Source organism: Amblyraja radiata, chromosome 20, assembly GCF_010909765.2.
Source record: "Amblyraja radiata isolate CabotCenter1 chromosome 20, sAmbRad1.1.pri, whole genome shotgun sequence".
Classification (NCBI taxonomy): domain Eukaryota; kingdom Metazoa; phylum Chordata; class Chondrichthyes; order Rajiformes; family Rajidae; genus Amblyraja; species Amblyraja radiata.
This window is the reverse complement of record NC_045975.1, coordinates 25,823,387-25,895,475: the sequence shown is the minus strand read 5'-3', so window position 1 is coordinate 25,895,475 and position 72,089 is coordinate 25,823,387. Positions and strand designations below refer to the sequence as shown.

Genomic DNA, 72,089 nt, shown 5'->3' with positions numbered 1-72,089 from the left:
CTTTTGCGTTCACTCCCTACAGAGTAGGTGGCAATTTACAGGGGACAACTAATCTACACGGGGGAGGAAACTGGAGCTCCTGAAGGAAACCCACATGGTCACAGGGCGAACATGCAAGCTCCACACAGACAGCACCCAAACTCAGCATTGTACCCGGGTTTCTGGCGCTGTGAGACAGCAGCTCTACCCGCTGCATTATTGTGCCATCCTCATCTGCCAACGCCCTCTGCCACCACTTTCCTTGCTGTCCAAATCCACAGAATAGGACCAGTCTTTCTTCCTCCCGTGACCTGTCTTTGGTTTATTTTCCTTCCCAAATGGCCTGACATACCTTTTAATTTTTAGATTGTTTCTCAAAGGACCAAAAGAGATCAAGTTAAGGAGGCTATTTAATTTTGGAAATATGTTCATTTTGGAACCAGCTCTATACACAATAGGAAGGTTAAGATATCAGTCTCTGTTAAAATTAATCTTACTAAATATTGGTGGATAATTTAACCCTGTTCTGTCTACATTAGTGCACTGTAGTGATCAGTGTACTATATGTACTGCTCATGATGGAGCTTTCCCTACAAATACAAATTAATGAATATTTAGCGAATACTTCCATTCAGACTCCAAGCTTCTAGTTTCCTTATTGTTCTAGTTGCCCACCCCAGTCTCTCTCTGTACTCCCCAACAATGAAGCTCACAGAAGATCAACAAATAGCATTCCATTATTGATACGCCATTTTAATTCATAACCATTGGACCATTTTGGTTGCTGCTGAGATGTCATTGTCCATTACAGCTTCTCTCGTACCGTCTATTAATTATTTTAATCTATCTTATCTCCCACACTGTTCGTCTTGTGCCATCGTCCTCATTATTTATTCACAGACACACAAGGGACTTCAGGTGCTGGAATCTTGAGTGAAAAGCAAACTGCTGGAGGTACCCAGGGGATCAGGCAGCACCTGTGGAGACAGACGATGTTTCCACTCGTGACTCTTCTTCAGATCAGTCTGACGAAGGTTCCTGATCCGAAACGTTGTCTGGCCATTTCCCGTAGTGTGTAAGATAGTGTTAGAACATGGGGTGAACACTCCAGGTGTGGTCTCACCAAGGCCCTGTACAACTGCAGTAGAACCTCCTTGCTCCTATATTCAAATCCTTTTGCTATGAATGCTAACATACTATTCGCTTTCTTCACTGCCTGCTGCACCTGCATTCCTACTTTCAATGACTGGTGTACCATGACACCCAGGTCTCGTTGCATCTCCCCTTTTTCTAATCGGCCACCATTCAGATAATAGTCTACTTTCCTGTTCTTGCCACCAAAGTGGATAACCTCACATTTACCCACATTATACTGCATCTGCCATGCATTTGCCCACTCACCCAACCTATCCAAGTCACCCTGCAGCGTCCTAGCATCCTCCTCACAGCTAACAGTGTCCCCAGCTTCGTGTCATCCGCAAACTTGGAGATGTTGCAATCAATTCCCTCGTCCAAATCATTAATATATATTGTAAATAGCTGGGGTCCCAGCACTGAGCCTTGCGGTACCCCACTAGTCAGTGCCTGCCATTCTGAAAAGGACCGGTTTACTCCTACTCTTTGCTTCCTGTCAATACCCCCCCAATACCGTGTGCTTTAAGTTTGCATACTAATCTCTTATGTGGGACCTTGTCGAAAGCCTTCTGAAAGTCCCGATATAACACATCCACTGGTTCTCCCTTATCCACTCTACAAGTTACATCCTCGAAAAATTCTATAGGATTCGTCAGACATGATTTACCTTTCATAAATCCATGCTGACTTTGTCCAATGATTTCACCACTTTCCAAATGTGCTGCTATCCCATCTTTAATAACTAGCACTACCCACTACCGATGTTAGACTACCTGGTCTAACATAGTCCTTGCTTACTCCCTCCTTCCCCTCCCCAGCTCTCCCACTAGCCTACTGTCTCCGCCTCTTCCTTTCTTTTTCCCGCGCCTCCCCCCCCCTCCCTAACATCAGTCTGAAGAAGGGTCTCGACCCGCAACATCGCCTATTTCTCTCCATAGATGCTGCCTCACCCGCTGAGTTTCTCCAGCTTTTTTGTCTACCTTCAATTTCTACCCTTGCTTCTTTCAGCAATCATTAATTCAGACCAGGTAACCATTAAGAAATATAATCCCCTAAATCATATGCTTGTTGTTTTGCCCCATCATTTATTGCTACTTCGTGTCCTTTACTGCTCTACTCAAAGTATCAAACTCATGTGAACCTCAGCTCTAATTCCAATATTTACTAAATGTGTGCTTAAAATGTACCTCTGGTCGTTTTTTTCAATCCGGTATGTCAACAAATACTCTCTTGAACTTCTACAAGGTGTACAGTAGACAACATATTGACTGGTTGCTTCATGGCCTGGTTTAGCACCTCGAACACCCAGGAATGAAGGAGATTGCAAGAAGTGGTGAACAGTGCCCAGTCAATCATGGGTACTGACCTCCCCACCATTGCAGGGATCTACAAGAGACACTGCATTGAAAAGACAGCAAGCATCATCGGGATCCCACGCCACCCTGGTCATGCTATTCTTTCACTCCTGCCATCAAGAAGAAGATATAGGTGTGCTGCTGAAAGTAAGAATTTCATTTCTTCTGTTTCGGGACATATGACAATAAATGCACTCTTGATTCTCTCTCTCTCTCTTTCTCGCTTGTGCAGTGAATATTTCCACACTTTGCACCACATTCCCTATTTTAGATCTCCTCTGCATTTCATATATTATGCCTGGTTCTCTGCAGTAATATGTACCTTGCATTTGTCATAAATCTCATTTCTCAATCTCTATATCTTTATGTAGCTTTGGATGTTCTTCCTTAGCCCATTAAGGATTCATTGATTTTTGATTACAATTCACCTGGACCACATCCTTTTACAATTCACCTGAAGTTGGTTCACCTACAGTTAAGTGCTTATTTTATATTTGTGTGCAACTTATCATTTTCCACAATCATTCCAAATCTGATGATGTTGTGATCACTTTCTTCCAAACCCTCTTAAGTCACTGAAACTATATTTCTTCTTTCCTGATTGAGTTGGAAACACTGGTCAAGAAAGAGGGCAGAAAAGGGTGGAGATGTGAAGATGCGACTGGTGGTGGGATCACGTTGGTAAGTTGGGGGTGATGGAAATGTCGGAGAATGATGTGTTGGATGTGGAGGCTGGTGGTGAGGACCAGGGGAACGCTACCCTTGTTTCCTCTGGGGGAGATGGAGCGAAATCAGAACTATTGGACAGGGAGGAAGTCAATGAGTTCTGCATGGAGTCAGGAGGCAGCCCCGATGTAGTGGAGAAAGAGTTGGGAGATGGTGCCGTAGTACGTTTAGAACAAAGACAGTTTCCTGTAACCAACAAAAACGCAGGCATGGCGCCAGGCGGAGAAGAGTGTCAGTAGAGTGAAATTGCTTAGGTCTCTGTTCAAGGAAGAACCAGAGGGCCTTGAGTTCTTGCGAAATTCATTTCAGGTTCTCACTTGGCCCACTTGAATGGGGCATTTTGGTTGGCATGGACGAGATGGGTAGAAGGGCTTGTTTCCATCCTGTATGACTCCATGACTCTATGACCTCTGGTGGCAAAGCATTTGGATTTTTGAATGTAATTTTCATATTCTTCATAGAAAAATAGATTATCAACAGTCATTGCATATGCATGTCTATAAAGGAAGGGCATGAGCACAAGGTAACAGAGGGTCGCATGGTTGTAGGATCACATGTCTCCATAGATTAGTGTCCTCTGGAGAGGAAATATCAAAGGGATGTAGGTTAGGAAACAAGGAAGGGCATATTGTATAATATCTTTATGAATGCTCCTGCTTCTAATTACAACCAGTTATCCTGTATCACATATTGCAATCAATGAAAGCATCAGTATTTGATGCAAGATTATCTTTCACATTAAACTTCCAAAATAGCAAAGTACCATCTACAAATAAACATATACTAGCTCCCCAAGGATTTGAAACACCTGAGATGTTCCGAGATGCTCTCTTCCGAGATGCTGGAATTAACAAAATAGGTCAAGTAAAAAAAAAAACTATTAGTCAAGATTGATCCCAGAGGGGATCAATAAATAGTCTGAATGTTTTATATGAATGTGCAAGCTAATGTAAAATTTTCCACAGATTGTTACACGCTTCCTCTGGCACGTACTGAGCATACAACGAAAGAGGCTGCAATCCTAAAACCCCTGCCCTCTCCAGCAATTTTCATTCTTGGGGCAAGCTGGTACTTACAGCTCAAAGCTACTTGCCCTCAGATGGTATTAGTGGTCCATATTCTACAGTACCGTCAGTCTTAAGTGTCTTGATACCACTGACTGGTTTGCTAAAGAGTCTATCTAAAGAGGTTTCACGACAATCCATCAGCTTCAGGGACACTTTTGGCCAATTTCTCCAACTAAACAAGCAGGATTTGAATTCAAAATGTGTGTATTATTAGTCCAGGCATAAGAATTACTAGCCCCGTAATACAATTATTACATCACCGGACAGAATTTCATATACATCTTTTTGTAAGAGATTTTTGCGGTTTCGTAGATGGAATCATTTTCAAAGGATGGAAAAATCAAATACGGAAGGCATAGCTTTAAGGTGAAGTGGGCAAAGTTTAAAGGAACTGTTGCCAGGGGGTGGTGAGGGAGGCAGATGCGACAGTGTTTAAGCACATGGATATGCATCGAATAGAGGGATGTGGCAGGCAGGTGCGATTAGTTTAACTTGGCATCGTATTTGGCACGGACATTGTGGGCCGAAGGGTCTGTATTGTTCTTTGTTCTATGTTCTGAACCCTTGGCCTGAAAAATGTCCCAAAGTTTCTGCATTTCTTTGTGTGATGACAGTAAACACTAACAGTTTCACTGTCACCACCACTGCGGAATTGTTGACTATGATAGAAATATAGAAACATAGAAAAATAGGTGCAGGATAGGGCCATTTGGCCCTTCGAGCCAGCACGGCCATTCAATATGATCGTTGTTGGAGGTTGCAGGTAAGACCTTCCACTACCTGCAACCTCCGACAACCACCTTCAACTAGCATCGCAACTGGCTTCGACTAAAAAATTACCGATTTTTAAAACGGCAACCTATTTTTAGTTGCGGCCGGTTTTGAATTTTTTGAAAATAATTGCCGGAACATAGAAGAAGCGGAAACCACTTTCGACCATTAGGGAGACTGACAAAAACCTCCAGGAACTGCATGGAAACATTGGGTGGGGCGCAAAGTCTCCAGAGGTTTCCGTTCAGGTTTCCTAAGTGGGACAGGGGCATAACTCTCTCTTCAAAACACCCAGTGAATTGGCCCCCACTGCCTTCTGTGGCAGAGAATTCCACAGATTCACAACTCTCTGGGTGAAGAAGTTTTTCCTCATCTCAGTCCGAAGTGGCCCACCCCTTATTCTTAAACTGTGACCCCTGGTTCTGGACTCCCCCAACATCGGGAACATTTTTCCTGCATCTAGCCTGTCCAATCCTTTAAAGAATTGTATATGTTTCTATAAGATCCCCTCATCCTTCTAAATTCCAGTGAATACAAGCCCAGTCAACCCATTCTTTCATCATATGTCAGTCCCGCCATCCCGGGAATTAATCTGGTGAACCTACGCTGGACTCCCTCAATAGCAATAATAACTTCCTCAAATTAGGAGACCAAAATTGCACACACTACTCCAGGTGCGGACTCACCAGTGCCCTGTACAACTGCAGTAGGACCTCCTTGCTCCTAAACTCAAATCCTCTCACAATGAAGGCCAACATGCCATTAGCTTTCTTCACTGCCTGCTGTACCTGGATGCTTACTTTCAGTGACTGATGTACAAGCACATCCATGTCTCGTTGCACCTCCCATTTTCCTAATCTGACACCATTCAGGTAATAATTTGCCTTCCTGTTCTTGTCACTAAAGTCGATAACCTCACATCTGCCATGCATCTTCTCACTCACCCAACCTATCCAAGTTACCCTGCAGCCTCATAGTATCCTCATCGCAGCTCACACTGCCACCCAGCTTTGTGTCATCCGCAAACTTGGAGATGTCACATTTAATTCCCTCATCTAAATCGTTAATATATATTGTAACCAACTGGGTTCCCAGCACCGAGCCTTGCGGCACCCCACTAGTCACTGCCTGCCATTCTGAAAAGGACCCGTTAATTCCTACTCTTTGCTTCCTGTCTGCCAACCAGTTCTCTATCCATGTCAATACCCTACCCCCAATACCATATGCTCTAATTTTGCCCACTAATCTCTTGTGTGTGATCTTGTCAAAGGCTTTTTGAACGTCCAGATACACCACATCCACTGGCTCTCCCTTATCCATTCTACTTGTTACATCCTCAAAAAATTCCAGAAGATGAAGCAAGCATGATTTCCCATTCATAAATCCATGCTGACTTTGACCAATCCTGTCACTGCTTTCCAAATGCGCTGCTATAACATCTTTAACAATTGACCCAAGCATCTTCCCCACTACCGATATAAGGCTAACTGGTCTACAATTCCCCGTTTTCTCTCTCCCTCCTTTCTTAAAAAGTGGGGTTACATTGGCTACCTTCCAGTCCACAGGAACTGATCCAGAGTCGAGAGAACATTGGAAAATGATCACCAATGCATCCACAATTTCTAGGGCCACCTCCTTGAGTACTCTGGGATGCAGACCACCTGGCCCTGGGGATTTATCTGCCTTCAGTCCCAACAGTACCTACACCATTTCCTAACTAATGAAGATTCCCTTCAGTTCCTCCCTCCCACTAAATCCTTGGTCCCCTAGCATTTCTGGGAGATTGTTTGTGTTTTCTGTAGAGAAGACAGAACCAAAGTACTTGTTTAACTGTTCTGCCATTTCTTTGTATAAATTCAACTGTCTCTGATTGTAAGGGACCTACATTTGTCTTCATGAATCTTTTCCTTTTTACATATCTAAAGAAGCTTTTAGTGTCAGTTTTTATATTCCCTGCATGCTTTAGTTCGTGGTCTTTTTCCCCCTTTTAATTAACCTCTTTGTCCTCCTCTGAGTTCTAAATTTCTCCCACTCCTCTGGTTTGCTGCTTCCTCTGGCCAATTTATATGCCTTTTCCTTGGATTTAACACTATCCGTGATTTCCCTCGTTAGCCACGGTTGAGCGCCTTCCCCGTTTTATTTTTTCGCCAGACAGGGATGAACAATTTTTGGAGTTCATCCATGCAGTCTTTAAATCTTTGCCATTGCATCTTCACCATCAACCCTTTAAGTATAACTTGCCAGTTTATCCGAGCCAATTCCCATCTCATACCTTCAAAGTCTAATTTCTTTAAGTTCAGGACATTAGTCTCCAAATTAACTGTGTCACTCTCCATCCTAATGCAGAATTCCACCATCTATGTTCACTGTTACCCCAAGGGACTTTGCACAACAACTAATCCTTCCTCATTACACAATACCCAGTCTAGGATGGCCTGTCCTCTAGTCGGTTCCTCTACTTATTGGTTTAAAGAAACACCCCTTATACATTCCAGGACATACGCCTCCTCAGCACTGCTACCAATTTGATTGGCCCAATCTATATGTAGATTAAAGTTATCCATTATAACTGCTGTACCTTTGCTACACGCATCCTTAATTTCCCGCTTGATGCTATCCTCAACCCCCTGTTTGGTGGTCTGTATTCAACTCCAACAAGCGTTTTCTGCCCATGGCTATTTCGTTGTTCTACCCATTCCGATTCTACAGCATCCAAGCTAATGTCTCTCCTTGCTATTGCATTAATCTCCTCTTTAACCAGCAATGCCACCCCACCTCCTTTCTGTCTATCCTTCCTGAATATCAAATACCCCTGCATGTTTATCACCCAGCCTTGGTCACCCTGGAGCCATGTCTCCGTAATTCCAACTATATCACATTCCTTAACTACTAACTGCACATTCAATTCATCCACCCTATTGCGAATGCTCCTCGCATTAAGGCACAAAGCTTTCGGGTTTGTTTATCTTATCTCCCTTCTACCATGTGCTTCTGTCCTCCTTTTATGTCCCTCTGTCTCCTTGCATTGATTCCCATCCCCTTGCCCTGTTGTTTAAACGTGACCTTTCCTACACTCTCATTCCCGTTAACTGCATGCATTTGCTTCCACGTTATTGACTCCACCCCCTCCACTGTTTAGTTTAACCCCACCCGTGTAACACTAGCAAACCTACCTGCCAGAATGTTGGTCCTCCTCCAATTAAGGTGCAACTCATCCCTTTTGTACAGGTCACCCCAGCCCCAGATAAGAGCCCAGTGATCTAGAAATCTAAATCCCTGTCCCCTGCACCAACTCCTCAGCCACACATTCAGATCCCCTATCTCCCTGTTCCTAGACTCACTAGCACGATGTACTGGAAGCAACCCAGAAATAACCACCGTAGAAGTCCTGCTTTTCAGCCTCCTACCTAGTTTTCTATACTCAAGTTGCAGAACCTCCTTCCTCTTCTTACCCATGTCATTGTGCCCACATGCACAACTACTTCCGGCTGCTCACCTTCCCTCTCGAGGATGTTCTTAGGTCGGTCTGAGTCTCAAGGATGTTCTTGTCGGTCTGATATTGATTAGTTAAAAAGCACAATTAGGGATACAGGAATAAAAGGTCAGCATAAGTGGATAGGTGATGGAAGGAGCATGAGCTAAATAATAATAATGATGCAAACTGTACTGTGTGCTTTCTGCGGAATGCACAGTGCCTTTTACCCAGAGTAGAGGCATGAAGAACCAGAGGACATAGGTTGAAGGTGAGAGGGGACAGATTAAATAGGAACCTGAGGGGGACATTTCTCATTCAGAGAGTGGTGGGTATATGGAACAAGCTGCCAGCGTAGGTAGTTGAGGCAGGTACAATAACAAACACTTGGGCAGGTACGTGTATAGGAAAGGTCTAGAGGGATATGGGCAAACAAGGGCAAATGGGATTAGCTTGCATGGACGAGTTGGGCCGGAGGGTCCTTTTCTGTGTTGTACAGTGGCACAGCTGGTAGAGCTGCTGTCCCACAGCACCTGAGACGTGGGTTCAATCCTGACCTCAGGTGCTATCTATGTGGAGTTTACACAATCTACCCGTAACTGTGTGGTTTCTTCCGGATGCTCCAATTTGCTCCCACATCCCAAAGATGTACGAGGTTGTAGGTTAATTAGCTTCTGTAAATTGCCCTAACGTGTAGGAAGTAGATGCAAAAACTGGGATAACATAGAACTGGTGTGAATGGGTGATCGATGGTCGGCGCGAGCTTGCTGGTCTGAGGGGCCTATTCCCATGTTGTATCCCTAAACTAATCCTGATGACAATGATAGGGTGGAGGAAGGTCTAGATATGGAAATTACAGATGCATGTCGCAGAATCAAAGTGATATCATGGGATGTTGTAGCGGGACCTAGTGGTGAAGCTGGGCATTCAGAACCCTCGTCATTGGTCGGGACTGTCACGTGACCGGGAGTTTGTTTGCGGGCTTTTGAGAGTAATCAGTAGTTGGTGTTCCTCGCAACGACAGGAGCTTTAATCGTTAATTCTTGACTAGGTACGTGGTAGTTCGGGCATTTGGTTTCGTCAATAAAGAATATTTTGCTCAACCTGCCTGTTCTCACTATAATGTATTAATTTTCACAAACCAAGAATAAGCAGAATAGCTTAAAAAGTGGAGACAATAAATTACTAAAACAGGAGATAATAAACTCAATGATGAGCAATGACTGTAACGCATCACAAAATGTGTCCACAATAATTGGCTTTTATTTTAGGTTTGTAAAGGAGTAACCAGAAAGCAAGACTTTAATTTCAAGACTTTGAAAGAATGAGGAATAAAATATTGGAAGTAAAAAAGACGCAAACTGCTGGGGTTACTCGACAGGTCAGGCAGCATCTCTGAATTCATCAAAAGTAAATTGGGCTTCCCTGTGACAACAGAAAATGGTGGAAAAACTCAGCAGATCAGGCAACATCTGTGGAAGATGTAATAATTATAATGCTCCAAAGCTCTCTTTAAATAGACTTATAAAGTCTAAAAATTAATTTGTTCCAAATGGGAATTGTAGAGCTGCAGAAGAAGAAGCGTTTTAAGAAGGGTCCCAACCTGAAACATCACCTCTCCATGTTCTCCAGAGATACTGCCTGACCCACTGAGTTACTCCAACACATTGTGTCAGTCTTTGTTAGAACTGCGGGATGCCTTTCCCTAGTTCTGGTTATAAAAGTTGCAAAAGGTTCATGATTTTTTAATCACAACCCTGCTGATGTTTTCTTTTGCCAATGCTCCCTTATTTGAAAAAGTGGCATACTCTACAAAAACGTCCAAAGGAATTGCAAGCAACTGTGACTTTGGGCATCTGCCCCTTAAAAGGAGATGCACTGTTCACATATTTTGCTCCAACAATGAACATAAAGTGTAGAAAGAGGAGAGGAGAGGAGAGTGGAATGTATGGTATAAGGTATCTGAATGACAACAAGGAAAGTGTAGCAGTATGGAGAAACCTATAACGACCATACCAGATGTATAAAGATGTGATGTCTACAATCCACACCGAGTACTAACACATACTTTTTTTATGGGCCTGTCCCACTTAGGCGACATTTTGGACGCATGGTCGCCACGTGTTCGCGGGTGGTTGCCGGGGAGTTGCCTTCATTGTCATGAGTAGTTCCCGCATTCTGGGAACTAGTCGAAAAATTAAAGGTGACGAGAATGAAGCCGCCATGGAGAGTAGCGAGAATTCTTGAGCCGTAGGTGGATCGCTTAATGTCCGCAGAGCTTCACAGCCGCTGAAAAATCACCCATTACGCTGCCCCACTATAATCACTCAAGTGCTGGATTAACAGCACGTCAGGCAGCATCTCTGGAGGACATGGGCAGGTGACATTTCAGGTCAGAAACCTTCTTCAGACTGATGCTGCCTGACCCACTGAGTTGCTCCAGCACTTGTTTTACTCAAGGTTCCAGCATCTGGAGTTCCCCCCTTGTATCACCAGCTCCCACTGTGCCGACAATCAGACAGAATCAACCCTAATTAGTTTCCTTGAGAATTACTCACTGAAAAGCAAACAGGGACACCTCATCCAATACTGTCAGTTAGACTGAAACACCCAATGGAGGAATTACTGTTAGAAGAAGTTGTTGTGAATTTTGCTTATGAACGTAATTTTATCTCTATTCTGGAGATTTTCAAAATAATAGACTGCTTATTATACACCTATTACAACATATAAATATATTCCTGGGTAAAGAAATTTTGTTTGCTATGAAATTAACTATTTTGCATTGTATCCTCCTCGCTCCCATTTTATTGGTTGTCTGTGCTACACTGACACTCTGAAGTGCTGGAGAATGGACCTTACAGTAAACAGCTATTTCATAGCAAACAAAATCAATTTAATCAGCAAACATAGGATATTCAAACTCCAATAATCAGAAGTGTCTATTCACATAAAGGTCTTGAGAAAATAAAACACTGCATTTGCATAAATCATTGCATTTTGCAATGAGTGTTTAGTTTAGTTTAGTTTAGAGATACAATGTGGAAACAGACCCTACGGCCCATCAAGTTTGCACCAACCAGCAATCGTCGTAAATTAACACTGTACTATACACACTCAGGGACAATTTACAGTTTTATCAAGCCAATTGACTTACAAACTTGTATGTCTTTGGAGTGTGGGAGGAAACCGAAGATTCCAGGGAAAACCTACGCAGGTCACAGGGAGAACGTACAAACTCCGTAGAGACACGCACCCATAGTCAGGATCGAACCTGGGTCCCTGGCGCTGTAAGGCGGCAACTCTCCCCCTGCGCCACCCATCGTCCTGTTTATCCAGCCTGTGGATAGTGATGCCATTATATGCAGGCCAATGTTAGCTAACATGGACATCAATAATATTCTCTGCAAAGTAATAAAAAACTCATGAAAACTTGATTCTCATCCTGAGGAGGCTGGACAACTGGGAGAGAAGTAATGCGCAGTTTTGCAGCATCTTTATCTGATTATGTATGGAATACTGCTTTGAGAACTGGTAAACTGGAACATAGTATGCACAAGAACAGGCCCTGAAGCCCACAATATCCATGCCGAACATGATGCCATGACCATCACCTATCTACCTGCACAAAACAGATATCCCTCCATTCCCTGCATATCTCTGTGCCTATCCATAAGTCTTTTAAATGCCACTATCGTATCTGCTTCAACCACTACCCCCAGCAGCGTGTTCCAGGCATTCGCCACCTTTGCACCGCACACCTCCTTTAAACTTCACCCACCTCATCGTAAAGTTATGTCCTCTAGTCTTTCACATTTCCATCCTGGAGAAAAAGGTTCTGACTTTCTACCCTATCTATGCCTCTCATAATTTTATAAATTTCTACCAGGTCTCCCCTCAATCTTTAAGGCTCCAAGTCGGTCCAACCTCACCTTATAGTTAAAACTCTAATCCAGGCAGCATACTGGTAAACCTCTTCTGTACTCTCTCCAAAGCCTCCATGTTTCTATACACCTTTAAAACTGACTTGTATCTTGTGCAAAAGGCTTAACATTTTCACGGTGATGTGCAGCTGCACTAGTTTGTAAATAGTTTGTCCATTTCTCTTCAAGTGATTTATTTCAATTACAAAGGAAATGTTAGTTTGGTTTAGGGATACAACATGGAAACCAGCCATTCGGCCCACTGAGTCTACGCTGACCATCGATCAATCGTTCATACTCGTTCTATGTTATCTCAATTTTCTCATCCACTCATTACACACTAGGGTCAATTTACAGAAGGCATTTAGCCTACAAACCCACACTTTGGAATGTGGGAGGAAACTGAAGCACCTGGAGGAAACCCTATCATAAGGAGAACGTGCAAACTCCACACAGACAGCACGCGAGGTCAAGATCAAACGTCGGTCTCTGGCACGGTTAAGCAGCAGCTCTACCAGTCCACAGAAGGTTGCAGAAAGCACAGCCATGGAGGTATGCCGACTCAATAACTTGCCAGATTCTCCTACTGAGGCTGGAAAAGAACAATATCATTACGACAAAATCTATCCCATCATATTGCTTCCATAAATTAAATTACAGGCCTCTTCTAGAAATAGCAGTATAGGCAATATTGTAATAGCTGTGTATTGATCTGAAGACAAATATAATCAACACATGCTTTTCAAAGAGCATTAGGATTTGCCACTGTGCACATCCTCCCCTTTTCTGGTGGATATGGAACATACTGTAGAACAGAGAACAGCATGCACAGAAACAGCTCCTTTGGCCCACAACGTCTGGGCCAAACATAATCCCAAGACCACCTCTTATCTGCCTGCACATAATCCATATCCCTCCATCCTCTGCATATCCATAAGCCGCTTAAATGTCGCTATCGTATCTGCCTCCACCACCACCCCTGGCCGAATGTTCCAGCACCCACTATCCTCTGTGTAAAAAACATGTTCCATACATCTCCATTGAACTTTACCTCTTAAAGTTATGCCCCCTAGTATTTGATATTTAATAATCCACCAGGGACGCCGTACGATTGGCAGCCCCGCCAACAGTCTGTATGTTTTTTCTTTTTTTTAATATTTAGTGTATGTTAGAAGTTTGTGTAAATGTTCTCCGGTTTGTTTTATATGGAGGGAGGGGTTAGGATCGGGGGAAACTTTTTTTTTACAGTTTCTTACCTTGCCGGAGATACAATTTATTTTCGCATCGCATTCTCCGGTTGCTCTGCGGCCTACCATCGATGGAACAGGAGGCCTCCTTGGACTGACCTTGGCCCCACCATGGGGCGTGGACTTACATCGGGGTCACTCCAACTGCGGCCTTTACATCGGGAGCTCCCAGTCTCGGGAGAGGCCGTGGATGTGGGGAGCTCCAACGTCGCGGAAGATTCGACCAGCCCCGACGCGAGGTTCGATCGTCCGGCGCGGGGGAGCTGACATCCCCCCGATGCAGGAGCAGATCGCCTCGACGTGAAGGGCCTGCCGCCGGCTGCGGGTGTCAAGATCGTCCCGTCAACGGAGGTCTCGAGGCCCCCGACCGTAGGAGAGCAAAGGGAAGAGATTGAACTTTTTTCGCCTTCCATCACCGAGAGGAACGTGGAGGAGTCTCTGTGATGGATGTTTATGTTAAAATGTGTTTTGTGCATTCCGTTGCTTTTTATTAGTATGACTGACTTGGCAAATGAAAAAGGTTCTGACTGTCCACCCTATCTATGCCTCTCATAAATGTGTAAACACCAAGAAGTCCACGGTGGCTAAATTATCTGTCCACTTCATTGGTATGATGAAACGTTTCCTCACCTCAGACATTCACCCCTTGAGCAAGATCCTACTGCCTGGCCAATAGTATTTCTCTCTGTCTGCATTTGAGGATCACTTATGTTTTAATGTACTGAGAGCAAGTAAATAACAGACAAACAAATTATTTTGATGGACTAGTTTCCCTCGCATTCAGTTTGCTATTAAATTTACAGATGTCTAAATTATAATAACGTTGAATTCTAATTAAGAAATTTGCATATCAGTCAGTCAGCCGGATGGATTTACATCTAGCTGAATACATTCGCTGGAAGAACTTGAACCCCAGCCAATTTACGCTGCAAGAATTTGAATAATTTAAATATGAGATATTTTCTCATATGAAGTGCAAAGTCAAGGTGTCGCAAGGATGTGTGACCCAAGAAGTGTTTTTAAAAAAAAACAAATTCTGTGCAATATTGCAGTGGAGCACATCAAAATGTGTCTCACAGTGAGTCAGAAGATAACAATAGCCATGTATTGCCTTGTGATGGATTGTGGTTATCAGGCACAGAGGTAGCATGACTAAATGAACCAGATTCTATTTCTATTGCATAGTATTCTAGGATTTCCGTCTTGTCACTTCAGAACAGTAAATAAACACGGCTGCTTTCATGTTTTTTTACTTTAGAATGGGTTGATCTTGTAATAGCGTTTGGGGTGGAGCTTGTTATCAGTGAATCAGTGACTATCCAATCTTTATACTAATTATAAATAACTTTCAGAATTTATTACTGAAAGTACTGTTCATTCTAGGGAGTCAGCTGTGGTTCAGTACTAACGCTCTTGCTTATGAGTCAGAAGGTCCAAGGGCAGCATGGCTGTGCAGTTGGTAGAGCCGCTGCCTCACAGCGCCAGAGACCTAGGTTCAATCCTACCTTGGGTGCTATCTGTGTGGAGTTTGCATGTTCTCCGCGTTATGCATAGGTTTCCTCCCACATCCCAAAGACATGTAGGTTTTTAGGTTAATTGACCTCTGCAAAATTGTCACTAATATGTAGGGGGTGGATTAGAAAGTGGGATAATATAGAACAAGTGTTGGTTGGTGTGGACTCAGTGGGCCGAAGGGCCTGTTTCCATGCTGTATCTCTCAACTAAACTCTCTAAGAGAACCGGGCATTATATCTGCATTGACACTCAAGTGCAGTTTCTATGTTAAAACTCGAAAAGGAATCAAGTGACCAGCAAATAATTGGGGGGAGGAGGGATTACAAATAATTGATTAGTTTAAAATTGACAGATAAACAGAAGCAGCAAATATCCTCTCACATCTGAAAAGCTATTTGTCGATATCTACTTATTTGCCGAATAAAGTTCCAATATTAGTTTTTTTAAAAGCATTTCCAAATTGTTCCTCGGGTTTCTTGTCAATTATTTGTTTTAAACAATGAAATACGCTGTAGTGTGAGAAACATTCTTCCAGAGTTCAATCCTCTGTTCCTGTAATCTCTTTCAGCTCAAAATCTTTGCAGAAGATCTTTGCTTGTCTGCATCATAAACCCTCAAACTTAATAATTGATGAGCCATTTAGAGAGTGATATGAGGCAGGTGAGTAGTTATCTGTGTAATTCATTGCCACAGATGGCCATGGAGGTCAAGTCATTAAGTATATTTAGATAGATTTTTGATTAGTAAGGATCTCAAAGGTTATGGGGAGAAGGCAGGAGAATAGGGCTGAGATGGAAAATAGATCAGCCATGAATGAATGGCGGAATAGCCTCAATGCACTGCATGGCTTGGTTCTGCTCCTATAGTGCCCTCCATAATGTTTGGGACAAAGACCCATCATTTATTTATTTGCCTCTGTACTACACAATTTGAGATTTGTAATATAAAAAATCATATGTGGTTAAAGTGCACATTGTCAGATTTTAATAAAGGCCATTTTTATACATTTTGGTTTCACCATGTAGAAATTATAGCTATGTTTATACATAGTCCCCCCATTTCAGGGCACCAAAATGATTGGGACACATGGCTTCACAGGTGTTTGTAATTGCTCAGGTGTGTTTAATTGCCTCCTTAATGCAGGAATAAGAGAGCCCTCAGCTCCTAGTCTTTTCTCCAATCTTTCCATCACCTTTGGAAATTTTTATAGCTGTTTATCAACATGAGGACCAAAGTTGTGCCAATGAAAGTCAAAGAAGCCATTATGAGACTGAGAAACAAGAATAAAACTGACATCAGCTAAATTTGTAATTATATCCAAAGGACCCTGATCTCATTTGATCATTGCACACAAAACCTTTAACAGTTATCACTGAATGGGACACAGGAGCAACAAATATCTGTACAAAGAGGACTTACCAAAGCTGCGTCTTCTTGATCTTTTTGATTCAGACACAAATGCAGTGTACAGACTGTGTGGCACATCGATATGTAGTTCAGCAGAAGAAGAGGAATCCCATGTATCTCCCAAACTAGGATCCCTCTGCTTAAGTTCAAAAGACAGGAGCAGAATTAAGCCATTGAGTCAACTCAGTTATTCGATCATGGCTGATCGATTTTTCCCCCTCAACCCTATCATCTTGCCTTCTCCCCATAACCTTTGATGTCCTTACTAAACAAGAACCTGCCAATATCAGTTTTAAAAATACCCAATGATGTGTCCTCCACAGCCTTTTGTGGCAATGAATTCCACAGATTCAGCACCCTCTGGATGAAGAAACTTCTCCTCAGCTCCATTCTAAAGGTATGTCCTCTTATTCTGAAGTTGTGGGCTCTAAACCTAGACTCTACCACTACTAGAAACATCCTCTCCACATTCACTCTCTCTACGCCTTTCATTCGCTCGGCTTCAATGAGATCCCTCCTCATCCTTCTAAACGCCAGTGAGTACAAGCCCAGAGGTTTGATGATTGGTTGTTTTTTTGCTCTGGTTGCATCTGATATACCTGTAAAGCTGCAGCAAGTAATGATTTCATTGATCTGCTTCATATCCGGCAAATATGAAAAACACTTGAATCTTGAATCTAATGACTCCTGAATGAATCCTGGGCCCATCTTCAGGCTTGTACCTGACATTGGGCTTGTTAATATGTTGCCCAGGTATGAGATGTAACAATGTCATTTATCTTACTTTCCCTGCCCTTCCTTCTGAGATCATTGAAGTTATTTGTGTTCCTCTGCAATTTGGATAGGGCACTCAGTCCCACTGAAATTTGCTCTGTATATCTGGCAAGTTATTCCTTGGGATAGAAATTCAACATTCTTATCTATGTATCACAAGCAATCTCACCCTCTTTGCCTGCAGTTATAAGTATAGGTATAAGAGTCTGTGAACAGTCTGTGTAGAAATGAAACCCACAACACTTGCCTCTGCTTTAATCAAGATTATTTGAAGAGTGAGTTAACTTCTCATGTAACACTGCCAGCTGTCTGTCATCAGTGGATAGCTCCTCATTAACACAGCTCTGACGGACACTGTTCCCAATTCTCAGTCAGTTGTATTCTGGTTAACAGAGAGCATAGGACAGTACAGCACAGGAACAGGCCCTTCGGCCCACAATGTCAGATGAAAATTGATGTTAAAGCCCTCTGCAGTGAGCCACAGGAGCTCGTTATCAGGCAATCCAAAAGAGATTCCCCACGCTACTTCCTGGCATTTGAGAATTATCCTATCAAGAGAGGGAAACGGGTTGGGTCTGTATTCTTTGGAGGTTATGAAGAGTGATCTTAGGAGCGAAGGAAATAGGCAACTTTTCGGGCCGAAACCCTTCTTCAGACGAAGGGTTTCTTCTGAAGAAGTGTTTCGGTCCGAAACGTTACCCATTTCCTTCGCTCCATAGATGCTGCTGCACCCGCTGAGTTTCTCCAGCATTTTTGTGTACCTTCGATTTTCCAGCATCTGCAGTTACTTCAAAAAAATGAAGAGTGATCTTATTGAGACATGTACCACCCTGATGTAGCATGACAGGATGAAGACCCAAAGACATAGGATCAGAATTAGGTCATTCGGCTCATCGAGTCTACTCTGCAATTCGATCATGGCTGATCTTTTTTCCCTCTCAACCTCATTCTCTGCCCTTCTCCCTGTAACCTTTGACGCCCTTACTAATCAAGAACCTAGCGATCTCCGCTTTAAAAACACCAATGAATTTTGAGATGTTTTCAATAGTGGGAAAGTCTTGAATGTGGGGACATGTTAACAGGCAATCATTAAAACCAGTGGTATGTAGAAATTTGTTTTCACAGCGGATGGCAAATGTCTGGAATTTACTTGTTTGAGGGTTGTAGAGTTAGATTGTGATTGATTGATTGCAAGAAACAGCAAGAAAACATGCCCTTTGGCCCACCGTCCACACCGACATCACCTGTTTACACTAGTTCTATGTCATCCCACTTTCGCATCCACTCCCTACACTACGGGCAATTCGCAGGGGCCATTTAACCTACAAACCCGCAGGTCTTTAGGATTGGCGAGAACACCGTAGCACCCGGAGGAAACCCATGCGGTCACAAGAGGATCATGCAAGAACCACGCAGACAGCACCCAAGGTCAGGAACAATACTGGGCCTCTGGCACTGTAAGGCAGCAGCTCTACCAGTTGCACCACTGTGTCACCCCTCTTATATTGAGGGTCATACTTCATGGAAACAGGCCCTTCAGCCCAGTTACCCACGCCGACCAAGATGCCCCATCTATGCTCATCCCCCCTGCACACATTTGGCCCATATCCTGCTAAACCTTTCCTATCCGTGTACCTGTCCAAATGTCAGTAAATAAACTGTGAAAGATCGGGGATTTGGGGATCATGGGGAACTGACACATAAAAGGAATTGAGGCTATGATTATATTCAATGGAGGGGCAGATTTGAGGGACTGAATGACCTATTGCTGCTCCGATTTTCTCAAGTATGGAAGCTGCTAATGTTGTAGCCTTGAGTAATCCAGGGTTATTTAAAAAATACTTTTAGTACAATTATGGTACTTACAATCATAAATTCTTGTTAAAAAATACATAAGATTCATCATTTTGTTTGAAAATATCCCTGATTTCCGTTGATACTCATTCTTAGGCGGCTAATAACATCGTTGACCAGTGAACAGCATTTATGGGCTGATAGCTCCATCTGCTGGTGATGTTTCAAAGCACAGTTTCCCACTGTCAAATCAACCTCACACAGATACAAATTTACCAAACTCACATTTCAAAAAGTAGGTCCATCACCGATTTTCTGGCATCCATGGTTCCAGAGCCTTACTGTTATGCCGAACCAAAGGAGGTCACCGGACCTGAGAGAAGTCAAATAGTACCGGAACGGCCCGCCTAGGATATCGGCCACAAAGTCGGCCTCGGAAGTTGGCAATGGAAACATAGAAACATAGAAAATAGGTGCCGGAGGAGGCCATTCGGCCCTTCGAGCCAGCACCGCCATTCATTGTGATCATGGCTGATCGTCCCCTATCAATAACCCGTGCCTGCCTTCTCCCCATATCCCTTGACTCCATTAGCCCCTAGAGCTCTATCTAACTCTCTCTTAAATCCATCCAGTGATTTGGCCTCCACTGCCCTCTGTGGCAGGGAATTCCATAAATTCACAACTCTCTGGGTGAAAACATTTTTTCTCACCTCAGTCTTAAATGACCTCCCCTTTACTCTAAGACTGTGGCCCCTGGTTCTGGACTCGCCCCACATTGACCGGTGTACAAGGACGCCCAGGTCTCGCTGCACCTCCCCCTTACCTAACCTAACGCCATTGAGATAATAATCTGCCCCCTTGTTTTTGCCGCCAAAGTGGATAACCTCACATTTATCTATATTATACTGCATCTTCCACGCATCTGCCCACTCATTCAACCTGTCCAGGTCACCCTGCAACCTCCTAACATCCTCTTCACAGTTCACACTGCCACCCAGCTTTGTGTCATCCGCAAACTTGCTGGTGTTTCCTCTTCCAAATCATTAATATTGGAAACGGATCTGCCGGCTCCAGCTGGGCCGAAGTTCCGGAGACACGGCCGCAGGGGGCAAATTCGACCCACCGATCGGAGTAGAAGTCCCGATTGCGTTGTGATCGGCCGCCTCACCCTGCCTATGCGCTACCTTTTCAGGGGGACTTCCGGGCGGGATTTCAAGCGCACTCTCATAATTTTGTCCAGATTAAAGGAGGTGCCGAACCACCAGTTGCTGGAAAATCGGTGTGGACCTGTAGATCTATAGGGGGGGTTGCACGTAAGGTCATCAGGTCAAAGGGCATGACGCACGGAGCAGCTCAATCCATGTGGAGGGCATGACAGCTTCCGGCATACATTGTTAATACACGAAACGCAAACTTTCTTACATGTTAAAAACTGCCAAAATGGTCAATTTTTGTGCTGTAAATAATTGTGAATTTGGGGTAACTGTGAGAGACATTTATCCTACTTCAGAATTCCAAAAGTGAGGAGAAATGATGGTAGGTAGAAGCGACAGCTGAAGGGACAACAACAGCTAAAGTGGTTGGCGAACATTGGCCGTGCAGATATCAAGATTGGAAATATTGGGAATTATCACTTTTGCTGACCATTTCGGCGGATTTTACAGGTAAGAACGTGTACATTCTTACCTGTTAAAAACCACCGAAATTATCAATTTTTGTACTGTAAATAATTGTGAAGGGTGACTGAACCAAATGCTCTAGTATCTTTGCTCTGAACCCGAGCAAGGTGTAAGCGGCCAAAGGAACGCATCCCTTGGGACAGCCCCCCGGGGTCAGCGCTGTCTGGCCATGACCTCCCTCTGCCTCGTCTCCCTATGTGCGGCCGCACTGTCAAGTGCTGTGGGTGACACACCGAACCGACCCCCCCTCCCCCGACCGCGTGGACAGACGGCCCAGGGTCCACGAGTGTGGAACCAGAGTGTGGAGTCCGTATGCTGGGACAGAAGAAGGACTGGCTGTACTGCAGCCATAGTAAATGCTTACCTGGCACTCACCACTTGTACTCCAGACGGCGTTGCGTGGCAACAGTACGGGTCACGGGTCGTGACCTCGACTGCAGTGCAGCCTCCCTATAACAATTTTTTTAAATGTAACACACAAGGCTCTCAATTTAAATGCACCTGGAGTTACAGGACTCATTTTACCCGAGAGAAAGAGAGATGGCTTTGAACACCATCCTTTAAAGCACATTATTCCTGAAGACATCTGCAAACTGGAGTGAGTGCTGACATTTACACCAGAGAGCTTCTGTGTATGGATTTTTGCAAAGGATTTCCTGTTTTAAAAAGAATGGCTTCACCAGAGAATTCATTGCCACAGAAGGCTGTGGAGAACACATCATTGGGTATTTTTATAGCTGATATTGGCAGCTATAAAAATGTTTAGTAAGGCCATCAAACGCTATGGGGAGAAGGCAAGATGATAGGGTTGAGGGAGAAAATAGATCAGCCATGATCGAATGACAGAGTTGACTCAATGGGCTGAATGGCCTAATTCTGCTCCTGCCTTCTGAACTTAAGCAGAGAGATCCTAGTTTAGGAGACATGGGATTCCTCTTCTTCTGCTGAACTCTACAAATCGATGTGCCACACAGCAGACTTATCCCTGTACACTGCATTTGTGTCTGAATCAAAACGATCAAGAAGACGCTGCTTTGGTGAGTCTTTTGTATCCTTAAGATAGAGATGGGAATCTTTGTACAGATATTTGTTGCTCCTGTGTCCCATTCAGTGATGATTGTTAAAGGTTTCATGTGCAATGATCAAATGAGATCAGGGTCATTTGGATGTAATTACAAATTCTGGATTTCTGAATCTATTCACTGGTTTAGCTTACCGACTGCAAGGGTATTGGCCATTTGGAAAATGATTAGCCGTGGAGAAATCAGCCCAAATGTCTTGTTAATTAAAATCATCCTCGATTAAAGAAATGTTTCAAATGGTGATCAGTTCGTATATACTGTAAGAATAAAAATGAGCTATATTAGAAACATAGACATAGAAAGTAGGTGCGAGAGTAGACCACCAGGTCCGTCGAGCCCGCACCGCCATTCGCTCATGGCTGAACACTAAACAGACACACTTACCCACAAACAGTAGACACAAAACACAGAACACAAGACACTACCCTCCCCTTTATACCGCTATCACCCCTCTCCACCCCAAAAACCTCGTGATCTCCTGGGAGAGGCAAAAAACCGGATAAAAACCCAGGTCCAATTCGGGAAAAAAATCCGGGAAATTCCTCTCCGACCCCAATCCAGGCGATCGACACTTGTCCAGGAGATCACTCAGGTCTTACTATACTAACCATACCTAGGTCCATATCCCTGCCCTCTCCCCGTAGCCCCTTATCCCCTTGGCAGCTAAAAAACCATCTATTTTAGTCTTAAATATATTTAAAGTTTCTGCTTCCACTGCTCCCTGGGGCAGTGAATTCCATAAATTAACCACCCTCTGGGTGAAGAAGTTCTTCCTCATCTCCGTTTTAAAAGAGCCCCCCCTTATTCTGCAACTATGTCCCCTAGTTCTAGTTTCCCCGATCATTGGGAACATCCTCGGTGCATCCACCCGATCAAGGCCCCTCACGATCTTATATGTTTCAATGAGATCGCCTCTCATTCTTCTAAACTCCAAAGAGTAGAGTTCCAGCCTACTTAACCTTTCCTCATATGTCAATCCCCTCATTGCAGGAATTAATCTTGTAAACCTTCGCTGCACTGCCTCCAGGGCTAGTACATCCTTTCTTAAGTATGGACCCCAGAACTGTACACAGTATTCCAAATGTGGTCTCACTAATACTGTGTACAGCTGCAGCAAGACCTCCGTGTTTTTATACTCAATCCCCCTAGCAATAAAGGCCAAAACTCCATTGGCCTTCCTGATTGCTTGCTGCACCTGCATACTAACTTTTAGTGATTCATGTACTAATACCCCTAGATCCCTTTGCGTTGCATTACAACGCAGCTCCTCCTCATTTAGAAAATAACTTGCCCTATCATTTTTTTTCCCAAAGTGAATGACTTCACATTTATTAGTATTAAACTTCATCTGCCAAGTTGTTGCCCACTCACCTAGCTTATCTATATCCTTTTGCAGACTCTTCCTATCCTCCTCATCCCCTACCTTTCCTCCCATTTTTGTATCGTCCGCAAATTTTGATATATTACACTTGGTTCCCTCCTCCAAATCATTTATATAAATTGTGAACAACTGGGGTCCCAGCACCGACCCTTGCGGAACCCCGCTAGTTACCGGTTGCCATCCCGAGTATGAACCATTTATCCCCACTCTCTGCTTCCTATTTGTTAGCCAATCCTCTACCCATGCTAATATATTACCCCCAATCCCATAATTTTTTATTTTTAGCAAAAGTCTCTTATGTGGCACCTTGTCAAAAGCCTTTTGGAAGTCCAAGTATACCACATCCACCGGTTCCCCTTTATCCACCCGGGTTGTTACTTCCTCAAAGAATTCGAGCAGATTCGTTAAACAGGACTTCCCCTTCACAAAACCATGCTGGTTCTGTCCGATGAAGTCATGTTTATCCAAGTGCCCCGTTAGTGTTTCTTTAATAATTGTCTCTAACATTTTACCCACCACCGATGTTAGACTAACCGGTCTATAGTTACCCGCCTTCTGTTTACTTCCTTTTTTAAATATAGGTGTTACATTGGCCATTTTCCAATCCACTGGGACCGTTCCTGCCTCCAGGGAGTTTTGGAAAATTATCACCAATGCATCCACAATCCCCACCGCTATCTCCCTCAAGACCCTTGGATGTAATCCATCAGGCCCAGGGGATTTATCCTCCTTCAGTCTCATTAATTTCCCTAATACCACCTCCTTGGTGATCTTAATAGTATTTAGCTCCTCCATTCCTACCGCCCCCTGTTTATCCAGCGTTGGAATATTTTTTGTGTCTTCTATGGTGAAGACTGATACAAAATACTCGTTTAATGCCTTTGCCATTTCCATGTTCCCCACCAACAACTCTCCAGTCTCACCCTCCAATGGACCAACGTTCACCTTAGCCACCCTTTTTCTTTTTATATAGCTATAAAAACTCTTACTATTAGTTTTTATGTTGTTTGCTAATTTCCTTTCATAGTCTATTTTCCCCGTCTTAATTAATCTCTTAGTTATTTTTTGCTGACCTTTAAATGCTTCCCAATCCTCTACCCTCCCACTATCTCTGGCTACCTTATATGCCCTTGCCTTCAGCCGAATACTATCCTTTATAGTTTTACTGAGCCATGGCTGACTGTTCTTACCCTTACCCCTTTTTTTCTTCATAGGAATAAATTTTTCTTGAAGGTTATACAGTAGACCCTTAAACGTACACCACTGCTCATGTACCGTCTTATTCTTGAGTCTGCTATCCCAGTCAACTTTGATCAGCTCATTCCTCATACCTTCATAATCCCCCTTATTTAGACTAAGCACCCTAGCCTGAGTTTCAACCTGCTCCCCTTCTATTTGAATATGGAATTCGACCATATTGTGGTCACTTGTTCCCAACGAGTCCCTAACTATGACATTTTTAATTAATCCTGCTTCATTACACAGGACCAGATCCAAGATTGCCTCCCCCCTTGTCGGTTCTGTGACATACTGTTCTAGGAACCCGTCTCTAATACATTCTATAAACTCTTCCTCTAGTCTACCCTGCCCAGTTTGGTTTGCCCAATTAATATGAAAATTGAAGTCCCCCATGATTACAGCAGTTCCCTTTTTACATGCGTCAACTATTTGCAGATTTATGTTCTGACTAACAGCGTCACAGCTATTTGGAGGTCTATAAATTACACCCACAAGTGTTTTTTTTCCCTTGTTATTCTCTATCTGTACCCAAGCTGTTTCACTATCCTGATCCTTCAACGCAATATCCTTCCTCTCTATTGCCGTTATTCCCTCCCTTATTAAAAGGGCCACCCCTCCTCCCTTTCTTTCCTGTCTATCTTTCCTAATTGTCGAGTACCCCTCTTTATTTAACTCCCAGTCCTGATCCCCTTGCAGCCATGTCTCCGTAATGGCCACAATATCATAACTATATATACTTAATTGCACCGTTAATTCATTTATCTTATTACGAATACTCCGTGCATTTAGATAAAGCACTTTCAGATGATTTTTACTACCCTTCCTTTCCGTTTTTGCCCCTTTTACATCTAGAGCTTTATCTTCACACATTCTGTCTCCTGTCACATTTTGACTTTCCGCTTCCCCACTGATACCCTGCTCTATTTCCTCTACCCCTGCCGTTATTACCCCCCTTGATACCTCCCCCCCGCTACTTAGTTTAAAGACCTCTCTACTGCCCTAGTTATATGATTTGCCAGGACCCCAGTCCCAGCACCGTTCAGGTGAAGTCCGTCCTTACAGAACAGATCCCCCCTGTCCCAGTACTGGTGCCAGTGGCCCAAGAAACCAAACCCATTATTCCCACACCAGTCTTTGAGCCACGCATTCAGCTTTTTAATTTTACGTACCCTCGCCGATTTGGCCCGTGGCTCAGGTAGCAATCCGGAGATCAGTACCCTCGAGGTTCTGCTTTTTAATTTATTCCCTAACTGCTCAAACTCCTTCAGCAGATCCTCCTTCCTCGTCCTTCCTATGTCATTGGTCCCCACATGGACCACGACCACTGGATCCTCCCCCTCCCACTGCAAATTTCTCTCCAGCATCGCAGAGATATCCTTAACCCTAGCACCGGGTAGGCAACACAGCCTTCGGGACATGTTCTGCTGGCCGCAGAGAACCCTATCTACCCCCCGAATAATACTATCCCCTATCACTACGGCATTTCTTCTAACTCCCCCCTCTTGAATGGCCTCCTGATCCACGGTGCTGCAGCCAGGTTGCTCATCCCTCCCACAGCCCCTGATCCCGTCCTTACATTGAGTAAGAGCCTCGGTCATGCTTGTCAGGGACAAGGGCTGTGGCTCCTGCCGCATCTCCTCCTGGTTCCCCCTACCTGCCTCGCTTATGGCCACACCTTCCTTTCCTTGCTCACTGCCTACTGAATTAGTTAAACTGGTCGGTGTGACCATCCCCTGGCACAAAACATCCAGGTAATACTCCCCCTCCCTGATGTACCGCAGCGTATGAAGTTGGGTCTCCAGCTCATCAATGCGGAGCTGGAGTTCCTCTAGCCTCAAACACTTACTGCAGCTGTAGGGATCTTCTACATCAATGGTGTCGACAAATTCCCACATCTCGCAGTATTGGCACATCTCCTGACCGCCCATCTTATATAAGTAATTAACTGGTCCTATTTAAGAATCCCCTACTGTATTGATACACCCCTTATTGATATAATCCTACCTCCTATAAATGGGAAAGTACTCACCCCAGCCGTAAATTACCTACTGGTTTGGCTGTCTAGTGGTAATTCCGTCCGCTCTTCCTGTCTGGTCCACTGCTCCCTTGCAGTGCGTGGCAAACCTCTTTGCCTCTGTTAGTCTCTCGAACCGCGGCTCCGTCCGTCCTCCCTCGGCGACAGCACCTGTGGCACCGCGGTCGTGACTCCCTTCCGTTCCTGCAGAGCCTTCCTGTCCTGGGCGGAGTCTGCAGCTAACTGTGTGCTCACGTCCGGTAGCTCACGTCCGGTAGGTCAGCCTCACGTCTCCGGTCCCTCGTTAGCGCAATCAGCAAGCGTTAGCCGCGCAATCAGCAAGCGTTAGTTTGAGGGGAGTTGCTGACTTGATACACAACCGGCTTTGCATATTGAAGTGTTCGCCATTGTTAGATGTAAATGCATTAACCTGTACCGTATCCCTCACTGGTAAACTATAGTCTGCGTAAAGAGCAAACATAGCATTCAGCACAGCTGTGTGACTGGAGGAATTAAGACAAGTCTTAAATCAGGAATGTAATTAATGAATAGTGCTCTGGAAATCAAACATGTGCCTATCCAAAGGTCTCTTGAATGCTCCTCTCATATCTGCCTCCATCATGACCCCTGGCAAAGTGTTCCACACACCCACCGCTCTATGTGTAAAAAATGTTGCTGCTCTCACCTCTGCCTTGATCAATATATGTCCCTCAGCAAACAACACAGAAACTGTTTCTCTGGTCATTATAAGTCCAAGCTGGACTTTGCTGTATGAAAATTAACCAGGGAAGTTGCAGATGTGCAACAGGTTGGACAACATCTGTCAGAAAAAGAAGGACAAGTGTCATTTCACTATTTAGGTTGGGAGATCCTAATTTGTTCTAACTTTAATATTTAAGAATGATTTCATTTCTGTCACTTACCAAACAAGAATTTGCAACTGAATCCATGTTCCTATGGAAGGATTGGAAAGTGCATTTAATTTCTTCTGCACTCTGCTGTTTATCAGATATTAGCACTTACTCATCTGAAGCCCAAATATATAGCACAACTTGCGTTATTTATCGTGGTGGCAAGTTCCTGTGTGAGAAGTGTGGAGACGGGGCCGTTGGTGAGACCCAGGGCTTGTTTGATAATGATGTGTCATCCAAGTGCAGGAAAAGGGTGTTTAGCAGCAGGAAAGATTACTACCCCAGTCACATGATTCTGTCCATACTGCTTAATCACTTTAGTTTAGTTTAGATTAGTTTAGAGATACAGCATGGAAGCAGGCCCTTTGGCCTATCGCGTCCACACCAATCAGTGATCACCCCTACAGTAGTGCTACCCTGCACACTAGGGACAATTCACAGAAGTCAATTAACCTACAAGACCTGAACAAGTTTTGGAATGTGGGAGGAAACCGGAGCACCCGGAGTAAACCCACATGGTCACAGGGAAAACATACAAACTCCATACAGACAGCACCCATACTCAGGACCTCAGGCACTGTAAGGCAGCAACTCTACTGCTGTGCTGCTGTGCCGATCTAATTACTTTGTTGGAAATTTGTAGACTTGGTGATTAGGTTCAGTTTATTTGTGAACATTTGTGATTGGAGTGAGGAGGTAAAATGTGTGGCCTTTGTAGAGCATACCTGGCTTTAGCTGTGACTGCCATCTCTAGTTGCCATTTATGTGATAAGGGACAGGAATGTCACACCGAGCAGGTAGGAAGAGAGGAGATCTAACTAGGAGGATACGACCAGCTAAAGCCATCAGCGACAGAGGTCCTGATGAGCCTTTGGAGATGACATGTAAGGAGATGTCTACATGGGGCAGTTGCAGAACTGTGGCTGGATCCCTCTACCTGTGGCCCAGCATTACGTCATGCCAGGGTCATACCCACTGGTAATGGAAACCTCGCCTGCATCTTTCTTCCATACTTACTCGTCCCACCCTCACCTTTATCTCCAGAACATTTTTTATCATAACTACTTCCTTCTTGTACCCTAAGGCAGAATATCCTATTCCCATTTCTGTTAATTTACAACCTCTCATTCTTTTCCTGTGCATCATGTAACTTGACTTCTCTATCTTTCCCTCAGGAAATGGCTTGAGACCAATATAAAGCATGGTTCACATCTTTTCACCATGCTTCCATTTCTTGTCCTGTTTTTTTTCTCAAGTTTTGCATTGCGCTTCAATAATACCCAAAGCACCAGATGAGAAATAACCAATGTGCAAGTCTAACACATAACGCTCAGAGAAAGGCACTAATTGATATATTTGTAGTTGCAAATAAAACAGTTAACTAACCCAAGCCTCAGCTTAGACTTAGTCTTCATCCATCTTTTTTGGATGCTCCTTAATCCCTGAGTTCCTCCAGCACTTTGTGTTTGGCTCAAGATTCCAGCATCTGCAGTTCCTCATGTAGTAGATGGCAGTGTGATGGAAAATCTGCCATCATCTTAATCAATAATTGAGCTGTATGGTTTACTGCATTACCAATACTTCACAAATACTGCCCGATCTGTTGAGAATTTCCATTTTGGATTCATTAAAGTTGTATTTTATTAAAATTTCCCCTTTGAAATACAACATGTTTTAACAGGTTTGTGTGTTGGCCGGAGACCTCCTGTCCCCTTGTAAATACGCAAACAAAACAGACGTTCTCTAGAAAATATTAAATGAAAGAAGCAAAATACAAGGTGCTCACAATCACTCAGCAGTTCAGACAGCATTTGTGGAGGGAATACAATGAATATTGTCACCCATTCTTTCCACAGATGCTGCCTGATGCACTGTGTTCCTCCTGCACATTGTGCAAGAAAATAAACTGGTTTAAAATGGTACACGAGTAAACATATCCCAAAACATGTCACAAGATGGAGCCCATGTTCATTACCAGAGCTCTGTAAATAAGGAAAAAGGATAAATGTTTATTCCAGTGGTTAAGTCAAAGTCTAGGAGTTCAGTTGAAACTTTATTATCTATTGAATCCAATCTGCCATATACTAACACTTTGGTTCGATCAGCGGTAAATACATGTATTTATTTAAACAAACTGCAGAATGATACGCTGCAATAAATACAGAATTATTTAAACACGCTGCAGAATTCTTCTGGCTGGCGCTGATGATGGCTGCCACGGTGTACAATCGTCAGCTGACCAACAACCTGAATGAGTTCTACTGCAGGTTCGATAAACAGAAACTTAACCTTGGTACCCCCTCCCCAACCACCACTTCACATCTACTTACAGCCTGACTCCAGTCTGCAAAGACTGGGCCATCGTCCACTACCCACCCCCTCCTTGCTGCCCAACATAATTCTGGCCACTTCTCCATCACTAACAATAGAAATAGAGGAGGTGGAGAGGTTGTTCAGAAGACAGAAAAGCTGGAAATCTCCAGGACCGGACAATATTTCCCCCTCGACCCTCAAGCTCTGTGCCGAACAGCTGGCACCAGTCTACACAGATATTTTCAACCAGTCCCTGCAAACCTGTACTGTCCCTGCCTGCTTCAAAGTCTCCACTATTGACCCTGTACCCAAAAAGACAAGGATTACTGGTCTTCATGGCTACAGGCCTGTCCCTGTCGGACTGACCTATGTAGTCATGAAGACCCTTGAAAGATTTGTGCTGGCCAAGCTGAAAAATATCACAAATCCCCTGCTGGACCGGTGAATAACGCAGTCAACCTAGGCCTGCACTTCATCCTCCAGCACCTAGAATGCCAGGGGACGTGTGCAAGGATTTTGTTTGTTGATTTTAGTTCTGCATTCAACACCATTGTGCCAGAGCTACTACACTCCAAACTCTCCAAGTTGACTGTGCCTGAACCCCTCTGTCAGTTGATCACCAACTTCCTGACAGACAGGAAGCAGCATGTGAGGCTGGGAAAGCACATCTCGGATCCGCAAACCCACAGCATAGGAGCACCGCAAGGCTGGTACTCTCTCCTCACCTTTACTCTCTCTACACCAACGACTGCACCTCCACAGACTCCTCTGTCAAGCTTCTCAAGTTTGCGGACGACACAACCCTGATTGGACTGATCCAGGATGGGGAGGAAACTACCTACATACAGGAAATGACACAGCTGGCGTCCTGGTGCCTTCGTAACAACCTGGAGCTCAATGCACTTAAGACAGTGGAATTAATGGTAGCATTTAGGAGAGTTCCCCCCCCCCCCCCCCCCCCCCCCCCATGCACCATCAACAACACCACAGTCACATCTGTGGAGTGTTTTAAGTTACTTGGAACCATCATCTCCAAGGACATGAAATGGGGAGCCACTATCGACTCCACAAAAGGCCCAACAGAGGATGTACTTCCTGCGGCCGCTGAGGAAACACAATCTGCCACAAGTAATGATGGTCCAATTCTATACTGCCATCGTAGAGTCTGTCCTCACCTTCTCCATCATGGCCTGGTTTGGCTCAGCCACAAAGCACGACATCCGGAGGCTGCAGCACATCGTCCGATCAGCTGAGAAGGCTATTGGCTGCAACCTTCCCCCCATTCATGAACTGGACACTGCAAGGGCCAGAAAGCGAGCGGGTAAGATCATCTCTGACCCCTCTCACCCTGGCCACAAACTCTTTGAAGCACTTCCCGCTGGAAGGCGACTCCGGACTGTCAAAGCCGCCACAGCCAGACATAAAAAACAGCGTTTTTTCATGTAGTAGCTCTACTCAATAACCAAATATCTGTAACCTCATTTCGATCTGGTATTTTATTTCATTCACATGTTTAAACTGTAATGTTTTATTATTAATGTTTAATGTGTTATGTGTCATTCTTAATTGTTACTGTATGTCATGTTGTTACTTGCGATCGGAGCACCAAGGCAAATTGCTTGTATGTGTACATACATGACTAACTTATTCATTCAAAGTGCTAGAGTACCTCACTCTGAAGACGGGCCCCGACCCGACTTTTTACACAGAGGGAGGCGTGTCCCTAGAACATGCTGCCAGGGGTGGTGGTTGAGCCAGATACGATAGTGGCATTTAACAGACTTTTGGATGGGCACGTAGATATACAGGGAATGTAGGGATATGGATTATGTGCAGGCAGATAAGAATGGTATCATGTTCAGCACAGACATTGTGGGCCAAAGGCCCTATTCTTGTGCTGTACCGTTCTATGTTTTAATTCCTGTGATCTCGTACATATATCAGAATTGAATTAATTTAATTCAAATTAATTTAATTTAATTTAATTAAAATACAAGTTTTGGACACTGCAGTCTGATTGGGTGAAGCTGTCCTTTATTTGTGAAGTGCAAGCGCTTTGGACAAATAGTTTGGCACAAGGACATGCACATTTAAAATATTCGAATTCAACAAGAGTCAAACAATTGAAGACCATGGCTACTAATACATTTATAGGCAATTAATGCTGATCATAAATACACTAAAGGTTTCTCACAGTTTCAATTTAAAACATACAATTAGTTGCAAATTCATTGCATAATGCTAATTACCAACATAGTACATGTGCAGCCTGCCGGACCCTTGGACCGAGATCTTCCCGCTTGTGAAAGTGAACCAATCAGGGAGGCTTCCCCCACCTCCATTGATGCTGCCCAACAAATGTAGGCAACATGCACGATTACCCCAGCCTTCATCCAGGAAGCAAAAGGACCCGGCCATAATTAAATTCTTCCTCTCCTGTTATTCCCCTTCTTGTAGGGCTGCTCTAGGGAGGCCATTTCCAAGCGATACACCTACCCATAACCTGGCACTGTGCAAGAATCACAGACACAATCTCATTGCGGTCAGTCTGGGATCTGTGTCCTGCAGTGCCCCATAGCCTTCGAGCATGCCACTAGCTGTGACTGCATCTCTTGATAAAATGTGACAGCTAAAATCATGCTTTATCAACTAGGCAATACGCAACTTACTCTTTGGTTATTTAATATTCAGACACATGCAGTGATTAGGGGGGATACAGTGAGCACCAGCCTCTTTGTCGCCAATGAGTCATGATCAGCAGGAGCAAGGAGCAGTGCAAAGCTCATGTCTTATTCATTTTTTAAATTTAAATGGTGTTTTCACTCTCTCTACTGGAAGTGTTGTTGCACAGCAGAGCCAGGCCTAGCACTTTGACCAAAATACCATGATTCACAAGGGAGTGTGGATCAACATTCATCTTCTGGGGAGGAAGCAGCACAACCAACACATTGGTTGTCAAATCAGTCCTCAAACAGTGTTGCAGACAGGTCTTTTCTGCAGTAGTAACTCTGCAATAATCAGAAGCAATAACATTTCCCCCCGCATATCAGATCAGCTAACACTCAGACCCATTATCTAATTGTAAATTAAAATAAGCTGGAATGTCTACCTGAGTCAGAGCTGCCCCTCAACATGATGCACACAAGCTGAAAGGTTAATTTACTTATGGCTGTGATTCCCCAAGTAAACATGTCACTGATTACTGTGATCGATGTACAACCTCTACTGTGGACAGTTAGAGAACATGGATATCAATCTCACAGCAACTTACAAAGCTCTGGAGTGACAACTATGGCAAAGCAGCAGGGATTAGTGATTCTAGCAAGTGGGGCATTCCCAACATTAACCTGCAAAACCCTTTGAGCAGCGTTGGTGCACTCCTCCATACCAAGGAATGCGGCCAGTGCAGGCAGTGTGGACTGTCACACTATTGCACAGGATTTGTATGCACAAGCATAATGGCCGATCAAATCAAGTAACAAATGCGTGGTGGAATCCTAATGTCTAATACCAGCTGCTTGATAACATCCTGCATTGTCCAACATCGGCAGGTACGCAGCCAGCTGTAAATTACCCAGTCATCAACCTCTTCCAATATTCTTTTCCCCAGGTCAATATCCATGGAACTTTTCATGTAATACCCTTGCATCCTACTTTTAATTCTAGATTTAATTCTATTACTCCCTACTCCACCAATGTCACTAACAAGATTTTCTCCAGAAATGACATTATCATATTTATGACAGACCTAACCAAAAATAGGGTGCTTATGTAACAAGACCGTCCTCACCATTTGGTGGGAGACATTGTAGTATAGTTCTGCCATCCAGTGCTCTAGGGTCAATGGGTGAAGGAATGGAAAGCCAACAAAATCAATTTATCCACATCAAAAACATTAGCTGGAGGTATGGGGAAGTCTAACACAACTTGAAGGGTTGGAGGGAAATGGAGGGGTGGTGGTACATCCTTACAAAAGCCAGAATCACCTCTTGAGGAATGGAGCTGATAACACAAGAAATAATCAAGATTTAGTTCTGCATTTTAAATAATTGCTGGAGGTATTTGAAACCGAGAAACAATTCAATCACGGAATGGATGGGGTTAGGAATCGAGGCCTTGATCTTTCTGGGAACTGTGGGGCTGCTAAGGTTGCAGCCAGTGGGAGGGTGATATCAAGGAAGGTGGTCTATTGATGTACATTTTTTATTTACAGTCAATGGAAAAATTAAGGACTTGCTGCACACCACATAATGTACATTCTCACCCAACAAAGTGAATGATTGTGACTGATGGTCTTTCCTTTGTGAAATTCGCTTTCCCTGGGATAATGACCTGTCTGCAATATCTGGCTGCAAAGCTTTTCATTGTGCCTTGGTACACTTGACAGTAAATTAAACTATCTGCAGACTATGCAATAACCGAGGCTTACAGATGTGAAAAGCACTGAGAAGTTTCTTAAAGATGATAATTTGAACTGGAAGCAGTAGATAAGTGCTGAAGCTTCAAAGAGTTGTACAAAGATATCTGCTCAGAGATAGACACAAAGTGCTGGTGTACCTCAGCAGGTCAGGCAGCATCTCTGGAGAAAAAGCATGGGTGATGTTTCGAGTGGAGACCCATCTTCAGACTTTCTAGGCAGTCTGAAGAAGGGTCCCGACCCGAAACAGCACCCAACCTTTTTCTCCAGAGATGCTGCCTGTACCGCTGAGATACTCTAGCACTTTGTGTCTATCTTCGGCATAAAACAGCATCTGCAGTTCCTTTCAACACAAAGATATCTGCTTGTTGTTGCAAGACTGATAGTTTCAGCACTATGGTTTGCTGTCAAAGGCTATTTTTGCAGGTTAATATTTGCCTGGTAATTCATCTAATCACACCAAAGCAGTAATAACCAAGATTAGAAGAGCAATGGATATGGGGGCTAGGTTTTGGTGGTAGGGTGTCCGGATGCAAGGTCTCAGATGCCGAACTGATTGTTCATCCTGCTGAGAGCATCAGAGATAGTATCCAGTTCATTGCGAAGTTCCTTCACCAGATTAGTGATGCTCTTGGTGTCTTTCAGAACATCCACCGTCTGCGTGTAGGGGTTGTATCTCACACTGAATGGACGCTTGATGGTCTTTGCAAATTCCCTTCAAGAACAAAGTTGATAAATTAAGTTAAAGAGTGCCAATGTAAAGACTTCCTACAATTTCTACACAGTCCAGAGGGTCCCAGGATTCAACCCCGGCCTTCAGTGATCCTGACTGTAAATATATAGTTACTTGGAGCCCACATTCAATATGGTTTTAGAGATACAGGGCGGAATCAGGCCCTTCAGCCCACCGAGTCCGCGCTGATCCGTAATCCCAGTATACAAACACTATCCTATACCCTAGGGACAATTAAATTTTTTACCAAAGCCAATTAACCTACAAACCTGTAAGTCTTTGGAGTGTGGGAGGAAACTGGAGCACCCGGAGAAAAGCCTCGCGGGTCACAGGGAGAACGTTCAAACTCCATACAGCCAGCACCCATCATCAGGATTGAATCCGGGTCTCTGGAGCTGTAAGGAAGCAACTCTACCACTGCGTCACTGTGCCGCCCCGATCATCAACCATTAACTCATCCGTGTAAGATTATCTATTTGAATTGTAGTTGAGATAAGCCATGATACACCATGACCAATATTGCCTATGGTAGATTGGCTGTAGTGGTTCACACACGAGGAGTAACCAGTTGAATAAGGTAGCAGAAAGCCTATAACAGTCAGTCTGTTCCCGAGAAATGAACAGCAAAGGGAGATGAATTTCAACAGATATTCACATGAACTTTCCTGTGGAATCTGTGGTTAATTTTCCTTTTTCTTTTGTTAACCAGAGCCAGTTGTGCCATGAATTCACACAATTAATACAAATGTGTTGTTACAGATGGAGACTATTTGTCTAATTATGCCTGTGCCAGTTGAGAGAGAACAGGCCAACTAATCCCACCTTCTGGACCATGCCAGGCCCTATAGGTCACTGCTGTTCAAGTACATATCCAGGTACATTTTAAATGTGGTGAAGGTGCCTGCTTCTCCTGCCCTGCTACGCAGCAAGTTCCAGATCCCAACCAACCACTTGGTGAAATCCTTTTCTTTCATTTCTCCACTAAGCCTATTACCAATTATTGTCAATCTGTTTCTCCTACTTTTTGACCCTTTTTCCGAAGAGAAACAGACTCCATTTCCTCTCTCTAGCCCACTCACAATTATAAACAGTCCTCAACCTCTATTTCAAAGAAAATAATCTCAGCAAATCCAATCCTTTCAACTAAAATGGTCTGGGCCTGACAACTTACGTATCAATCTTCTCCACACCCACATCTACCTTGCAATATGATGGCCAGAACTCTATGCAGTACTAAAACTGGTCTGACTATTGTGTAAGAAGGAACTGCAGATGCTTGTTTTAACCGATGTCTGAAGAAGGGTCTTGACCCGAAAGTCACCCATTCCTTCTCTCCAGAGATGCTAACTGTCCTGCTGGGTTACTCCAGCTTTTTGTGTCTATCTCTGGTTTGACTATTGTTGTATATAGTTATTAAATAACCTCCTAGCTTTCACATTCTGTCTCCTCAGCTGATGAAGAAATGCATATGTTAAGCCTTTTTATCCATCTTATTAATCTGCCTTGCCACCTATATGGAGTTATCCATAGTTTCCCTGTTTCTCAGTAACGCTCCAGTTATTGTATAATCCTTGTCTTGTTGTCACACCAACCCTCTCCCTACCCGCAACCACACTGAATGCATTACCTTACACTTCTCTGGACTGAATTCCATTTATTGACGGACGATCAACTGAACTGACCATTCCTATCCTCCTTCAAATTGCAACTTTCTTCCTCCCTGTCAACCACACAATCATTTTTTTGTATAATCTGCAAACTCCTTTATCACACCCCCTCCATTGTCATCTAATTTTTAATATACACCACAAACACCATGGGCCTGAATAGAGTCCTATGTTTAATTCACTGCATAGTCCTCACTCCCCTTACCCCAAGTCCCCTGTCTACTCACCTCATCTTTTCTTTTGCATCCTCAAAACTTTCTGAAACAAAATAAACATCTTGAAATGTGGTGATGAGACACTCCTGTTTGCAAGTGACTTTCGGGTCGAAAGGCTTCACCTTGGCATTTCCCGACAGCGAGTACTGTAACGTAATAGAATGCACAGATCAGTGGTCTTCAACAGAGAGGTAGAAACAAGGAACTGCAAATGCTGGTTTACCCCAAATGCTGGTTTACCCCAAAAAAGACACAAAGTGCTGGAGTAACTCAGTGAGTCAGGCAGCGGATATGTTTTGGGTCAGGATCCTTCTACAGATTGTTTCAGGTTCTCCATGGATGCTGCCTGAACTGTTGAGTTACTCCAGCACTTTCTGTCTTTTCTTTAAAAGAGAGCTTTGCAACTTCAGTACTCCTGTTTGGGTAATGCGTAAAAGAATGGTTAAAAAAAAATGCAGATCACCACCAACTCTAAACATGAGGTCAATTCAGATGCAACACTTTGAAGATGTCAGGGTGGGAGGTGGTGGAGTGACCAAAGGAAGTGAAGAGTTTCATAGTTCTTGGGTTTTGTTAAATAATAGTTTATCATAATGAAATGAGCACTAATGAGGAATAGATGTAAAAATAGAAATAGACCCGAATACTTGCAATGGTGAGAATGAGGGCTGGAGATCAGAGAAAGGTGCAATGGTGGGATTAAGGGTTGGAGGATCTGCAGGTGATAATATCCTGATACACAGGATAATTCCAGATAAAACACCTTGCAGAGGAAAACAATGATACAGGGAAAGTATCCTTCCATCACATTTTGATGCTAATTGTGCAGGTCCATGTGCAGATTCCAGCCTCAGAATAACTCTCACCTTCAGCTCACTGACAGAGGACAGCAGACCTGCCCCATACACTCTCAGCAGGCCATCCTGTTTACACAGTCCAAACTCCACAGTGAAGAAGTAACACTATAAAATAAATCAACAGCGAAAAGGATAATTAAAATTCAGCTAACCCACATCTGCCCCCCCTCTCCCCTCCCCCTCCCTCCCCTCCCTCCCCTCCCTCCCTCTCCCCCCCCCCCTCTCTCACCACCCTCTTACCCCCTACCCCTCCCCCCCTGTGTGTTTTTGGGGGGTGGTTAGTGTGTGTGACGCCGCAGGCCCCCTCCACCCCCGCAACCGCACGTTGAGGGGACGGGACCTAACGGGTCCAGCCTTGGTCTAGTACCAATTAAAACCTGCTTGCAATGTTGCTGTGACTTACAGTGGCTAGTTTCTGAACTGCTTCATCAGAGGCTCCCAGAGAGGCCAAGCCAATCTCCTGAGAAAACTGGGCAAAACTTGGCTCAGCCAGAAGGGGAACATGTCCCATCAGCTCATGGCATGTGTCACTGAAAGCAAAAATACACAATACTTCCCAATGAGAGAATAAAAAAGATGCTGTGACCTAAAACTATGGCATTATCTATACAAGGGGTGAACAAAATACCAAACTGTACATGTTTCAATTAAAATCCAATTAAAGACATAATTTGGACCGCAACATTGCAATATCACAATACTTTGAGGATAAAAACGCAATGTAATATTTATCAATATATATTTTCATGGAGGAAGCTTTTGGCTTTGTCCTGTGAGGTCAACATCCTTACTAAGACATGTTTATGTCAGGCTGTGAAGCTGGAGATTTATCACAGTCATTGAGTTTTCAGCATGGAACTGTGCTCTTCAGCCCATCATATTCATGCCAGCCCTTTTGCCCATCTACACTCATTGTGTATTTTGTAATGTCTAATTAGTACAATGGGATTGGTCTGTGTGTCTGCAACTTGGTGTTCTGGGTGACATTCATTCACCCATACAGACATGGCAAATGCAATGCCAGCATCTATTTCAAGAGGGCTAGAATACAAAAACAGGGCTGTAATGCTGAGGCTCTATAAGGCACTGGTCAGGCCGCATTTGAAGTATTGTGAGCAATTTTGGGCACCATATCTGAGGAAGGATGTGCTGGCCCTAGAGAGGGTCCAGAGGAGGTTTACAAGAATGATCACAGGAATGAGTGGGTTAACTTATGAACGTTTGACAACACTGGGCCTGTACTTGCTGGATGGTGAAAGGCTTGGATAGAGTAGATGTGGAGAGGATTTTTCCACTAGTGGGAGGGTCTAGGACTAGAGGTCATTGCCTCAGTATTAAAGAACATTCCTTTAGGAAGGAGATCAGAAGGAATTTCTTTAGTCAGAGGGTAGTCAATCTGTGGAATTCTTTGCAACAGAAGGCTGTGGAGGCCGTCAATGGATATTTTTAAGGCAGAGATAGATTCTTGATTAGTACGGGTGTCAGGGGTTATGGGGAGAAGGCAGGAGAATGGAGTCTATGAGGGAGAAATAGATCTGCCATTCAATCATGGTAGACTTGATGGGCCGAATAGCCTAATTCTACTCCTTTCACTTATGAGCTTAAGAAAAAACTCTTCTCAATTCCTTCTAAATGTAAATCGTGCTCTGCATTTTAAATCCATCTTCATTGAGAATTCACGGTCCTGAACAACTGCCATAGTATTTACATTGGAACTCATTGGAATACATTTGACTTTAAATATTAATCAGTTTACCTAAGGCATGTAAGCAACAGTCTGCAAGGGCATTAGATACATCTGTTACATTGCCAACACCATTAGTGTCGAATAACTTATCAGGTTTCCCACCTGAATCTTATAAGGTATTCCTTCCTGAGTCCCATTATACATCTTCTACTAATGAAATTAAGAACAGTTGTCACTTAGGCTGTAATACAAACTATATTTAAGTGTTGGGGCTCACTCTTAAATCTTGGCAGAGGTATTAAAGAGCCTTTATTTGCAGCAGTGGTCTCTGACTTTTATTAAGTTAAATAAATGTGTTGCTCCACATAAACATCTCATGCTGTCTTACTGGGCTGCTCTGCCGTACCCACTGTTCAATATCACACTGGACTGCAGCAAATGAAACACTCACGGTTCAGGTGTGTACAGAGGGTCTGAACTGTGCCTCACATATTGAGTACAATGAAAGACTCGGAAAGCCAGACCTGCCAGGAAGTCCCGGGGAGACAGGTATCCAGCCACTGGTCGGATAGTGAACCCAGACAGTTCTAAAAGGTAAGTGCAAAGAGTTACGGCATAAGCGAAATAAGTAATTTAAGTTCACATTTATTGTCACATGCACCAATTAATGTACAGTGATATTTAAGTTACCAAGTAAATTGAGCAATTAAATGAATGTCATCAATGGACATGAACACAGGATTGATTACTCAATGTTGGTATGCAGCGTTTCAACCAACAAGTTTATCCCTTTTAAGTCAATTAACCTAATCTCACACCACCTCACCCAACACTCTTTTCTTTCTAGAATGTCTCAAATAAGGTCCACTGCAGTTGCCTTTCCAGGTTATTTCACTGTACAATAAAAGCATCTAACTCTCTTTTTCACCACCAAATTCCTTGTGTTCCCTACACTTGAACTTTCACAATATAAACAATGTTCCTGGAACAATGTTGTCAACTTCAGTCATCATTTTAGAAATGGAAGATCGCTATAAAGTCTGGATTGGGAAAGGATAATTCCTCCCATCAGTACTATTCCATTCAGAACTCGGCCAGGACATTCAGTCACTTGTTCGTCATACAACTTTATCTCTTTTAATCCTTGTTTTTCGTCCTTTTTTCATTTCTCATCATAACATATATTTTACGTCAGCAAACCAGTTTCTCGCCCGTTAAATATCGTAAATGATTCCAAACTAATGGTAGCAGAGAGAATGCACAGAGGCTTTTTCCTAAGGAATCCAGAACTAGAGGGCATAGGTTCAAGGTGAGAGGGGCAATAGGAACCTGAGGGGCAGCTTTTTCATACAGAAGGTTGTGGGGTTATGGAACGAACTGGCAGATGAAGTATTTGAGGTAGGTACAATAACAATTTTAAAAGACATTTGGATATGTAAATGGATAGGAAAACTTTGGAGGAATATGGACCAGCATGGGCAAATGGAACTAGTTTAGATGGGGCATTTTGGTCGGCATGGACGAGTTCATAAATGCATTCGTCATAGAAGCAGAATTAGGCCATTTGGCCCATTGAGTCGACTCCAAAAATGGTTGATCAATCTTTCTCTCGCAACCTAATTCTCCTGCCTTCGCCTCATAATCTTTGACACCCTTAATAAGCAAGAATCTGTCAATCACTGCTTTAAACATACCCTATGACTTGGCTGCCTGTGGCAATGAATTTCACAGATTCACTGTCCTCTGACTAAAGAGATTCCTCCTCATCTCTTTTCTAAAGGTACGTCCTTCTATTTTGAGGTCCTGGCCTCTCCCACTAGTGAAAACATCCTCTCCACATGCATTCAATCCAGGCCTTCCAGAGTTGGACTGAAGGGCCTGTTTCTGTGCTGACTCATTTGCAGTTATACTCTCGAAACCTTTTCTGTATCTGATAATTTCAGGTCTTGACCTTGTTAATGGTTAGTCTCCACAAACTGGTGGAACACATAGGTTTCACAGAGAAAGTAATTAATTTGGGATCATTTCATACATATGTGATGAATATAATATAAATATCATCCATCCGTCCTAGTAAATACCCTCACTCCAGTTATTGCCCGGTTGAATTATAATGGATGCTGAGGAATAACATGCCTCTGTATTAGGATACTTAAAGGAAATGTGACCGGTGTTCCCCAGAACTGCAGTATTTCTTTGTATTTATTTTTTTGTATATTGGAATTTCCAATACGGGTGTTCAAGTCCTGGGGAACAGTGTACGGTTTCCAAAGTACCTATTCATAGTTCCCACACTGAGCCTCTGTGTTAGAAACTGGATTGAATCATGTGGTCTCATGTTTATGTGCTCCACATGATTCAAAAACATGTACTCCATGCATTTGAGAAAATTATCCATGGGAGGCCCAATATTAGATATTAGACTTTAGAAATACAGCGTGGAAACAGCCTCCCTCAGCCCACCGAGTCCTCTCTGACCAGTGATCATCCTGTACTCTAGCACTATCCTACACATTAGGGACAATTTACAATTTACAGAAGCCAATTAACCAACAAGCATGTAGGTGTTTGGAGTATGGGAGGAGACTAGAGCACCTGGTCTAAACCCAAGCAGTCACAGGGAGAACGTACAAACTCCGTACACAAGGTACCCATAGTCAGGATCGAACCCGGGACTCGGGTGCACCACTGCACCACAGTGCCACCCAGAGATGATCTTTGGGAATTTTGGTTCAGGTTCATGTACATATATCCTGATGTTGGCATGGCCACTCACACTTACAGCCGTCAAAATACTGTCAGCCTGCTTTAGCGTTAGTAAATGAATCTGACTGAGCCATGGAGTCCAACACTTAGGATAGATCCATTTTAAGTGATATATTTACTTGCCAGGATGATTATCTCCCAAACCACCACCAACTGAAATCCCGCCTTCACTGTGAAAATACACTTTATTTTGCGTTTTCAAACACCATGTAATATGCAAACTGTTGAGTCAGCAAAATTGTGTGTTGAATGAGCTCCTGGGATGGTGTGCTCACAGTAGGAAACCAGAATCTATTAGCCGACAAGAATTATTCAATGAATTCATGGAATTAATGGAATCGCTGGCCAGGCAGATTCCACTGATAAGTACATTATAGTTGTTCCAAGAAAAATTTACAAAATGAATCTGAACCATTCTATTAATTTCTTAGTCCATTTATGGTTTGGATAATTAAATCAACCCATTTGTTTATATTTGACCTCCTTACTCCATTGTTCAATTTTAAAAGACTAGACAGGGCATGACTGTATCAGCTCACATAACCAATAGTCCCTAGGTCACATCATGAAAAGATTAGATATTGTATATAGGCACGGTCCTGATTGTAATTGATAATTGATTACAAAGCAGAGAAAATATCTAACATAGGCATCAAAATGCAGTCTGAAGAAGGGTTCCGACCTGACATATCTCCCATCCATTATTATTATTATTATATCACCTGTCCATTTCCACCACAGATGCTGCCTGACCCACCGAGTTCCTCCAGTACTTAGTGATTTGCTCAAGTTTCCAGCATCTGCAGTTCCTTATGTCCCAAAATATAACCTATTTTAGCATCAAACCTGGAGGAGACTCATGATGTCAAATCAGGTACTGTGATTCATAGTATCAAATCAGAGAATGTGTAACTTGCAACCACAAGGGGTAATGTGTGGCCCTAGCCCCATACAGCAAGGGTAAAGCATATGACAGGCAACTTCAGAGCACGATACTAGATGCTATTGATCATTATTTACTGACACCATGAGATGCTTTACCAGTTGTACAATGACACAGCAGTTATTACATCAGAAAGTAAAATCAAATTCATGATTTTCCACAGTATAATGATTTCTGCAACTCACCCTTAAGGAACTTTGAGACGTCTTCCAACTGAGGGATATTGTCCTCCCTGTAGCCGCAATATTTTGTTAGCAGAGGCAGGTTCTTGAGATATTCTCTGCAGGCGTGGGTTGGATACAGCTTAGTCAACTCTCGGAAAACGGTGCCCCAGGTCTTTACTTCTTCCTCAGTAAATTCTATCCGTGGAATGGGATCGCCACTGAGGAAGGTCACAATTAATTTTAGATGGCCTTGCATACCAGCTGTGAGTGGTCACTACAGCATCTCAGTCCATTTCACACCAACATCCTATTGTGTAATAGTTATTTGTGACGTTGTGCTCAGTCAGGGATATTTACTCTTGTGGGAAAGAAATGCTTTTCCATCAATTCTCATGGTGCCAATATCAACATTTCCTATCAACAACAGTCTGCCTTGGAAGTTTTTAACTCACAACAAAATATTGGAGCATATGATCAAGAATTGATTTTTTAAAAAGCTAGGTTTTAAGGGACATCATAAAGGAGTGAATTTCAGATCTTAGGCTTTGACAGCTGATGACACAGTTGCCACTGTTGGAGCAAACTATGGAAGCACAAATGGACGGAACTGGAGGATCACATATATCTTGTAAGGTTGTGTGGTTAGTGGTGTTTGCAGAGAAGGTGAGGAATGAGACAAGGATGTATCTGATAACAACTATGACCATTACCATAGATGTATTGTTTCATAATGAATTGTTGGAGATCAGTGAGAGGTGAGTTTACCTGCACAAGAATCACACCCATCCCACCAAAACTGGCATTACTCCACTTAAAACAAACTTTTAAAAGTTATGTTTTGTTTAAACTTTGAATTACTCCTTTTATTTTTCTATAACAAACATAAATTTTATAATGTTCTAATCGCATCTCATGAATGTTCCTCTCACCGCAACTTGGTGCAAATGACAGCTTCCATTCCCGAGAACCAGATCTACAAATGAGACATCTCTACCTTAAAGTCAGCCCTCCATACAATTTGCCTGCCAACTTTTGATTACAATTCCCCTGGGCCAGATACCTTCTTGTCCCACTGAAAAAGTGCAGCATTTGTAAATTGTTCTATACTGACAGTGGTTTCTTGAAATGGAATGAGTTTGAATCACGTCTCAAAATTCCTCATCCTGAATGTAAATTCACCAGCCACCCATCACATCCCTTGAGCTCAGGCTTTCCCACAGTAACTTCCCCAGACTGAGGAATGTAGCATAATGGGAGTGAAGATAATGTCACCAAACATGTTGCTACAGTTGGGCAGCACAGTGGCAAAACTGTTAGAGCCGCTGCCCACAGTGTGAGAGACCCGGATTCGATCCCGACCTAGGGTGTTGTTTGTGTGAAGGTTGGAACCATGTGGATTTTTCCCGGGTGCACTGCTTTCTTCCCACATCCTAAAGAAGTGCAGGTTTGTAGGTTAAGTGGCCTCTATAAATTGCCCCTAGTGTGGAGGAAGTGGATGAGAATGTGGGATAACATAGAATTAATGTGAACGGGTGATCAATAGTCAGCGTGGACTCGGTGGAAGGACCTGCTTCCATTCTGTATCTCTAAACTAAACTAAACTAAAAAAAATTATAACATAAAATAATGCTCTTACAACTGGTATAGGATGGTATTTCAGGATTATAAACTGTGCACTTACTGCTTGTAGTCCATGGCCAGATCAGCAAAGTATTTTCTCCTCTTTCGATATACATTGTCTTTGAATCCCTTTTGAAGTCAGAATAAAGAAATGGAGGAAGTATTCAGTCATTCTCGCAATCATTGAAACATTGAAGATAGACACAAAATGCTAATGCATAGCTATGCCTTGGATTTGGAAGAAGTGTGAGAAGTCGAAGGCGAAGTTGTTAAGGGTAAGGACCAGCTCTGTTAGGCAGAGGAGAGTATTAGTAGATGGAAAATGGCCGGTTCTGCGGTTGAGGAAGAAACGGAGGGCTTTAAGACCTTCCTGATTGGGGATGGAGGTGTAGAGTGACAGGAGGTGAGGAGTGGAGGCCTAGACTATGGAAGTCATTGAAGATTTTATAAAAACAACCCCCCCCCCCCCCCTTACCGTTTTAACATTGAACATTAACAATATAAGCATTGAAGAGTGACAGTAATCATGAAAAGAAATTCTAAATTATATCACATAGTTTACTCAGATGTGTTTCACCTCAGCTAGCCATTCTAGGTGATGGGTGGCACAGTGGTGCTGCCTCACAGCACCAGAGACCCAAATTCGATCTTGACCTCGGGTGCTGTCTGTGTGGAGTTTGCACATTCTCCCTGTGGCAATGCAGATTTCCTCCGGGTGCTCCGGTTTCCTCTCACATCCTAAAGACGTACGGGTTTGTAGGTTAATTGGCCTCTGTAAATTGCCCTTAGTATGTGGGAAGTGGGAAAGTGGGATAACATTGAACTATTGTGAATGGGTGATCAATGGTGGTGTGGATTCGATGGGTCTAAGCCCTGTTTCCATGCTGTATCTCTGAACTGAAACTAAACATTCGATGAATTAATTGCAATGTGCCACTCAGACCCAGAAGTTCCATAGCCAATCACTGGGGCAATGTATATCTGTACCATTGTGCCCAGTAATAAAATGAACCTGTTGCTCACTTTTAGTCTTCACACAGTGACCATCCTCAACCACGCCTCTGATGCAAATGGATTTCAGGGAATAGGTAACTGGGTCAAGTCTGACCCTCCTTATTGCAACTCACACATAATGGGTGGCGTTGCAAGAGCTACAGTTAGCCTGCCAGCAATCACAGTTCTCAAGTAGGGAGATCAGGCAAAAGGAAAATGAAGGTACACAAAAAAGCTGGAGAAACTCAGCGGGTGCAGCAGCATCTATGGAGCGAAGGAAAAAGGCAACGTTTCGGGCCGAAACACTTCTTGAGAAAAGGAAAATGAATGCTGTGTATAAAAAAGTCCAATGATGGAGTGGTCACGGTGGCACAGCGGTAGAGTTGCTGCCTTACAGCAAAATGCAGCGCCAGAGACCCGGGTTCGATCCCGACTACGGGTGCTGTCTGTATGGAGTTTGTACGTTCTCCCCGTGATCTGCGTGGGTTTTCTCCGAGATCTTCGGGTTCCTCCCACACTCCAAAGACATACAGGTTTGTAGGTTAATTGGCTTGGTAAAAATGTAAAATTGTCCAAGTTGGCGATATGCAGAGTACTGCCCTGACGACCACAAAATTCAGAAGGTTCAGAATGAAGTCTGCCTCTGATGTCACTACACTGATGTATTCACTGAATCATCCCAGAATAGGTGACACAGGCAGCTTCCCCGTGAATGCGAGAGTCCATCTCTGAATAAAGTTTATTCCAGCTCTGGCCCTCGTACACACAATGGCCATTTGACGGCTTGCTGCCGCCAAATATCCATGTATCATTAATTTCTTTAAATCAGAAAAAATTGAAAATGGGCTTAAGCAGTGCTCTATCTGTGGAGAAAATAATGTCGATAGGCTGATCATTCCTTGCTGTTGGTGTCTATGATAGATAATCATCCTACAAGCTGCTTAAGCTGTTTGAGGGTCTGACCACCTAATTTAATTAATACCGGTAGGTTGAATTTGTCACCTGTGGCCGGGGCTCTGGAACTCCGACCTGGCCAGAGCCGACAGATCCATTCCCATGGCCAACTTCCAAGGCCAATTTTGCAGGCCAGTATCTTGGCCCCCTGAGGTCATGACCTCTGTTGGTCTGACAAAACGGATAATGCAGCAAGGCTGTGGAACCAAGGGTGCCAGAAAATTGGCGGTAGACCTGTATTAGTTATATCAATGTCTAACTGTCATAGACGCGAATCAGTGGTCAACTAAAAAAATGATTTAAAGTGACTATCGTGGCAATGTGTCATTTTAAAAAGTCAGCAATTAAAGGTGAAGAAGTTCAAGAGGAAGAGGCAGAGAGCAAGCACGTGTGATCTCAGCAAAATGAGAAACCAGTTCCATACCGGGTGATCTGCATCCAGGTCGGAGCCGTACATCAACACCCGGTTTGCACATTTATCTAGATCTGATATCTTCTTTGGAAACCACGTAGATTCCATATCTGTACAGAGAGGTGGATAATTAAATTAAAAAGCGAGTCCTCCATACATATCAGCACAGGGAAATGCTAAAATAAAAACAGCAAATCTTCACCATTCACACAGTATTACAGTCAGAAGCAACATTTACACTGAATAATAGTATTTGGGATCCTGTGATGAATCTATAGCCTTGTTGGGAATTAATTTGTAGAAGCAAACATTGTAGATGTTGATCTGAATGCAGAAACGCCAATCACAGCAGATTAGAAAATAAGGAGGATTTTCTCTGAGCTTTGATAATTATAACTGAAAATTGATTTACACATTAATTAAAAAGCAAATAGTAAGATGCAATCCAAGCCCAGTAATGATATATCAATGTAAAGAGAAATAATGAGATCTATGTATCATTTTCATGGGACTAACAAAGTAAACACAACTGATATTGCACACCTGAATCAGAACAAAGATCATTACACACAGAATAATCTATAAATGTGTAAAGAACATCACTAAGAATACTTAAGTCAATACTACTTATACTGAAACGTAGACAAGCATATGAAAGATAAGTAATATTCTAAATTTCTAAAGAGAAAGGTACAGATCTTTCGGTCGGATAATATATTTCAATATTTATAAAAGAAAGGCATCAAGATTACAGAAGGATAATACTTCACTTTTACATTGAGAAACTTGCTTACTATAGAGTAGTAACAGTATATTTACAAAGGGGCAGACGCATCTCGACAGGTATCACCCCATGATTATATACAGATAGCTATGACAAATAGATCATGCAATTCTGTATATAAAGTAATCCACATTCATTAAAATCACACATTGCAGATAGATATAAAAAAACATATGTAAAGGAAAAGGCAAATATTGCAAACTGATATTCTCCATTTAGAAGGCAGACAATACATGGCTAATATTTATTTATTAAAAAAGGCAACAGTTTATATTCTATATCAATAAGAGAAACCACATACAGCAGATAAATAATATTCCATTTCCATAGAGACTGATAGAAATAAGTAATAAACTGTACTTAAATAGAGACACACAGAGATTGGAGACAAGTCATATTCTGTACTTATATAACAAAAGACAAAGATGCATAGAAAAGAACAGCACAGAAACAGGCTCTCTCGGCCCACCTCCATTGTGATGCCTATCTCCTCTAATCCTATTTGCCTGTATTAGACCATATCCCTCTGTCCTTTTCCTCTGCAAATATGTACCCAAACACATTTTAAACACTGTAATTCCATCTTCACTGGCAGCTCATTCCAGATACTCACCACTTTGTGTGAAAACCTCCCTCTCAAAATTACCCCCCCCCACCTTAAACCTATAGCTAATTTTTGACCCCCCTGCCCTATGAAACAGATTGTAACTATCTATCCTCTCCTTGTGCTCACCATTTTATAACCTTCTACAAGGTCACCCTTAACCGCCTAAATTCTAATGAGAATAAACCTAGCCTATCCAATCTCTTTTCATAACTGCAACCTTCCATTCCAGGCAATATCCTGCTGAATCTATTCTGCACCTACCACCACATCGTCCCTGTGTGTTGTAGCCAGAACCATTCACAATATTCTTGTATATAGTGTAGTATATCCAATGTTTTGTACACCTGTAAAATGACATCCTAACTCTTACACGTATTACCTCGGTCTATGAAGGCATGCATACCCAATGGAAAAACCTTTCATCTTCTTCCACTACACATAAATTACATTTATAAACCCTGACATCCTTGCCCATTCCATCTCCAAATTTTTAGGTGAATATATATTGTATCATTTATTGTATCATTTGCTTTACCAATTGTTGACACCTGATGCCTTAATGTTTAAGCAATGTTCAAGATTTTAATATAATGGGCTACTCTAAGGTTATTTATTATCTTTTTTCTCTACTATTTGACATTCATAATTTCACATAGAAACATTACTGTCATATTTGAATTTAAAATGCAACAATTACATGATCATAGACACAAAATGCTGGAGTAACTCAGCGGATCAGGCAGCATCTCCGAAGAGAAGGAATGTGTGATGTTTCAGGTCTTTCAGCCCTTTTTCAGACTCATATCTCTCGACCTGACGTCTCGACCCGAAACGTCACCCATTCCATCTCTCCAGAGATGCTGCCTGACCCGCTGAGTTACTCCAGCATTTTGTGTCTGTCTTAGGTGTAAACCAGCATCTGCAGTTCTTTGCTACACAATTACTTATGATCATCTGATAAGTGCCTAAAGTATACAAGATAAAGGGTAATATATCCATAGCTGTTCCATGGAGAATTGCAAACTACAATGCTTGCATCAATGCATTCAAGACTTCCATGCCTAATCAGTGCAGCATTTAAGCAGTGAAACATGATAGAGATAAGATGCTGGCATGTCTGATCATCAGATGCTGTCTGACTGAACTCAGAAGGGGTGTGGGGGGGGGGGGGGGGGGGGGGGGCTATGTTAATTACTGAGCCATGTCTTAGATACACTTCATGTCTGAGGCCCCTCAGCTCCACACCAGATATATTCAACATGTTTAGAGCAGCCACATTCATTTGCACCTAGTCACCAAATCCTAGTGAAAAGATTAGTTTATCCAGGTCTTTTTCTCATTTTTGTTTATTTAAAAAAAAACATTTTCATTCACATTTATGTTTTAATTAACAGCAATTTAAAGTATTTTATATGTTTAAATTATCTAAATTAATTTATGGAAACAAAAAACTGCAGATGCTGGTTTACAAATAAAAGACACAAAGTGCTGGAGTTACGGGCCTGTCCCACTTAGGTGATTTTTCAGCAGACTGCCGGCGACTGTCAAGTTGCCGACTGTCACCTGAAAAACCGGCAACTGGAACAGCGACTGTCAGAGTGGAATACACACAACACATCACTTCCTTCACCAGCCCATTATGCAGGCGGGCGACAGGGCAAGCGGGTGGAGCGCTGTCTAAAAAATTCACACGGTACAAAGCCAAGGTGAAACAGACACACACCTCGATGAACAGGAAGGTTGGCGCTGTGAAAAGACGCCTACAGCACAGTGTACGGTAAGTCCTTTAAAAGAGGGGGGGAGGGCGGGAGAAGGAGTGGAGACAACCTTTAAGGTCAGAGATACACGGCTGTGAAGCTCGGCGGACATTTAACATTACCGGTCGGTTATGCTTGGTTCTGAAAACTACTGCTTACCTTTTTTTCCCAATGAGCCAATGAAATTCATCGATCAGCACCGGCTACAACCTACGAGAACCTCTGAGAACCTTCGACCTCCTGGCAACCCGTTAGGACCTCTTGGCGACCCACCTACGGCTCGAGAATTCTCGCTACTCTCCATGGTGGCTTCATTCTCGTCGCCGCTAATTTTTCAACATGTTGAAAAATTCACGGCGACCATAATGAGGCCGCAACTAGTTCCCAGAATGCAGGAACTCCTCACGACCATGAAGGCGACTCCCCGGCAACCACCCGCGAACATGTGGCGACCATGTGGTGACTGCATAGTCTCCTGCAGTCGCCTAAAAAGTCACCTAAGTGGGACAGGCCCATAACTCAGCAGCTCAGGCAGCATCCCGAGAGAACATGGATAGATGACGCTTTGGGTCGGGACCCTTCAGCTGAAATCAATTTAACTCTTTCTGATCATTAGAGATATTTTAAAGCAGCAGAAGTGATTTGACGCCACATTGTCAAGAGTCGCAGGTCAGTGTGAGGGATGGGGACACTGGGTGCATCTTTGGAAAATGTCACCTACTCAGTCCATTCATAGGATGGCTGCAGAATCAAAGCCCCCATGTAGTTAGCCACCTGGCCACTAAAGGCTAATGCATCCTCAGGGCAAGCACATGGGTTGGGAATGATAAGTGGGGGAATGATTTGGTCCATTATTGTTGAAAATCTACTTGCTCTGCAGAATCCGGTCTGTCTTATTTGTTTATCTTACCATTTAATTCAATAGTTTTGTACACACTTGTTTGAACACAGCATATATACCATGAGTAGGGTTAGAATAAATTTGTATATCTATGTGACAAAGGACCTAATTACTTTACCTCTTTTAACTTAAAGATGTTCTGGAATTATAATACTGCATCTAAGGGAATTCTATTCTACGGATTTTATATTTAGAAACATTGCTCACTCTGGAGTGATTTCTGACACATTTCTTTGGGAAAATAATGCACTGTTTCACATTCAGAGCCGCAGAATCACTGGCACATCATGGCACACCCACAGATTTACCGTAATATATTTTGCAACATACATTTTTTTAATAATGCAATGAGCCATTTCCAGTGATACAGATTAACTTGTTAAGATTAAAGGCAACATGTTTCCTGATAGAAAATGATATTTATATTGGCATGGACTGATGTACCTACAATGATGCTCAAGCACTTAAGTTCATATAGATAGACCAGTGATAATGATGGACGTATTATCATAACAATTATCTAGGTCCTCTTCCACACACTGGCACATCATCAATGAAAACACATTTACGACATTGAACTGGCTTCAACCTTACCATCTCCCTCAGCAGATGAGTTGTCAGGTGAGTTGAGAGTGACGATGTTGACGTGACTTTTCAGAATCTGGATGACTTCATTGAGTTGTTCACGGTCACTGTCACAGTCTAGAAAAATCTCAAACTCAGAGTTCCGCAGCTTGGACTTTCGAGACTCAATGTGAACCAGGTTTATGCGTTTCTCCTGGAAGATGAGAAAATCCAATGCATGAAACCACAAGGTTTAAATGGGAAAAGCTCAAATTATATTGCATGGCAGACTGCATTTTGATCTCACAAATGTTTTTTTAGTTGAGAGATAAAGCCTGTGGAAACAGGCTCTTCGGCCCACTGAGTCCTCGCTGACCATCGATCAACCTTTCCTCAGACTGTTTACTCGACGCGAAACATCGCCTATCCATGTTCTCCAGAGATGCTGCCTGACCCACTGAGTTACCCCAGCACTTTGTGATCTTTTTAAGAGAGCTATCTACAACAAGCATTAACTATTAATTGAAATAAAAAATGGAAATACTGAAAATACTCAATAGGTCAGTCAGCATATTTGGAGTCCGAAACAGAATTAACATTTCCGGTTAATGATCTATGTGCAACGTGATGTTTTCATTCTTACGTTTACTGCTTTTAGGATAGTAACATTTAAGAGGCTTTTAGACAGGCACGTGGGTATGCAGGGAATGAAGGGAAGTGGATCATGTGCAGGCAGAGGAGATTACTTTATCTTGGGCATTGTAGGCTGAAGAGTCTGCTGTACTTTTCTATATTCTAAGTTCTTGTTTTCCAGCATTTTATGTTTTAGTTTCAGATTTCTAGTAATTCACTGGGCTTCACTTTGACCAGTTATTAATTCTTTACTAAACACACTTCAGGCTTTGTAAACGGTTATCAACATTAGCTCATGCACTTTTGCACAGGGAAGAATAGATAGGTGGAATTAATTGTCAACAGAGTTGTATGATGTAAGAGAAAGTTTTCAAAATTTAGGGAGCATTAGCAGAATGAAAGCCAGATTTAAGATGCACCTTCTAATTATTCCAATTTAAGACAGTTTACAGTTTAGGTTAAAGAAACAACATGGAGACAGACCCTTCGGCCCACTGAGTCCGCACCAACCAGCGATCACCCCGTACACTAGCACTACCCTACACACTAGGGACAATTTCCAATCTTTACTGAAGCCAATTAACCAACAAACCTCTATGTCTTTGGAGTGTGGAAGGAAACTGGAGCACCTGAAGAAAACCCACGAGGTCATTGTGAGAATGTACAAACAGCACCTGTAAGCAGGATTGAACCCAGATCTCTGGCGCTGTCCCACTTGGGGATTTTTTCGACGACTGCCGACATCATTGACTGACGTATCAGATCACCGAAGAATTTGTGGCGTGATGCGGCGTGACGATGTTTGACGCGGTGTTTTTTCAAGTGTCGCAACATTTTTTTGTCACTGCTGGATATTGAAATGTTCAAAATCTTTTGGCGACACTGATATGACGCCGGCAGTCACCGAAAAAAATCGCCAAATGGGACAGGCCCTTAAGGTAGCAACTGTGACATAGCAGTTAGTGCAACTGTGTCATTAATCCAGCAGCCCCAGTTCGATTCTGCTCTCTGCTGCTGACTAAATGGCTCACATTTTGCCTCTGCTACGTTAATTGTTCAATATAAATTATCCCTAGTGTAGGTGGTTGTTAGGAGAATTTAGTTTAGTTTAGTTTAGAGAGACAGCGTAGAAACAGACCCTTCAGCCCACCGAGTCCACGTTGACCTTTAGGAGTGTGGGAGGCCTGTTTCTATCACTAGGGACAATTTACAATTTTATGGAAGCCTATTAACTTACAAACCCACATGTCTATCGAGTGTGGGAGGATACCGGAGCACCCTGGGGAAATCCAGGCGGTTTCAGGGAGAATGTACCAACTACCTAGATAACACCTATAGTCAGGATCAAAAGTTGCTGTAAGGCAGCAACTCTACCGCTGCGCCACTGTGCTGCCCTTAGGTCATGGGAATATTTTTTAATACAATGTTGGGAATAAGCTTGAACGTGATAAAAGGAATGCATGGTGCTAGCCCACAGTTTGCTTCAAACTGCTTGAGGTGATGTTACCTGGAAGAGTCGCAGTGCCTTTGCCAGTCCCCCGACCTCATTTTTCAGAGAGAAGACTACAGCCACTCTTCCCCGTTCCACAGACATATTGCAATTCTCCTTATTCTCCTTGTTCTCTTCGATTTTGCAGAAATTGGATTTGTTGATCTGCGGGATAGTAAAATACAACAATAATGACAAAAGAGTGACAGGCACAGTCCTGAGCGATTATGCTATAAAATTGTCAACCGGTAACAAATCTGGCACACCAAAACTGGATATGATCAACAAATGCATCGAATCTCATGCATTTACAGATAGCAGTCATTTGACACTGTGATATGGAAAGGTTAGAGGGGCCATTGCACAAGGCTTTCTGTATTCAACTGGATAGTTAAAAGTGGAACCAACACAATTCTACTCAGCCGCATAGTGAAGGTGAGGCTTTGGAGATAACATTGTTGATTATACTAAAAGTTGCAGACTTGTCTAGAAAATGAGGAGTTATGGTACACAACAGGACCTACTATTATTGTTTTTTCATTAGTGCTATATCAAAATTGTGTTTACGTGGATCACAAGCATGTGCTTATCATATGTAAATTGGCAAGTTGTGAACAATACAGAGAGGATGTCTGTAAAATGAAGGAATGCTTTGTGGATGAGATCCCTGCTATGATGTGCAGGTGCCATGATGGTGATAGTATTGATGTGTCCTCTGCTTGTCAACCACACTCACTGAAACCCAATGTTGGAACATCAGGCAATGTTTCCCAAAATGTTTACAAATATTGGTTAAAGTGGCTCATCCTCAATGGAAGACTATCTGCCTGTGCTTTCAGACAGCTACTGTTCACTAAGGTGAAGGGTATACTTGGAAAATATGGGCTAGGGAAATAAAAATGAGAACCTTCAATCTCCTTGCCCATATTGGTTGACCATGTGTTACCTGCAACGCTAAAGGACATGCAGGGCAAATTGAGGTGGGGGTGGAGTTAGTTATTACATATTGGTGTGTACGTCTGTAAATGTTAATTTTCTAAACACCTGTTTTTGCTTTTTTTATTATGGGGTATTGTGTGTTGATTGATGATTTAAAAAAATGAATTTAATCCATTTTAGAATCAGGCTGTAACATAACAAAATGTGGAAAAAGTGAAGGGCTCTGAATACTTTCTAAATGCACTGTATTTGCCTACTTACATAACATATCTATATCCCCAGGTAGTCTCTAGAAACATAGAAAATAGGTGCAGGAGGAGGCCATTCGGCCCTTCGAGCCAGCACCGCCATTCATTGTGATAATGGCTGATCGTCCCCCATCAATAACCCGGGCCTGCCTTCTCCCCATATCCCTTGACTCCACTAGCCCCTAGAGCTCCAGTGATTTGGCTCCACTGCCCTCTGTGGCAGGGAATTCCACAAATTCACAACTCTCTGGGTGAAAAAGATTTTTCTCACCTCAGTCTTAAATGACCTCCCCTTTATTCGAAGACTGTGGCCCCTGGTTCTGGACTCGCCCAACATTGGGAACATTTTTCCTGCATCTAGCTTGTCTAGTCCTTTTATAATTTTATATGTTTCTATAAGATTCCTCCTCATCCTTCTAAACTCCAGTCTTGAAAACTTACTTCCCTTACTAACATCAGCAACCATGCCTTAATCTAAGTAATTTGACTGGCCAATAGGGTGTAATCTTTCTTCTGGTGGGCAAGATGTAAAAAGGATTGGATGTAATAAAATTTTGGATTATTTATAAATTGTAAAAAGTTAAAGTACATCTAGAGTCTTTGATACATTTTGCCCATCAGAAAAAAAATCATTTATATCCAGTATTTCTTATGCTGGCCGAACTTCTCTCCGCTCCAGTGTCACTTCCAACGCTAGGAGTTCTTATTAGGAGTTCTTGTTGCTATCTGTATAGTACATCCTTCATGAACTGCAAGTGGCGCTAGTTATACTTCCCCTTAGCCGCTTAGTCACAGTAATATTTTTATGCCACAGATTGCTGCAACCCGTAAGCTGATAACCTTCCAGCGAGGCAACCCGGGTATTCCTGACCTGAGTGAACACAGCCGGTAACTGTAAACGATGTACACGTTAAATCAGGTTGAAGGAGTCTTCGCTTAACTCATGGACTGACCAATAAAGGTACATTGCTGTGTATGAATGCAATTCAAATCAGGTGCATACATGGAAGGTAATCGATGAATTGAATCCATTTTAGAATCAGGCTGTAACATAACAAAATGTGGAAAAAGTGAAGGGCTCTGAATACTTTCTAAATGCACTGTATTTGCCTACTTACATAACATATCTATATCCCCAGGTAGTCTCTGTCTTAGAAACATAGAAAATAGGTGCAGGAGGAGGCCATTCGGCCCTTCGAGCCAGCACGGCCATTCATTGTGATAATGGCTGATCGTCCCCCATCAATAACCCGGGCCTGCCTTCTCCCCATATCCCTTGACTCCAGAGCTCCAGTGATTTGGCTCCACTGCCCTCTGTGGCAGGGAATTCCACAAATTCACAACTCTCTGGGTGAAAAAGATTTTTCTCACCTCAGTCTTAAGGGCTGGATTAAGAGAGGGGAAAAAAGTAGAAAAAGAGAAAGGTGTTTATAAGAGAAAAAATTTGTATTTTAAAACATTCCGCTATTAATGTCCAAAAGAGTGAAACTCTGCACTGGTAATGGTTGACTTACTGAACTGGACACACTGATTCATAGCAACGATCATAATGTATCGTTAATGTATCAGTACAGTGCTTTTGTGAACCGGTTACAGGGCGCTCGTTCTACCCACGACGATCGATGGAGCCAACATCTCGGGCCCATCGCCGCTGGACCATATGGGCAGATAAAAGCGAACCCCTCTCATCTCACGGTTAGTTCCACAGCACACGGAAACACTATATATTTGCACAATTATATCCAAGAAGATCAGATTCCCTTCACTTTTTGTTTAATCCATTAGACGCTTCTTGGATGCACGATCTTTGTGAATTCGCTGGATGAGATGAATCCTCCAATTTTTTTCCCAATCATAATTATATCTTCGTGCAAAATTCATCCTACAATCCTACTTAATTTGACAAGAGTTTAATGCAGGTCGGCTATGAATAGCTGGCTTTAGTTAATGCGCAATAAACAGGGCTCTGGTCATTGGATTAAACAATTGCATCTCCCTCTGGCACAGCTGAGAAGCTGCAGCGGTCGGAGGTGGAAGCTGGATGTGAGTTTGGGATGTCAACAGTTAATAATATCAAGATGTTGCCTCTTCACCAATTTGATGCTCGCTCAATTCCCAACCCTTTATGTGTAGAAAGGAACTGCAAATCCTGGTATATATCGAATATAGACACAGAGTGCTGCAGTAACTCAGCGGGTCAGACCGCATCTCTGCAGAAAAAGGATAGGTGACGTTTCGGGTCGGGACCCTTCCTCAGAAATCTTCTTCAGAGTCTAAAGAAGGGTCCCGACCCGAAACGTCACCCATCCTTTTTCTTCCAAGATGCTGTCTGACCCGCTGAGTCACACCGGCACTTTGAGTCTATCCTAATTATTTAATGTATGTTTAGCAAAGCGAAACGCTGCTGTAAATAATCCATGTTCAATCTCCAGAGTGTAGATTTAAAAATCACAGCCTGTCACCAAGTAACCAAACGGTGCGGAAGAACGAGGTGACCTTCACATAAGCAGTGATACCGATGGTGACCTGCACAAAGCTCTCCGCTAAGCGCAAATCTAATACTTTAAATCCAGTAGAATCGCGGTGGCAACGGGCCAGAGACAGGGGACCCGCGATTGCTCCAAATTTGGACGAATTTCTGGCGAATCCATGACCACTGGACTACCGATCTTTTCGATAAGTACAACTGTGTTAACAATGTGGTAGTTACCGTTATGCGATTTTGCATGGGTATCTCGTACCTTTATCTAATTTCTCTAAAAGTCAGATACACCAGGAACTAACTGCAGGTACTGGTGCACAAAAAAGACACAAATGCTGAAGTAACTTTGCGGGTCACGCATAAATCTGAAGAAAGGTCTTGACCCGAAACGTCGCCTATTCGCGTGTAGGAAGGAACTGCAGATGCTGATTTATACCGAATATGGAAACAAAATGCTGGAGTAACTCAGCGGATCAGGCAGCATCTCTGGAGAAAAGGAATATGTGACGTTTCGGGTCTGAAGAAGGGTTCCGACCCGAGATGTCACCTGTCCCTTTCGTCTAGAGATGATGTTGCCTGACCCGCTGCGTTCCTCCAGTATTTTGTCTATCGTCGCCTATTCATATTCTTCAGAGATGTTGCCTGACCCACTGAGTTACTCCAGCACTCTGTGTCTCGTTTTCCTCTAAAACTCGCTCCTGGCGGAGCGTGCGTGGGCGAGTTACACAGTCGCAATATTTCAAGACCATCGCGACCCAAATAAATTCCCCAAAGCCCGGACATTCTCAGGTGTGCGATCAAGTAAATGAGACCGGGTTGGATGGTACTCAGATGTAACGGAGAATGAGCAGGATGTCAGGACACAGTCCAGCGGGACAGAGGGGAGACTGTTCCAATAGTGAACATAACCGTTGGTTGTCTACAATCCTGGCCAACCGCCGCACCTGCCTTGGGACTGGTGAATCCTGAATACTTATTCTCAAGGTTATCAGATTCGGATAATTTCAATAACTACAATTTTACATTAAACTCTTCCCCATTTAACACCAGCTTCCTAACTTTTCCCATTTAATTTCCATCTAAACGCATTAATTCAGATGCCTCTACGCGGCTTCCAAAGTATCTCACCTATGTGTTGCTATTCCGGGCGTATTTTAGAATTAACACTAAACATCTAACCCGTACGTGTCCAGTTATCTCCCCGCTCCTTCATCTCTCCGCACTCAACAACTGGTCAGCATTCCCTCGGGTTCTTCACCCTTCGTCTCTGGGCGACCCAATTTCATATTGTTCTGCGCTCCCTCTGGCCCTTCTCCCTTCCGCTGCGGACTAGCCCATTTCTCCTAGGACACATCCCTTCTTCGGCTTGTCTAGAGCCGGCAAGTCTTTGCCCATCACATGGAAGGGATGGAGAACAGCCTCTGCAAAGCACACTCACGCTTTATCTATCTTGACAAACATTCCCCCCCAAAATAGTTCAAAATTGTCCTCCATTCAAATAATGGGATTGTGTTGCAGAAAGCATCTGACGCATTCATTTGACGAAGGGACCAACGACGCCACTCACCTCGTTATTGAGATGTTTCTCGTCCAGACTGGTGTTTATGGATTCGAAGGATCGCCCTCTCCTGGGTCCCTCGTTCTTGAAGGAGTACATGTCGCAGAAGCCCGGGTTGCTTTGTGCTTTGTGTCTGTCCCTAAGACCCGCTCCTGCCCGGTGCCTGGGTTCCTGTCTCTCTGACCCTGGCTGCGCCCACTGTGCTCCTCTGTGCGGGACTGTACCCTGCACTCCGTTACCACTGGCACTCTTCCCCACTCTGCTGCCTGCCACCTTCTCCTCTCCTCTCCGCTTCTGCGCGCTGCTATTTATACCTGGCTGGGGAACCGGCACCGCGCCGTCCCATCCCTCCATCTCCCCTTAATCTCCAAGGAAAGAGCAAACAATGAAACAGGAAGAATCGCGTCATTCACACACAATACCTCCCGCCATCTCAGACCCAGGAGCGATGGGCTTCAAGGGCGTGCGCAATTAATATCCTGTACACATCATCTTTTCTGTTGAATGTACAACCCGGGGTCAAAATAAACTCTCGTTGCCAGATGACGTTAGAGCTCAATAAAAAAAGCCGGAAAACAAACAACGGATCAGTGTCACTTCTTGCAATGAAAGGGAGAGACGGGTGGAAGTGGAGAGAGAGTGCAGTATAAGGGTTCAGACTCCAACGTCACCCATTCCTATTCTCCAGAGATGTTGAGCCTGATCCGCTGAGTTATTCCAGCACTTTGTGTCTATCTTCAGTGCAACCCACAGCAACTAAACCGGTGTCAGGGAACTCAAAACCAGCATGTCGACGCGAAGAGTAAAACGGTTAGCTCAGACCACGTTAACTTCCATTGGTGGTATGTTAATGATATGTTATCGATGACAAGAATCAATTCGCAGAGACGTTTTCGCAGACGACTATTCCCATGAAGTGAGCGCAGACAAAGTAACTCGCTGCTCTACAATTTCCTGGGCTCTGTGGTTAGACACAGAGTGCTGGAGTAACTCTGTGGGTCAGGCAGCATCTCTGGAGAAGATGAAGTCCTTCAGTCTGGACAATTGAAGAGGTGTCCCGACCCGAAACGTCACCTATCATTTTACAGAGATGCTGCCTGCCCCGCTGAGGCAGTTCCTTGTTTCTACTCGGAGCACTGTGGTCAATAGACAATAGGTGCAGGAGCAGGCCATTTGGCCCTTTGAGCCAGCACCGCCATTCAATGTGATCATGGCTGATCATCCCCAATCAGTACCCCAATAGCTATTGCCCTCCTCCCATCAGTCTGAAGAAGGGTTTCGGCCCGAAACGTTGCCTATTTCCTTCGCTCCATGCTGCTGCGCCCGCTGAGTTTCTCCAGCACTTTTGTGTACCAGCTTTTGTCTATTGGTCGTTCCCTTAGTCAGCACCGCCTTGACGCTCGCACACGCGACCCCTCTCCATCCTGGCTGTTGCCATCGCTTTGGTGGCTCTTTATCCACGCATCCCCGTTCTACATTTACATCTCGTTCAGTCTCACTTCTCCGCTTGACCTATTTCTCCACGTCCATGCCCGTCCATGTTTTCACTTTACATCTTCATCGCTTTTCGTTTACTTTTTTCACCTTTCCATTTTCCCGCCCTGTTTTTGTTTTGTTCTTTTTCGATTTCCGTTCAACTTTCACTCTCGGCTTCTTCACCTCTCGAGTCCCACCTCTGTCCTTCCTGGATATGAAACTTACTCTCACGGTAAACCCCGATCACCGCCTGCCTACCTCGTTCTGTCCTTTCACCCATCTTCCGCGTTCTGCCCCATTCGCCTCTTTAGCTCGTAAACATTTCATCGTCTTTTGGTGTTGACTTTTCATTTATCGACTTCAACCACAGATCTGTTCCATTGCTCGCTGTCGCTGCATCTCTCAGCCGTCAGTCTTTGTTCCTGAACACGTTTCTGCTACGATACGGCTATTGTTTCTCCACCCTGTCCCACTTAGGAAACCTGAACGGAAACCTCTGGAGACTTTGCGCCCCACCCAAGGTTTCCGTGCGGTTCCCGGAGGTTGCAGGTAGTGGAAGCAGGTAGAGAGACTGTCAAAAACCTCCGGGAACCGCACGGAAACCTTGGGTGGGGCACAAAGTCTCCAGAGGTTTCCGTTCAGGTTTCCTAAGTGGGACAGGGGCAGTGGGACAGGGTAACTCCTCTACCATCCTTTTCTTTTCATGTACTTTCTTTTTCTCCGAGTTCTGTAAAGTGTTAACCTGCCCCTTATATCATTGTTTCAAAACCCGGCACTAAGATTAGATCGAAGGTTTCCCAAATGCTCGTAGCCCGGGGTTCGTGACTTCGTTCAATAGTTCGAATCCCCAACATGTTGCAACTGCCGCGAGCAAACTGAAAGCGCAATTTCCTCTCTGTCATTGCATGGTTCACCTTTCGCATTGCGGAACGATGTATATTAAACCAAACACAGCAGATCTTGGGGAAAGGATTCCAAAAAGCTGCTACTGTCCCGCAAAATTAGAAAATAGAATCCTTCCGCTTGTTTCTTTCCCCCTTTCACTGCTTTAACCCCGATCACTAATAACGAAACAGAGGGATCTATTGAACTAAACACGCTGCCAATATCATCGCTACCTGAAATGCAAATACCCTGAATATTATGAATGAGAGCGATCCCAATTATATCCAACATTTATTTGTGGCCTGGTGGCCATCGATTGTAAGGTCGAAACTATAGCGACACTATGGGATCCCGACAATCCTAACTATTGTAACAAAACTGGGGGAAATGTAGAGCATCAAAAACTGAATGGAAAGATCAGACGTGTAATTAAGTAAGAAATATCACAACTTGTGTAAATTGAATACAAATATCGGAACTATTTCAACTGAGAATATCCCAGCCAGGCGGCGACACAGAAGCCCAGCTCTTTGGAGCCGCTGCCTCACAACTCCAGTGACTCGGGTTCAATCCTGACCTCTGGCGCTGTCTCAGTAAAATTTTCGCGTTGTCCTCTTGACCGCATGGGTTTGTTTCCTCGCGTGCCCCGGTTCTCCCCCGCATCTCTAAGATGTCCCGCTAGAGTAATATGTCATTGTAAATTATTTGCAGCTTATGTGGGAGAAACCACAATCTGTCACAGGTAATGATAGTCCAGTTTTATACTGCCATCATAGATTCTGTCCTCACCTTCTGGTTTGGCTCAGCCACCAAGCACGACATCCGGAGGCTGCAGCGAATCGTCCGATCAGCTGAGAAGGTTGTAGGCTGCAACCTTACCCCCCATTGACGAACTGTACACTGCAAGGGCCAGGAAGATCATCTCTGACCGCTCTCACCCTGGCCACAAACTATTTGAAGCACTTCCCTCTGGAAGGCGACTCCGGACTATCAAAGCCGCCACAGCCAGTCATGGAAACAGCTTTTTTTCTACGAGCAGTAGCTCTACTCAACAGCAAAAAGTCTGTAGCCTCCTTTTGCTCTGGTATTTTATTTTATTCTTCACGTGTTTAAATTATAATTTTATTTTTAATTGTCTACTGTATATCGTGTTGTTATCCTTGCGAACAGAGCACCAAGGCAACTTCCTTATATGTGTACATACTTGGCTAATAAAATTAATTCAATTCAATTCAATGTGACAATAAACACAACTGCTGGGTGATGGCGGTTGTTGGTCTCTTTGGAGAGGGCAGGTTACAGAAAAATCAGGTGATGATGGGACTGACAAGGATGCTCCACAGCTAGCCCATAGTGGTCGGGCCGAATGGCCACCACTGGCTAATGCTTGATCAATCATTTAACAGAGCTACTTAACAGAGGTCAGGTGTAATTGAAAAACTGCCGTCGTATTCGGGCTATTTAAATGATCCCACGCCCCACCGTTGTGGTTATATTAATGCTTGTTACTGAAATTGAGTCATCTGATGCAAAATTACCAGAAGAAAACACGCAGCTTCATCATCACTGCTGCATTGGAAAGATCCGACGATGCTATCCAAGCTAAATGTCCACACCATGCTAGGATCATGCTGCAACAATGAGGGCGCCCCACATAGTGAATGAAATGAAGACGTCCCTTTCCATTACTATCACTGGGATATAGAATCATACAGCTAACACTGAGATAGAGTCATACAGGGAAACAGGTTCTTCGGCCCAACGCGACCATGCCGACCAACATACCCCGTCTAATCCAGTCCCATTTCCCCGCCTTGTCCCCATGTCCCTCTAAATCCTTCCTCTCCATGACTTGTCCCGGGATATTTTCAAAGGCAAATATATCGTTCATCATGGATACCTTCACAGAGACTAAAGGGGCATTCCTCTTTCATCTCCACATGCATTTCTTTTCAAAAGGACAACATTGCAAGGAGTGCCAAGATCCATGGAGATTAGTGTCCGTCCCTTCCGGCACAGGCACACAAGCGGCACAGATGGAGGAAAGTAACAGAAGCAACGGAAAAGCAATGTGTTTCATAGAATGATTGGACTCTCGGAAGTTACTCTTTAGACTTCAGAGATACAGCGTGGAAACAGGCCCTTCAGCCCACCGAGTCCATGCAAAACAACGATCATCCTCTTGGGAACAAGCTATACTGGGGTACATCTATGTGGAGTGTGGGAAGAAGCTGGAGCACACTTCGGAAAACCAAAGCACCCGGAAAAAAAAAACACATGGTAAACCTTCGCAGTCACAGGGAGAACGCACAAACTCCATATATCCGTGGTCAGGATCGAACCCGGGTCTCTGGCGCTGCAAGGCAGCCACTCTACCGCTGCGTCGCCCCTATGCCAAGCGGCATCCGGCAGGGTTGCAGCCAGGAGCCAACTCCCTCTTGGTAACGCCTGCTAGTCACAAAAAGAATAATAATAATAATAATAAATTTTATTTTCGGGCGCCTTTCAAAGTCTCAAGGACACCTTACAGAAATTAACAGAAGAGAAAAAAACATATAGTCGGAGTAAAAAGAATAATAAGGACATCACCAATACACAAATTAAAGACAGAAATCGCTCCAAAGACAAAAAATCAAAAAACACAATGTGAAGAGCGAGCAGCGGCAGCTAAAGCGCGCCAGCATCCACTCTCCCTTCTGACAGCCATCTTGGACACAGACTAACATGTTTACTTACACACAAAAAAATCATCCAATGTCCAGTCCCCATCCCGTTCACCCAAAGTCAGGCCTATTGAGGCCACCGCTATTGCCTCTACGGAGGCCCGATGTTCCTGGCCGTTCTGGCCAGGTGGTGTTGCCCCGGTGTCGGGAGAGTCCTCACAGCGTCTTGGCCATCTGGAACGGCCGCTTCCTAGCTGGGGACCGCGGCTTCCGAAGCCGACAAGGCCGCGCCGGGTTGGAGCTCCCAGGCTCCCGATGTTTGAGTCGGCGCCGCCCGCTCCGCTCCGCAGACCCGCAGCCCGGAGGTGTTGATCTCAGCGGTCACAGCTCACCGGAGCTCCAGCGCGTCGATCCAGCACGGCGACCCAGGCAAGGCATCGCCCGCTCCGCTCCGCGATAGCACTCCAGCGCTGTGCCGCCAACGAAGCAGAGGTGCTGGGCGGTCCCCGCCAGGAAACGGCGCTCCACGCCCGCTGGTAGGCCACGAGGACGGGTCGACGGGGCAGCCCGGAGAAAAAGCTGCCTCACCGACCAGGTAGGGACCTAGAAGTATAATCACCCCCTTCCCCCCACATTAAGAAGTCCATTTCTCCAACAGACGAAGAACAAGACTTACTAAAAACTTTTTAAAAAAATGAATTAAACGGACGGCTGCTGGTTAGCAGCCGTTCCCCAAGATGGCTCCTCCACAATCCAAAAAAGAATGAACCGTTCTCTCTGACAATTCCCCCATTCACTGTAATATGTCCCTAACATCTGCATAGTCACAAATAGTGCAATTGGCAATAATCTGAAATAAAATAGAAATACTGGGAACCGCAGGTTAGACAGCTGTGGCCAGCAGTCTCCACCCGGCGCGGCCTGTGGACTTTGGAAGCCGCCGACTCCGGTAGGAGGGGACCGACTGGTGTCCACGCCACTGAGGACGTCCCGCAGCCCCGACGTCGGACTTGTATCACCCCGGCGAGCGGTCCTGGACATCGGGCCGCCCGTAGCTGCAACTGCGGAGGGCTTGGGGAGACCCTGACCATGAGGAACAGTGGAGGAAGAGACTGACTTTGGTGCCTTCCCACACAGTGGGAAACTTTGATTCTGCTGTGTGGGGATGTTTTATGTCAAATTCTATAGTGTGTTGTGTTCTTTATTTTTATTGTATGGCTGTATGGGAATTTCATTTCACTGTGCCATCTGGCACATGTGACAATTAAATGTATCTTGTATCTTGTAGTGAGAGAGAGCTTAGGTCCATGAAATAGTACAGGGGGGGGGGGGGGGGATGGGAGTTGGGATTGCAATCCACCTGGGATATAGTGCAAAGGAACCTGAAGGAAACCCACAATGAGAGAGGAGAAAACATATGGACCTATCCACTTCTTCTTCTTACGTATGGCGTGCACAGCCTAAAGTTGTAAGACAACTTGTTCTATTTGATCTTATTTGATTGTGCACATCTGGTTGATTGCACTCGTTGAAACAGGGCGGACCACGTGAAGGTTGCAATCTCCCACCCCGACCTACCTACGTAAGGTTACCACTACAAGAGTCAGGCCCTTTAAATTATTGTGAAACAGGTCACAAATGTATGGTGGACATGTTTCCGCATCTACATCGGCACAGTTTGTAGGCTTTACAAAATGCAAATTAATTTTGCGGAAGTTGCATCAAAATATGTATTGAACATCGAAACACAAAGAGCTGCAGATGCTGGAATGTTAATCAAAATAAAGTGCTGGAGGAATTCAGTGGATCAGGCAGCATCTGTGGAGGGAATGTTCAGACAACGTTTCAGGTCGAGAGCCTTCTTCGCCCAAAATGTTGCCTCCACAGATGAGTCACTCCAGCACTTTATGCATTGAATATTATTTGGCACAGTACCACATGCATAGGTCCCTGTGTTCATAAGCAAGACCTGGATCTAATTTGACATCAGTGCATAGTGGGTACCACATCCCATTTTAGTGATTTGATTTTGATTTAACTGTTTGCAATACATACATTCATTCTGTGCCATATGAAAGCATTTTTGAGGCTTGTGTCTTTTAACTGGTGGCCCAGCTGTAGAGTTGCTGCTTTACAGTGCCAGAGACCTGGGTTCAATCCTGACTACGGGTGGTGTCTGTAGTGAGTTTGGATGTTCTTCTTAGACTGTGTGGATTTCCTGCTACATTCCAAAGACGTGCAGGTACTTCTTGAAGTCTGATGTCTGCTCTTCTGAAGTAGGTGTTAGAAGAAGGGTCCTGACCCTAAACGTCACCTATCCATGTTCTCCAGTTATACTGCCTGTCCTGCTGAAATACCCTAGCACTGTGTGTCATTTTTTTGTAAACCGACATCTGCAGTTTCTACTAGAAGAATAGATTATCTGGAGGTGCCTTGAACCTATGTTCTGCCAGAATGTGGCGAGGTCTGAATGCTGCAGATGGTGATGTTCTGGCTCTGAGTGCAGGTTGCCTTCGGTTACAGTCCGTCTGGTCATGGGGGGAAATCTGGAATAATGTAAACAAGCTTCTAGTGGGTTCCCTGCGTTTCACCTAATGTACACCACTCCCTCTGTCTAAAATAAATAAAACTGCAGACACTGACATCTGAAACAAAAACGTTGAAAGAACTCAACCAGTCAAGTAGAACCCAGGAGAAGAGAAATCCATTAATGTTTTGGCCCAGCAGATCCGAGGAGAGTCACATTTGTGAAACATTCACTGGTTTCACTACTACAGATGCTGCTCTGCTGGCTGAGTTCTTCCAGCATTTTTATTTCAAATCAGCCAGGCTGGTGTTTGTTAACTATAATATAGTTGTTGGGCGCTGTTATGATACATTTGTTTCTGGTGTCAGCTTCCTAACAAACATCTTTGGCCACAACTTACTTCCTCTGCCGAGCCGTCCACACTCACATCTGATGTACATGGTACAAATATATTTACCTGTTGCTCATCATCATCATTGAAAACATCAACGGGCACGGTGCCTCACAATGCTGTGTACGACAGTGATCGCAACTTCTACTGAAGTGTGGATGAGCTCATTCACCCTTTGACAGGTCTTGTTTTTGGTCCAGCTGGGGGTCCACAGCCCCCTCCTCACCTGACAAACCAGGTGGGGGAAATGGTTTAGTCGCTGACTATCCGACCATGGAGCAGGTAGCACGGGATTACATGGTATCAGTGGCGGGGGGAACTCCCCCCGACCTGATCTGTTGCTGGTGAATGCCAACCCTGCCTGAGGTTGCCAGATGCTATGGGGAGGCCCTACATCTAATGCCAACATATCAAGCGACGTGGAAGAGGTGGGGAGGCGAGAAGATGTAGAACAAGCCCCACCCACATACAGCAGCTGAACAAAACCCTGTCATCTGCACCACATTCCCAGCTTAGCTGGCTTTCCGCCTGCCAAACGCAAAGTTTATGAATAAACAAAGTAGATAAAAAATTAAGTGCTTGGAACACTTTTAAGCAACTTTAAATAATTTAACTTCAATTACTTCAAAAAGTTGCAAATGACCTAAAGCTTACCTGTTTCCCTTGTATCTGTTCTCCACTGTTGAGGTGGCAGGTTTCCCTGTGTAACTGCTGGGTTATTGTAGGATGTTCACTCTTCACAGCTGCGTTCCACACGTGGTGGTGCATAGTCAGCAATACCCCAGCAAAGAGTGGGCAGCACGTTCGAGATTTCTGCAACCGCACAGAGGTCCAAAAACCGCTGGCATCGTACAGAGAACGTACACGACCAGGAATTCTGTGCAGAACTGCCGGCATTTTCCAGCAAGATCCAACCCAATAGCTTAGCATTTAATACCGATAAATGTGTGTACAGCAAAGCAACAATGTTCCATAGCACGAGAGAGACCGACTGCCTGTTAAATGCTGATTAAATATTAAATGGTAGTATAAAGACAAAGCTGAAGCAAATCCTAACCACCTTTGATTGGCACAAAGCTCTGTCTTATCCATTTGCTCAAAGGCCTCCAACCCCATTAGTTAAATTGCTTGCTGACTACAGCAGCTAATATCTTCAGGTTGTCTCGCCTGCCACTGTGCAGATTCTTGGTAATAGTTACACATAACCATTCTCATTTAAAAAGAGGAAGAAGGTCACTTGGAACATATGGAGATGAGCTAATGGGTGTTCTAATTAAGAGAGGTCCAATGCAAAATGATTTTCATGATGTTATTGGAATTGTGTAGTTGTGAGAAGCATCCCAGTTCTGCACAGGTGAAAGGAAAACTACACCTTTAGGTGACAGAAATGTAACATCTGGTATTGAGGAGGTGAAGCAATTGAGAAGTTGGTTCTGCTGTTCCAAAGTCACATTATACATATTAAGTTCACAAGTCTGCTGGGTGCTTGTACACAAATGGCCAATTGGAGATACAAGGAAATGCAGATGCATGAGTCTTGAAAAAAACATAAATTGCTGGAGGAACTCAGTGGGTCAGACAGCATCTGTGGAGGGAATGGACAGGTGTCATTTTGGGTTGGGACCCAACTCGAAATATCACCTATCCATTCCCTCCACAGATGCTACCTGACCCATTAAGTTCCTCCAACATTTTGTGTTCGGGCTAATTGGAGTTCCGTCCCTCCCTCAGTCTAAGGAATATCACCGTGTTTCTCAAGGGCCATGCATGACAGAGCACAGTAAACGTGACAGAAATTGTCTAACTTGAATGATTTGATTCTGTCCCACAAAAATGGACACTTTTCTCAATGCCAACTATTCCAATACAATATCAAGGTCAACTTATGAAATGTCACTGTTTTCCTAAAAGAGTACTTTGTGCTTTATTCTATGACTCCCACATTAAAATATTTGCAAAAATATTAATGACAAGGCAATTCCATAAATGGAATTTTTGGAATTGATCCAACCCTCCGTCTCTAATTTATTGTCCAGATTGCCAAAGTATCTTCCTGGAACTTGATGTCACAGATCACCTCTTCTTCTTCTCACTGGCGACGACAGATGCAAGGAGTTGGCCAGTAGGAGAAGGACCGGGATATTGCCTCCAGCACCTTCAAGGTCAGCTGCCGAAGACACCCCCTGAACATGAAGGTAGACAGGCGAGGAGAGGGATGTCAGTTTGTGGGCTGAGCCGGTCGAGGGTGACAGCTACCTCGAGCAGCTACCTCGAGTGCGTGGACTGGACTTTGGACCTTTCGTAAATTATGCCAAAATATGGTGACTTGTGCATGTGCGATCTACACAAAAAGAATTCACTGTGCAGTGTACACGTGACAATAAAGCACTATTGAACCATAGATAGTCCATTGGGATTCAGGATGACTTGATCCCACTGCTCAGCATGCTTCTACATAGCCATAGTAGACAAGACAATTGGAGAACATATTCAGCTGCACATGCAAGCAAGCCTAATGCCAAGCTCTAATTCATGGAACAAATGAAAACACCATCCTCCATATCCCTTAATGCTACTTTGCTTATTAAACTTACGAAATTGGCAAACTATGCATTCAATTAGACTGGGGTTTAAGCTATGAAAGAGTGAAATTAATTTATAGCAACAAATGGACAAATGAACATGACAACACAAATAGCTTTTTTTTTAAAGTAATACCACGTTACTATTTTCAGAATATAAAAATCAACCAAGATATCTCAATATAAATGTTCAACACAACACCTACCTGTGAAACATATATTTTTATATCCTGCATTCACCGTTCGAGACTTTAGTGTCTCTGACTTTCCACTATCCTTGACAGCTTCAGACATGATGCAAGTTCTCCCAAAACTAAACAGTTTTTTAAATATACCCTGGGAAAGAGGGGAATAATATCAATATTTCTCCAACTCAGGTAGAGCTATTAAACTTACATTTTATAAATGATTTTCTTATTTATATCCATGATATATTTTTGTTTCAAAAAAGATTTTTGTACAACCGCTGGACTAAAGAAAATGGAAAATATGTCCTTTTCTAGGAAATAAACCACTTTTTTTTAAACTGTTCAATCTTTACTGTTGAAAGTTGAGTTTTCGATTAATATCTATCAATATAGAAGGTTTACAAGAAGCTGTACAAATCTGATTTTTCTGAAGCTAATGATGCCAGTGTAGATCAAATACTGAAGGTCCTAAGCAAACGCTACCAGAGGAGGTAGTTGCGACAGGTACAATAATAATATTTAGGCAACATATTTAAGAGACATTTGGATAGGTACATGAATAGCAAAAGTTTAGAGATATGGGCCAAACGCCAGCAAATGGGATTAGCTTAGATGGGGCATCTTGGTCGACATGGACAAATTGGACTGAAGGACCCGTTTCCCTATTGTATGACTCTAGTTTGAAATTTCAGTGCTGCCTTAGCTTATGCCCTGGTCTGAAGTAAAACTCTGACACTGTTGGAAATTCACTCTTCCATTTCCACTCTTTGCATTTAAACTTTATTCAATAGTTTGCATGCTCCAAGACTATTTCTAATCTCCATTTCCTGTCTCATGTACATATGGGTAATCCAAACCTTTATGTTACTATGGAAAGGAAAGCAATGTCTCTCGATAGCTACCCTATTCATTGGATGATACACTTCAATTGGTCATTCTCTCTTCTCTCCTCTCCCGTAGGACAGAAAACACAAAAGTTTGAAAGCTCATTGCACCAGATTTAAGAGCAGCTTCTTCCCCTGCTGTTATCAAATTCTTAAGTTAAATTATATGCAGGGATGAATTTCCTGAACATCTTATCTCACTCATTGTGGCCCTTGCACTATTTTGTATCTGCACTTTATCTGTAGCTGTAACACTGTATTTCAGAATCTGTTTGTTCTCTCTTCGAACTTGGTCACAATTTTCACATTCTGCTGCTCAAAACCCACTGCCTTTTTTTTACATTGATACTATTTTATCAACTTTGGATTTAAAAAAAAACCTTTATATCTATAATACCAAAGTATTGTAGTTGCAAGGTGAACAAGGTGCAGATGTAAGTTTTAGGTTAAATTTATTATTGTCATGTGTACTGAAATGAAAATCTTTGGTTTGCATGCTATCCAATGTAAGTTTTTTCATTAAAGGTCTTATGTATCTTAAATTTCATTAATAACTTACTACAAGTATAAGGTGCAACATAATTCTGAAAATAAATGGTTTCAGGACCTGGAGAGGGGGAGGAAAAAAACCGAAGTTGGTATATCCCTTTTATCTCTTTTTTTTACTATTAATATATATTCTGGGTTTTTTTTCTCTTTTTCTATGGGGTTTTTTTTCCGAATTTTTTGTGTCTAAGAGTCTTTTTTTGATCACTCTTTCACACACTTACTATTCTATCTCACTTTCTTTACTTTTCTTCTTTTTAAAGTTTAAAATATGAAGTGGTACAGGAAATGTATTATGTTATTTTGGGCTTATATTATTGTAATGTACACTACTTCTAATAAATAAAATTAATTTAATTTTTTTTTTTAAATTCATTAATAATACATTACCACCCTTAGTATTATTAATCTTTTCTCGTAACTCATCAGCTCTGTTCTCTAGCTTCACTGTTTACCTTTTGCCTCTATTAAGGCAAGGATGTGGGCAGACCCATATGCAGTATATCCACGTGACTAATTTCATTTAACACTTGCAAATTACTCTGCTCACATTTATGTCATGATACAATAGACATTATTACACTGGAAAGCATTACAGGAATTAGAAGCTCATGGCATATTGACTGGTGGACTCCATTTCTCACGTTGGTTGTAAGATGAATCTGTGCTTCAGCAGGTATTGTATTAGATCATAGCCACAACTTTGATTTTCTTCTGGTAAATGGTGGGTAGGCCAGTCCATCACTTCCCCACCATCGAAGGAATCTTTAGAAG

The 72,089-nt window shown here is 43.4% G+C and overlaps 1 protein-coding gene across 1 annotated transcript; it reads right to left on the bottom strand.

The window, feature by feature from the left end:
- Window positions 1–34,459: 34,459 nt before the first annotated feature.
- tph1 (tryptophan hydroxylase 1) lies at window positions 34,460–59,442 on the bottom strand. Its single transcript, XM_033039119.1, has 11 exons — window positions 59,183–59,442; window positions 53,965–54,111; window positions 51,855–52,038; window positions 47,224–47,321; window positions 44,914–44,981; window positions 43,254–43,450; window positions 39,811–39,946; window positions 38,076–38,202; window positions 37,682–37,777; window positions 36,828–36,961; window positions 34,460–34,915 (listed from the first exon to the last, which is right to left on the bottom strand). Exons 1-11 carry the CDS (start codon window positions 59,270–59,272, stop codon window positions 34,741–34,743), a joined length of 1,452 nt encoding a protein of 483 aa, XP_032895010.1. The 5' UTR covers window positions 59,273–59,442; the 3' UTR covers window positions 34,460–34,740.
- Window positions 59,443–72,089: the final 12,647 nt, after the last annotated feature.

What these genes read in the sequence shown, in the direction of transcription:
- tph1 (XM_033039119.1), bottom strand. Translation starts at nt 59,272, where the DNA reads ATGTACTCCTTCAAGAACGAGGGACCCAGGAGAGGGCGATCCTTCGAA. An exon ending in CCTCTGTACACACCTGAACC is followed by an intron (nt 38,203 to 39,810) that starts GTGAGTGTTTCA and finishes TTTTGCTTTCAG; the next exon opens with TGACACATGCCATGAGCTGA. An exon ending in GATGCAAAAGAAAAGATGAG is followed by an intron (nt 34,916 to 36,827) that starts GTGAGTAGACAG and finishes TTGTTCTTGAAG; the next exon opens with GGAATTTGCAAAGACCATCA.